This window comes from Leptopilina heterotoma, unplaced genomic scaffold, assembly GCF_015476425.1.
Source record: "Leptopilina heterotoma isolate Lh14 unplaced genomic scaffold, ASM1547642v1 Lhet_307, whole genome shotgun sequence".
Taxonomy (NCBI): Eukaryota; Metazoa; Arthropoda; class Insecta; order Hymenoptera; family Figitidae; genus Leptopilina; species Leptopilina heterotoma.
The window spans coordinates 2,223-74,311 of NW_025111010.1; the positions used below are offsets into that span (position 1 = coordinate 2,223).

The 72,089-nt window shown below is 31.4% G+C and overlaps 1 protein-coding gene and 2 long non-coding RNA genes across 3 annotated transcripts; 1 reads left to right on the forward strand and 2 right to left on the reverse strand.

Moving 5' to 3' along the window:
- Window positions 1-12,125: 12,125 nt before the first annotated feature.
- LOC122504613 lies at window positions 12,126-13,340 on the forward strand. The gene has a single exon (XM_043615795.1). It carries the CDS (start codon window positions 12,126-12,128, stop codon window positions 13,338-13,340), a length of 1,215 nt encoding a protein of 404 aa, XP_043471730.1.
- Window positions 13,341-37,245: 23,905 nt separating this feature from the next.
- On the reverse strand, window positions 37,246-37,752 carry LOC122504605. Its single transcript, XR_006301850.1, has 3 exons — window positions 37,590-37,752; window positions 37,438-37,520; window positions 37,246-37,359 (listed from the first exon to the last, which is right to left on the reverse strand). It is a non-coding gene; the product is annotated as an uncharacterized LOC122504605 (long non-coding RNA).
- A 47-nt stretch (window positions 37,753-37,799) lies between these two features.
- LOC122504607 lies at window positions 37,800-40,780 on the reverse strand. Its single transcript, XR_006301851.1, has 4 exons — window positions 40,362-40,780; window positions 38,057-38,104; window positions 37,906-37,987; window positions 37,800-37,837 (listed from the first exon to the last, which is right to left on the reverse strand). It is a non-coding gene; the product is annotated as an uncharacterized LOC122504607 (long non-coding RNA).
- Between the last annotated feature and the right edge of the window lie 31,309 nt (window positions 40,781-72,089).

The window sequence follows — 72,089 nt, forward strand, 5'->3', positions numbered from 1 at the left end:
TTTTCAATTTTTTGTCGTTTTCCTTATTGACACCTCAAAAAATTATAAACGATTAGATTTTTTAAATTTAAACTTAGCAAAAAATGCAACTTCTAAGATAATAAAATTAATTTTTAATTTTAAGATCATAAAATAACAAGGAAAATATAATCGCGTATGCATTATTTACGTTTTATAATTATTATGAATAATAAAATTTATAATTTACAATAAGTATTTGTTAAATTGCAAAACGAAAGAATTAAATTTTTCAATCTAAAAGAATAAAATCAAATTTACAAATTTTTTTAGTTAATTACAATTTTTCGTAAATGATACTTAGGAAAATTAGAAATATAAATGCAGGCATCACACTTGGTTCCCTTTTTCCCTTTTGTCCCCTTATTTCAATTTATCCCCTTTTTCACCTTTTTTGACGATTTGTCACCTTTTTCCCCTTTTTTGATGATTTGTCCCCTTTTTCACCTTTTTCCAATCAAAAATAAAGAAGTTTTTCTTTTTTTGAAATTTTTTCAAAGTGTAATTATAAAATTTAGACTCAAAGTTATAGAATTCAGTGCGCTTTATATCTGATTTAGATTATTAATACCACAACATAATATAAATATGTTTTTATGTTAATAATTTAAATAATATAGATATCGTATACAGAATTTTATAAATTATAAGGTGGTTCATTCAACAGAATGCATACCTTTAGAAAAATAATTAATAAACATTCAAATAATTCAAATATTATTATTAATAGTTTTTTTCTAGAAAAAACAAAAATTTTAATGTAAAACCTTCGATTTTTTCCATTTCTGACAATAACTTCTCTTTAAATAACTTAATTCTTGAAGAACTATCATAAAATTATAACTAAGAAATTATTTAATGAATATTTTTATTTATACATTTTTAAATTAATTAAACTTTACAATTTATTTTTTTATTTATTTTTTATTTATTTATCTTTTTTTTACAATTTTTTTTTTCTTACAATTTTTTTTTTCGTTTACAATTTTTATAAATAGATGAACTTAAAAAGATTTTAACTTCAAATTTTATAAATTTCAATTTTGAATGAATTTCATTAGAAATTCTAAAGAACTTACATTTTTGGAAAAATTTTTCAAAATTTAAATAATTCAAAAATTAGTTAAATTTTTTAATATATGTATATATATTTAATTAATTATTAAAATAATAAATTTATCGAGGAATTTTTGTTAAAAACACTTAAAAAAATTTAATTTTGGAGAAGTTTCAAATAATTGCATAAATTCAATTATTTAAAAAATAATAAAATTCTTCGCAGAAATTCAATTATTTTCAAAAATTTTAATAAAATTCTTGACAAAATTTAAATTATTTGCAAAAATTTTCTAAATTCAATTATAAACAATATCTGCTATTTTAATAAAATTTTCCACAAGAATTCAATTATTTAAGGGAAATTTTAATAAAATTCTACGCAAACGTTTAATTATTTTCATAAATAATAAAATAATTTCACAAGAATTCTGTTATTTACAAATTTTTTATAAATTTCTGTGAAATAATTTCATTATTTTCATAAATAATCAAACTCATCACAGAATTTTATTATTTAGGGAGATTCTCCAGTTGTGAGACACCTCCATTTGTGAGACAGTCAATTTTTTTTAACATGCAATATTAAAAAGCCGATTGGTTTATATAAAAACATTTCTTTTTATATGAGCCAACTTTTTCGTGTACGCCGAAGCGGATATATAAACTGTTTTGATAAATACCAACACTGTGTGTGATAATCGACTAAAAAGCGTTTTTTCAATAAATGCAAAGTAATTTTTTTTCCAATTAATTAATTGGAACAAGGTAAATGAAATGCATTTTCTTTTAGTGCTTTTCCTTATATTATTGTGATGCAATATTGCATTGTTCCAACTACGTGGGAAATAATTTTAATTTTCCTTTTTTAAAATAGCGCCATTTTCTGGGTGTGGAGAGACAGCATATCACCAGTTGTGAAGACGGTGTCAACACCCATCTGGGCACATAAAAAATACGACTTTGCAGGCATACTATTTAAATGTTGTTTTGATTTCTTTTTCTAGTATTTTTGGCATGGTCAAGTGGAAAAAAGTCAATTGATTCAGAGAAATCATTTTAATACTCTTGTTGAAGCTATTAAATTGTGTTTATTTGGTAGTCATATTTTGGCGAATAAATATTATTATTCAGTATATAATAATATATATTATTAATATATTTAATTATTCTACTAACATAACGTTTTATTGTCAAACTTATTAAATTTTAGCAATTTTAATGATGTGTCACACTGGAGACATTGTTTTTTTTTGAAAAAGCGATGTGCTCGGAAATGTATCGTAAAATTGTTTGAGTTCATCGAAACCTATACTTCTCTTTAATAAAAGTTTGCTATTTCTGTTACCTTTCGAACGGTGTATTTTTTACAATTTCGTTTACCCGTTACAATTTACGGTCAAAATAAAACCCGTACTCACACTGGAGACTCTCCTCTAGTAGTATAATTTTGATCAATGCCACGGAAAAATGGTAATTATTTTAAAAAATTTATTAAAATTCGTCGAAAGGAATTTAATTATTTAAAAAATTTTGTTGAATAAAAATTTTTATGATAATTTTTAGAATATGAATTTTGAAAAAGTTTCAAAATTGAAATCTTTGAAAATCTGAATTCTTCATATTTTTAAACTAACAATTCTGTAGAATTAATTTTTCACAAAAGTTTAATTGAAATTATTTCAAGTTTTTATTTTTAAATATATATTTAATTGAAGAATTTCTGAATAATCGATGAAATTTTGTAAAATTAAATTGTAAACAATACATTTGAAAATGCTCAGAATTTTTAAAAAAATTATTGTAAATAATTGATTAAGAAAAAATTTAGTAAAAAATTTAGAAAATATTAATTGATTTGAAATGATGAAAATAATTTGGACAGAAGTTACAGTAAAAATTTTTGTTATAGAAAAAAATAATGATCTTATCTGTAGGTCGTCTTAATTATTACAAATTGTTGAATTTTAAAAAGGTTTGAATTGGAAATTTTTTAAAAATCTTAATTCTTATGGAAAAATAATGATTAAATATTTATTTGGAAAAAGAAGTTATTGTTGTTTTTGAATAATTTTATAGTTAAATAAATTCGTAAATAAATGTAATAGAACATTTTTTTGAGTATCTAATCATTTTAGACTGAATCGCAGAATATTCTTTAGGGAGAAAGTCAAAATTTTGTCTTGAAATTAAGGAAAAGTCAAGGAAATTATATATGCAAGTTGTATAAACAAATAAATTTTTATCCCCTTTTGGTCCCCTTTTAAGGAAAAATATTCCCCTTGTCACTTTTTTGAGGAAAAAAGGTACTGTGATGCCTGTAAATGTTTCAAAATGCTAGAAAAAAAATATTTTCTACCATAGTTATAAAATTGTCTAATACTATACTTCCCCCATTTGAATTTTATTAAAGTCTTTTTTTGTTTTTGAAATATAATTAAACGGCACAATTTCTCATCTTATCACATTAAAGAGTTTATAATTGTGTAATCTTTTTACAAAACATTATAATGCCAATATAATTACAAAAAAGAATTTTCTATTAGTATTTTAATTATTTAATATCATCTAACTAAAAAATCTCACTATTGTTAAAAATTTTAAACCTGAAAAAATAGAGAATAGATAGAAAAAGGTTATTACAGATAATTTTAATTTATAAATATTTCTAAAAAATCATCTGTCATAAGTTTTATTACAAAGAATGTTTATTTGTTGCTCTACAGAATATTTTGAGGGTTGGGGTGCATGTTTACCAAGATAATTTTAGACTTGGACACATTATTAAAAAGTATTCAAAACCGTTATTTTATTAAAAAGCATAAAGGATTTAATTTCAGTGGAAATTACCACCACAGCAGAAGATTTTAAGTTAGTAAACAAACATTCTTCACCTATAAAGTTATACTTAACCACCATGTTCATCTCAAATATGAAAAGAGATAATGACTATAAAGTAGAATTCATAGTTGCCGAATTGCCACTTAAAGTGCAGTTCCTTTAAATCTGCGGTGAAGGCTGCTTACAAAAGTGTAACCGTACCTTTATACTTTAAGGGTGCTCGCACACCTTAAACACCTATTACCTGTCTGCTTGCCCATGTTGGCGCAATGAGAGTGAAGGAGAAAAACAATTAATTTGAATTTTCAGACTCTCTTACTCTTATGTATTTTACCATGACAACCGGCAGGCAGTAGAGCTGTGCAAGCGCCTTTAGTCTTAATACAGCGCCATATATAGTGTACCTATTTATAAACGATAATCTCATCTATGATTTTTATCTTTAATGCTACAAATCCCTTTTGGATACTTATTGTATTTATATCATTTTATACATTTTATATTATGCATTGATAGAAAGAAAAAGTGGACTTACATTGTTTACGAAAAAAACTTACTATTGTTGATAATAAAAGTACAAATTAAACAAACAGAACAAAGTTACCAAAGTTTACAAAGTTGTGTAAGCATTTATTATACATATAAATTGTGCTTTGTGAGCAATATTTAAAGACAGTGCAATAGCAAAACTGCTGGTTAGTATGTACTGTTATTTTGAGGGGAAGCCCTCAAAGAAGTGCAGTTTCTATAGATTTTAAAGAATAATTCCAGTTTTTCAAAATAATTTTTCGTTTTTACTGAAAGAAAATATCAATATTAATATTAGAAATTTATTTGAAATTGACAGTACAGAAACAACATAAATGATCAATATTTGTCTTTGACGATTTGGAAAAATATCTTATTTTATTATAATTCAAATTTTTCTAAACGTATCAATTTTTAATGCTAACTTTACATTATCGATTTTACTTTAAAAAATAATAGTATAATATTCTAAGAAAGGTTAAGATATTTTATTCTTTTTCTATTATTTAAAACAAAACTTTAAATTGTCCCATGTTAAATTATGCATTCGCAAAATAACTTTACCCTAATGAAAAACTAAGAAAATAGAAAGAAAACTTTTAAACTTTCTTACGCCAGTTACTTAATTTTTATTATACAATAATTATTTCAAATTATTTAATATTTGTAAAACGTAAACATATATCTATTCGTTCCATAAAAGAAATAATTTTCATAAGAATATTAATAAAAATGCCTATAAACAGAAATGTTAATTCAAAAAGATAAGAAAAAATTATTTTTTACAAAATTCAAAGTTGGTAAAAAATTTTGTTTAGATATTTTTGTACATCCTTGTGTCTGATTTCAGTTGTTGGTGTTCGTTCATATCTCTACACAATCTTAGGACAATCCGTCAAAATATTCAGGAGAAACATTCTTTTACAAGAAATGGTGATTTACTCCTATATCCATGGCGATAATTGTTCCCTTGTCGAAATATATATATACACCTTAATTGAAAAGTTATTACAATAATTGATTTTGAGAAATTCCGAAATTTACAAACTATAAACGGTTTTATAAAAATTCAAAAGTCAAGAAATAATTATTAATACGATTTATAATTTAATGTACACAATAATTAAAAAAATATTGTATATTCTTGATATTATTTTGTGTTCAATTCATGAAAAATTCGCTTCGTCATAGAGACAAATAATAGTAGAAATATATGAATAACATTGCATAAATAAGTTAAAAAATGATCAAACTTTGGTAATAGTTTCAAAGTTAAAAAAAAGTTTTTGGACATATTGTGCATTGATTTAAAAAATGCAAAAATAATTCTAATTATTACCACCCTTAAAAAATTTATTCCTAATGCTCTGAATAGTTTAGACATATTTATGAAAATGTGACTTGAATTTCCAATCACAAAAAACAGAAAGATATGCCAAAAAACGAATTTAAAAAATGTTTGTTATACACTACTTCCTGAAGAAGCAACTGATATTCTTGTTTTTAAGGGGTTACCCCCACTTGTAGCGCAAAAAAATAAGCCTTTTTATGAATTTTTTTAAAGAAAACTACAAAACTTTTTTAATCTATAACTATATCATCTCAAAGAACACATATTGAGGAACTTTTAGTAATTTTTTTATTAAAAAATATTACATCGTTAAGTGTCAAACTGCCGTCAATGAAATAATGTTTTTATTTATACGGTTTGCGGTGACCAAGATTGCGGCAAAGTGAATCATCTAAAACAAAAATGTGGATAAATTTAGTCAAATATGAGTATAAACTAGTCTTTAATCGAAGGATTTAAAAAAATATTCATTTTTCACAAAATGGCTGACAGTCTAATTAAAAGTTCGATTTTAAACAAAAAAACGGCCGTTTTTTGGCTATAAAACGGCCATTTTTTTCGAAAAAGAAAATCGAACGATTAAAGACTACATTTTTATGTAATAAATAAGCCTGCAAAATTTCAAGAAGATCGGTTCATTAGTGTTTGAGTAATTTTGGTCACCGACTTCAGAAATACCATTTCAAGAAAAACGCGTTTAAAGTTTCAATTTCAGTTTCCACGAAGAAAATAATTTTTTTGAAAACTTACATAGAGTCATCTATTCCGGGTCCATATAGAAGTTCTTCCGCCGACGATACTGCTTGCAAAATGGAAATTTGGTGTTGCCTTCGTAACATTCTTCCTTCACGAGTGCTCTCGGCCGCACGTCTCTCTGCCAGTGAAATTCGTGCTTTGTCGATTTTTTCAGCGTATTCGTGTGCGTTGTGTCCACAGCTCACCCCGATTGAGTTCAAATAAAATAATAATGATTTTGAACCTTCGTTGAATAGTCCAGCGGCAATATAAGCTGCTAAATTTACAACGATTGCTCCACTCGAGACGATTTTTGGGCTGATTTTCCAAATAACTTGATTGAAGCTTTCGTTATTATTTTGATTGAAGCCACCGACGCATCTTTCAAGTAAAGTTTCTTTACTCAGATCCTTATATATAGGTCTGATGGCATTCAGTACATTTGACGGAAGTGGTCTGTAATCGTGTTGGAAAGCCTCGTTTCTCGCCTGAGCTCGTTGATATGAACACCATGATTCTTCACCGGTTGGACATCTCTCGTGGTGTGGATTTGCATCAGTTGAACTGTAATGGTCGAAGGTCGCCCATATTGCCTCATGCATATCGTGAACAGAATCAGAATGGCGTCGAATAGCCAGTCCATAGTACACAGTGAGCTTGTCAATAAATTTTCCCGTCAGCTCTCCTTTACCACCAAGCATTTTGTTTTTTTTTTACTAAATTACGAAGGCGGGATCCCATACGCTTTTGGACGTGTCCGATGCATTCTTTTTTTATAACTTCTACGTCGTCATAAGGATGAGAATTTATCAGCCCAGTGTACGTCTTCGAATCTCCGTCTCCAATATAGTAAAGGTATAGGACATTATATTTTGCTATTGAACGCTTGAAGATTTCGATAATAGAGTCCACCTCCATTTTTCCCGAGGAGCCTTCGTGATTTGAATTGCAGTTATCTTTGTGTGTTTCGTACCATTCTTCATATTCCGCATCACTTAGTTTATGTTTCCACGATTCACACATTTTACAATACGCACTTTTTACTACAAGATCAAGTACTTTTCCACTGTAGTAGCCTACGATTGATGTAACTCCGAACAACGACGTATATCCTCGCTTCCTCCAGGATCCATCTCCGGAAACTGTTAATTTAGAAGTTGCATCGCCTGCTGCATTAGGTGTGTTTTCAATTTCTTCGCGTACGGCTTTTTTAAATATTACTTCTGCACAAGTTTTGACAGACTCATAAATACTTTTTAAAAGTATTGAATACGTAGTCTCGGTAAGAAACCCTCGGCATGTCCATAAGTCCGCAAAATTTTTGTGCTCCAGCCAATCCTATGCCGAGAACTCGCATAGTGAATATAAATCGACGATTTATTTCATACGAATGTGCCACAAAAGGAGAAGATGGTATCAAATTATCTGCACAAGAGTCACATTTCACAACGACTTTGAAGCCTAGTCCTCTTGTACTTGCAGTTTCAAATTTAATATTTCCATTACACGTTTTGCACTTCACTAAACTTGAAATAGCACCAAACACAGCACTAAAGTTTAAAATGCGATATTCAATATTAGGATCCTGATTCACAGTCATATCAATATTATTTTTCAGTTTCTTTGCAGACGTGCTGAAACTTTCAGTTTCCGATTCGGACAGTTTCGGATTAAAAACATTCTTCCTTTTATTTGGTCGAGATTTCCGAAAATTATCACTGCTTCTTGTTTCTCGCGAACCTTTTTTTCGATTCATTTTTAAATGTAAAATAAAAAAAATCTGCGGAGAGAGGGTCGAACGCGCCAAGCTGCAGACTTGCCGGTCCAAAAACACTAGAAACAGGTGATCCAACTCCGGTAGTGGGGGTACGTAATAGTTTGGTTTCCAGAAATCGGCTGAAAAGTCATGAATCGTAGTAGCCTTCTGCGCATATTACCTACAGGTGGTAATTCAAAAAATAGATATTCATTTTATCCATGCATATATGTATATACAAATCAATATGTATCAGTCTCTTTTAACGCTCATATCTCAATCAATTTTGTTGGAATCGACTTGAAATTTTCAGGACATACTCTCAGATACTTATGCTTCAAAAAAATGCAATAAAAGAAAAATCGATTTTTCAAAGTTGCAAGTGGGGGTAACCCCTTAAGTCGATTTTCTATTTAAAAATTATATTAATTATTTTTGGAGTCCTCTGCGGCGAACAATAAAGACTTACAAAAAATCGCATTTTTTACAAAAAAATTGACATAAATTGTTTATAAAAAAATCTTCTTCATTAATATTAAAAATCATGTGTACTTCACTAGATAGGTTAACTAAGAATGTACAGTTAAATTTTCAAGTCAATCGGACGAAAACTCTATGAATTCTACTGCTCGCTGTTTTACAGAACATGGTTTAGAGAAAAACGCGTTTGAAATTAAAATTGTCTAGTTTTACATTTCGGAATTGCTCCAGAAAAATTAATTTTAAGAACATTTCCAGTTGTTTTCATGCTAAAACATTATTGATTATTACTTTTAGGGTGTTGTTAGAGAAAACTGCTCTTTGTATATTAATTTTCTTAGAGTTTAGATGTAAAACTATCTGCATGGATTTCCGTATGGATATCAACTGACCTTTTTAAATTTTAAGTAAACGGAAAAATATATACATATAAAAATATTATTTTATGCATTTTTATATTTTACTTTAAAGTAATTTTCATTTTCTATTGAAATAAAATTAAAAAATGTATTCATCTATAAATGTCCAAATAAACAGAGAAGCAAAAATTAAAAAATAGAGTATTATGATTCAGGCCTCAGGCCAAGTAATACTTTTTTGTTTAAAGTTTTTTGCAAAACAAGTTATTTAACAATTTGTTATTAAAAAATAGTTACTTTTTAAAAAACTAATAACGCTAATCGACTTTACTCGAAAAATTACTACATAAACATATATGATTATTTTTTTTAACTAATATTGTTAAAAAATTGTTATAAACAATTGGAATGTACTCGTTATAACCTGTTACTTGAAACGTGGTCAATTGATTTTTTCTAGAAGAAAATTAATAAAATTGTATCACCAGTTAAATACGTACTTGTAAAGAATGTCAGTGAGTAAACTGAAAGCTTGATACTAATAAAGCTGTATTAACATCGTTTCTTTTACAAATATACGAACAGGCCGGTACTAAACTTGTCGATTGAAATATCCAACACGGTACCAAAGTATTTTTGTATAAAATTACGTATATTGCTAATAAAATTCAGCATAAAGTAATTAACTTCATTATACAAGCTCATAGAATAGATATTTTCATGTTTTTATAAAAAATTGATTTAATTTACAGTTTTCTAACACAAATAGATTAAAAAGTTAAACAGTGTTTTACATCTACTCAACACACACAAAATTATTTTCTTTTCTATTTCATAATCATAAAAATTAAATCAAGTATGTTTATTTTTAATCGCATACATTATTAGGATATAGATCAATAAGTTGAACTAATAACAATTGTAAAACATTTTTACCGTATATCAAAAATCTTGATTTTTCAACTTGTGTTGTTTCTGCACCAAGTAATGTGCTTAATTTTCTTTTACTAATTACGTTAAATCTTTAACTTTATTTCATAAGCATTTTTTTAGATGAATATATTATGTGGCAAGCACGTAAAGCAGTACTTTTTAGGTGAGGATGTCTTTAGTGACGTAGGTGAGACAAAGGCGAAATGGAAGCGAGTCGGAGTCAAGCCGAAGTCGAGCCAAAGTTGCACAGACAGCGTGTATTAAAAGCATCCGAACATAGAAATTGCTACGTGCGAGCTGCATACGCTATTTTTTTGCCATTGATATAAAAAAGTGAACCTCTCAGTCTTAATCTTTCAATTATTCAATCTTTTAAGGGGAGGGGGTAGGGTCTAACGGCTGAAAAAAAGCATCTTTTTTGTGAATTTTTATTGAAGAAATGGTAAAAGTTTATATGTTAAATTTTTTTGCATATTATTAGTTAGTATTTGAAGAAGATTTTGTAAAATTTTTGTTTAAAAATATTAAGAATTATGCCGCTGACGGAGCATTTTCCAAAACGCTTTATGAAAAACATAATTTGCGGTGAACATCATAATTAATTAAAACATTAACGAAATTCAAAAACTAAAGTGAATTTGCTTAGAAGAATAATTTTGCCCGACCCAAACGTTTTCCTTTTTGAAAATTTTTGAATTTTGAATTTTTTGCGACTAAATAAAGCAAAAAACGCTATTTTCACTCAAAAAATCCGCCATTTTGTTGCTATATCTTGGAAAAAATAAATAAATAAACAAAAGAAAAACGTTGGGATCGGGTATTTTATGTGTTAAAAAAGTATGCCAAGTTTTATGAAGATTGGTGCAGTAGTTTTTGAGTTATGATGTTCACCGACTTTGAAAATGGTCGTTTTGAGAAAAACGCGATTAAAGTTTAGTATTCGCTGGACAAAATACAACTAATAAGTTGTGATTTATTTTATTCTATGCCGTTATATTTATTTACATTAATATTTTCAGTTTTAAACATGGAACCAATTAGAGGCAATCAACCTCCATATATTGATTCGGATGATGAAACAAGTCAAGATTCAGAAGATGAAAACCAAATGAATGATGTTGAAGATTTGCCTGACGATCCTGAGAAAGAAATAATAGGAAAATATCTTTTATATTTAAGGAGCTCTACTCGTGCAACCAATGATGATGTTATTAATATTTTAATCCAACTACAAGATATAGTTCAATGGTATGTTGATCGCAGCCTAAATGAAATTGAAACAAAACTTGAAGATCATAACATCCACTTAAGAGACTATATTAATATTGATGAAATAAGTGAAAGCATTAATTGCAGCCAAGGACTTGACTCTATTTACAAACAAGACAAGTATTTCCAGAAAAAATTCAATGTTGTACAGCCGAAAAGAATTGAATTGGGTGAAAGGTTTGCTTCTTACGGAACAGCTTCAGTGGACGGAAATCAACCAGTAAGGATAAAAAGGGATGAATTTATTCATATTCCAATCACTGAAACTCTTCCTAGATGGCTACAAAACGATTCTTATGCTAACGTTACAAATTTACCGAGAAGACGTGAGGATGGAATACTGGAAACGTACATGGATGGAAAGCATATTCAAGAACATCCTTACAGAAACCAGAGACCAAATTGCAAACTTTTGAAATTATACTACGATGAAGTTGATATGTGGGATGCAGTCGGTAGCAAATCATCATCTATTAATAAGCTGGGAATGTTTTACTGGGTAGATGAAGATATAAAATCTGAACATAAATCACAATTGAAATTTATAAATTTGGCTGGTATTGTATCGAATCCTCATTTAAAAACATATGGGATGAATTCAGTTTTGAATCACATTGTGAACGATATTAAGAAATTGGAAGAAGGTATTCAATTACCAAATGGTGACATGGTTTATGGAACTGTTTCAGTAATATTTGGTGACAACCTAGCTGTATATCAATTGTGTGGTTTTAGGGAATCATTTATTGCGCGCCACCCTTGCAGAACATGTTAAGCAACATTGACTGAAGTGAGAGATATGTGTAGAGAAAATCAGACACTGCTTCGTACGCAAGAAGAACATGATCGTCAAGTAGACCAAATTGAAAATGCTGTTGGGCGGAGAAAAGATGAATTAAGAACGGGGTACGGTATTAATAGAAAAACCGCCTTGACTTTAATAGAAGGATTTCATCCTTTACTGTCCACTCCACCAGACTTAGTTCACGATGATTGGTTGGGAATTTGTGTTCGAACCACCAAACTGTTTCTAAGAGAAATTTGTTTTACTTTACAATTAATTTCTCTTGACGATCTAAATGGTAGAATAACAGATTTTGATTACGGATACACAGAAAAATCTGAAAAACCATCACCAATCAGTCAAAAGCATGTAATAGATATGAATGAAGGATTTAAGCAGACAGCGGCACAGATGGCACAATTAGTTACAATGTTGCCATTAATCATTTCTGATAAAGTTCCTGAAGGATTGCTTGCGTTAGAGAATTATTTGAAAATGATTGAATATATTCTTATTTCACATGCCGATACAATTAATTCCTCGATATTAGACTATTTGAGTAGATGCATTTCAGGATATCTGGAAACATTTGAAGCAGCCTACAATGAACATCTCACTCCCAAACAGCATTTCTTATTACATAGAGTAGCTGCAATTTTAAGATATGGGCCTTTACAGAATTATAAAACGATGAGAGCAGAAGCTTTTCATCAAGTTTCTAAACGGATGGCTCAATGTCTACTCACGTATAAAAATCTACCACTGACATTAGCAAAAAAACACCAGTTGCGTGAAGCATTTATATTACAAGGAGATTTGGGAAGAGAAATGACTAAAGGTCCTTCAAAGTGGGTTCCTATCGATGCAATTATTTATCAAGATTTATTTCCTGATGTAAGACGTTTGCAAATTGCAAATTGGGTAATGATAAATGGAATTAAATATGTTCCGTTGAAATGCTTTTTAGCTACAGGGTACAGTGAAGAAAATCTACCTGAATTCGTAGTCTTGCATGCCATTGTTTGGAGAAACGAGAATCCTATTTTCGTTTGTCGAACAGTTACAACTGTTGAGCACAATATGATTTTAATGTCCTATGAAGTTAAAATTAATGAACAATATGTTTCTTTAACATATAATGATTTATTGACGCCAGATGTATTTCATGGACACCGTTGGATTAACAAACAATATATCATTATAAAAAAAGCGCTTGGAAATTTGCATTAAATTGCTGTAAGTAAAAGAAAAATACTTAGTTTACATTTATCTTTGTTGTAAATTTATAACATAATTTATTTTTCAGATTCTGCTCTTAATGAACGGCCGTAACTTTCTTCATTTATTGGCGTGGAAGAATTTGAACCAAAAAATTATTCAGAACCAACCCAGTAAAAAAAAACTAATTCAAACGGATTAAAATGAATTAAGATTTTTGCTAGAAAGCGGGATTCATTCAAGCTCTTTGTATATTCGATTGAATTCGATTCAATTTGCCTGAAATTGTGCAAACGAATTCGCATTCGTAAGAAATGACCAAGGCATGCATTGAATTCGTGCTGACGAATTGAAAAAAATTAAAGGCACTAAAACTTGTCCATTGAACTAGTATGAATAGAAGGTTTAGAAGTTCAATACAGTTTGACGAATTCAGGAAAATTGCAACATAGCTCCAATTCGTATTTGTCACAAAGCGTGATTCACTGAAACTCTTTGTGAATTCTTTTTAATTTATTTCAATTAGTTTTTGTTTACTGGGGATTAAAACTGAAAAGATCCTTATGAAATGTTTGAACAAGTAATACTAATTTTCGAATAAAGTTAAACACAATATTTCAATATCAATAACTGTAGTTTAACATTAGTATGAATGGGTTGGACTGTATTAGAACACAGCCCCACAAAAAAAAGTGTCGTGCGCGGCAGACCAGACTAGTCATTTCCTATGTATTTTGACGCGCTAAAGACGAATCCGAAGTCCGTTTTGCTCCATCACGTCAGGATTTTTTTCTAACCTCAAAAAATCTGTCGGATTTTGAGAGGTAGGCTATTTTTTCTTAAATTAATGGATTTACTTCAAACTTGGTAACTAGGGGTTTTTTGGGTCGCTGATAACAAATTTGAAGTTAGATTTTCAAAATTCAAAATGGCGGCTCCAATATGGCGGACGAATTTTTTAAAAGTTAATGGATTTACTTCAAACTTGGTAACTAGGGGTTTTTTGGGTCGCTGATGACGAATTTGAAGTTAGATTTTCAAAATTGAAAATGGCGGATCCAATATGGCGGACAAATTTTTTAAAAATTAATAGATTTGCTTCAAACTTGGTATCTAGGGGTTTTTTTTGGGTCGCTGATTACGAATTTGAAGTTAGATTTTCAAAATTTGAAATGTTGGCTCCAATATGGGGGACGAATTTTTTAACTATTGATGGATTTACTTCGAAGTTGGTATCTAGGGGTTTTTTGGGTCACTGATTACGAATCTATAGTCAGACTTTCACATTTTGAACCCCCTGCACGGAAAAAATGTCCGTGCACCGCTTGTCTCACTTCCCACAGGTCTCCTCAGAGGTGGGCAGGTTATTCTAAAATGTAACGCTACAAACTTGGTGGGGAGTTGTTCCAATTGACTTCCAGATTCCAAATTTTCAAATCGATAAATCGTACCTGCTCCTCTTTTCGAATTATCTCTTATACAGATAGTCGGAAACTTGAAAAATTTATTATCTTAATGTGGAAGCTTTGATTCAGAAGACTGCTGATTTTTCGTTGTTAAAAATTTTTTAGACAAAGATTTTATAGATAATTATGTTCATGATTTTAAGAAAAGTGGGGGTAGGGGACAGTGGGTCAAGACGGGGTACTTACGGTTTAAAGCGCAAAAAAACGAAAATTATCGAATATATATTTTATTATTTTATTTAATAACCATCTTTGGGAATCAGTCTTTAGTAATAAAGGCGTACAAAGGCCATCTGTTTCTTAAAAAATCATAAAATTAATAATGTAGAAAAAATTGCAAATCTTCCTATCTTGCCCCACCGGCGCGGTACTAAAAAAGCAACCTATTTCTGTCAACAAATTTTACAAGTATAGGTTGCATCTTTATCTTCGTCATCGACACCAGCACAACTGCACAAAGCCCATTGGCCACAGACAGAACAAGCAGCCCAGCCTTCATTTGAGTCTAAATAATAACCATTACAATTTATAGAGACAAGGTGTATTTTCCACTTTACCATCGCTAATTATTGATTTAACATAACAAGCTTTTTTCTTTTTGGTCACTCTTATTTTATTCAGTCTTGATTTAAGTAGTTTTCTTAACTTCCCTTATTTCTCTTTTCTTTTGCTTCATTTGTGTACCCCGTCTTGCCCCAATCTTCCCTACCCTATCTTGCCCGCACCTACGAAATTGAATAAAATGATTAATTACTACAATTTACGATTCAACAAAGGAAAAAACATGCTTCCCTTCTTCTGTAACCCTTGCCAGTTATAAAAAATTTTATATAGTTCATTAACTGTTATTATTAAATAATAGACACCTCCTAAAAAAGTGAAAAATTCCCAAGAAAATCGTTGAAAACAGTTTTTTTAGTAAAACAGATAAAAGATTTGTTCTCATGGCTTTTAGGTTTTGTAAACAAGAAACTATCGTCTCGGTGCAGTATTATGTAAAATATAATCGCGATTGGTTAATTCGTTTGTTAAATAAGGCCGGTACCCCGTATTACCCCACTCTCCCTTATAAGTCCCAAAAATCACTTTTAGTTTTTGTAAATACACCTGTTTTAAGAAATGATTGAATTGGTTTAAAATTTGTTACTCAGGGGTTTCGGGGTCGCTGATTACGAATATAATGTCAAAATAAAAAAATCTGTCGACAGATTCCTAATCCGCGACCCCGAAACCCCTCGAGTAACGAGTTTTAGGCAAATCAAATCGATTTTTAAAAGTCGATCGCCATATTATATCCAACATTTTGAGTTTTGAAAATCTGACGTCATATTCGTAATCAGCGATTCCGAAAACGCCCGAGTAACAAATTCTTAGAGAATCCAATCACTTTTTTAAAAACTACTAAAAAATGATTTTTGGGTATTTTACCCCCAATTTTTTTCAAAATCCTGACGTGATGGAAGGTTTTAGTTAAATGTTAATTTGGATTTAGCGCACCAAAAGCTACGGTAAATGACTTCTCGATCTCAGACAACGGAAATTTTTATTTTTTTGCAGGCTTCTGAAATTATATATATATTCATATATATATATATATAGCATTTTACCATGTGACAGACGTGTCCAAATTCAAAAAATCAAAAAGTTTATTGAAGAAGAGACAATTCGGAACCATAATTATCTATAAAATCTTTGTCTAAAAAATTTTTAGTAACGAAAAATCAGCAGTCTCCTGAATCAAAGCTTCCACATTAAGATAATAAATTTTTCAAGTTTCCGACTATCTGTACAAGAGATAATTCGAAAAGAGGATCAGGTACGATTTATCGGTTTGAAAATTTGGAATCTGGAAGTCATTTGGAACAACTCCCCATCAAGTTTGTAGCGTTACATTTTAGAATAACCTGCCCACCTCTGAGGAGACCTGTGTTCCAGTGCAGTTGATGCAGAGGTTGTCCGATGGAAGTGCGTTTGCTGTCTCTAAAAAGGGCCGTATATGATCCCTTTTCAAAGTGTAAGATTTGTACTGTAATTAAGGACCATTGGTGCACATATAGAGATAAACAGTGCACAGAAATTTTTTCCGTTTGGCTGCTCCGAAAGATTTTTTGGTAGAGTGTTGTGTAGCGGGAACTGTAATTTTTTTTTTGTAATGAACTACTCTCAAGAACTGACAGTTGGGTCTCATTGCATCATAGAGATCAATTCGGCAAATGCACAAAACTTTTTTCATTGAGGTAATAATGTGACAATAAGATGTAAAAGTTAAATAATAAATTTTTAAGCAACGAGATAAAAAGGAACTTTAATATCCTCTATCCTTCACTATCTTATTCCTTAAAAATACATTGTTTACCTTGTACGCTTTGCACTTTTATTGTGTTTCAGCACAATACTAATCCTGCTGCTTCGATAAATGTAGTAGGCGATGACAACTGCCCCGAAAGGGGATGTGTAGAATGATTCGCTTCCTGTTTATCGAAGTAACAAAGCCAGCGTAGGCGCGCTGCCCTGCAGGGGGACGTTAGGGTGTGAGGATGATGCCGTAGTATGTCCGACGACGAGTTGACTTTGTCCTCGTCAAAGTCGGAAAGCTCTCATACTTAGGCCTGGGGAGGTATGAGGGTTATCACCCCTAGGACGGCGGACTCACCTGCGATCGGGACAGGATCCCTAACGTGCAGGTTTTCACATAAATCATGGCTTCTCAAAATCAAAACAATAATAAAACTCCAAAGGCTTCAAAACTTAATTTTGCAGTAACAACGTCGGAACACTTATGCGACAGCAATGCAGATGCATTTTGTTACATATGTGGACAATTCGATGTCCCCAAAAATCGTAAATCAATAAATGAAAATATCAAACAGATCTACAAAGATTATTTTGATCTTGAGATAACCAATCAGGATAAAAATTTTGTTCCACACAAAATTTGTAGTTCCTGTTACACAATGTTAACTCGTTGGAATCATAAAAAAGAGGATAAACTAAAGTTTATAAAGCCAACTTTGTGGGAAAAACCATTAAATCAAAAAGATTGTTATTTTTGCAACACCAATGTGCAAGGATATAATAACAAAAATAAAAAGAACATATTGTATGCTAATGTCCCCACTGTAAAAAAAACCAGAAATTTCATGCAATCCACCTTCTTCTCCCAAAACCTTGGAAATTGACAGTTCAACTAAAGATGTTCTAGATTTTGAAAATAAAGACATGAGAACCGATGATGAGGACGACTATTACCTTCCGTATGATGAACAGGAGATAAAGATTCGACAAACGTTTAACCAAGAAGAACTTAGCAATCTCATTAGAGATTTAAAATTGCCGAAGGATTGTGCAGAACACCTAGAATCAGTGTTGAAGAAGAAAAACTTGTTATCAAAAGGCACAACAGCTAGCTTTTATCGAGACAGAGAAAAAGAATTCCGACAATATTTTACAAAAGATGAAAATCCGTCGTTGGTATATTGCTCAGATGTTGTCGGACTCATGAATAAATTAAAAACAAATATATACAAAGATGAAAATTGGAGACTATTTATTGACTCTTCGAAAAGAAGTTTAAAAGTAGTACTACTACATAATACTAATATTTATGCTCCAATTCCAATAGCGCATTCAACGGAAATGAAAGAAAACTATGAATATATGAAACTAGTTTTGGATAAAATTAGATACCGAGAACACAACTGGCAAATTTGTGGAGATTTTAAGATTTTAAGCATACTACTTGGACAACAATCAGGTTTTACAAAAACAACATGTTTCCTGTGTTTGTGAGACAGTAGAGATCGAGCAAATCACTACATTAAAAAACAATGGCCAAAAAGAAATTCTTTCGAACCAGGTTCAAAAAATATAATAGAAAATCCCCTAATCGACCCTTCAAAGATGATAATTCCATCCTTACACACGAAACTAGGAGGAATGAAACAATTTGTCAAAGCCTTAGATAAAGAAGGAAACTGTTTTAAATACCTGGAACAAAAGTTTCTAGAAAAATCTGATGCGAAACTAAAAGAAGGGGTTTTTGACGGACCACAAATTCGCAAATTGTTAAAATGTGAGCAATTTATCACTAAGATGAATAAAAAGGAGAAAGCCGCATGGCTTAGTTTCAAAGCAGTTGTCGAAAATTTTCTGGGTAATCACAAGAGTGAAAATTGGGAGCAAATAGTTAGTGATATGATTAAAAATTTTGGTAAGTTAGGATGCTTAATGAGCATAAAGATGCATTACTTAGACTCGCATCGGGATTGATTCCCTGAAAATTTGGGAGATTACAATGAAGAACAAGGAGAACGATTCCTTCAAGATCTTAAAGAATTTGAGCGTCGTTATCAAGGAAGATGGGATGTAAATATGATGTTCGACTACTGTTGGATGCTGAAAAGGGATATTGTACCTGGAGGCACCAATTTGAAACGAAAACCATTACACAGATCCTTTGAGGACAAAAGAGTGCGCTACCATAAAAGGACGTGAATACCTTACTTATGTATATAAGAATTTCCATTTCGAGTTTTGAAAATCTAACTTCAGATTCGTAATCAGCGACCCAAAAAACCCCTAGTTACCAAGTTTGAAGTAAATCCATTAACTTTTAAAAAATTCGTCCGCCATATTGGATCCGCCATTTTGAATTTTGAAAATCTAACTTCAAATTCGTCATCAGCGACCAAAAAAACCCCTAGTTACCAAGTTTGAAGTAAATCCATTAATTTAAGAAAAAATAGCCCACCTCTCAAAATCCGACAGATTTTTTGAGGTTAGAAAAAAATCCTGACGTGATGGAGCAAAACGGACTTTGGATTCGTGTTCAGCGCGTCAAAATACATAGGAAATGACTAGTCTGGTCTGCCGCGCACGACACTTTTTTTTGTGAGGCTGTGTTACGAATCTGACATTAGTTTTTTAGGGTATTTAACGAAATTTGATTTCACCAAAAATTATCATACTGATGTCAGATTAACAAGTTTCAAACAAATACAATAAATTTTTAAAAATTTCCACCATATTGAACCAGATATTTTGAATTATAAAAAACTAATTTCAGATTCGTAACACAGGTCAACAAAAAAAGACTTACTTTTTTTTTATGAGATAGCGGAATGGTTTCCTATGTATTTTTGGACGCTGAACACGATCCCGACTTCCAAATTTGCCCATCACGTCAGGATTTTGAGAAAAGTGGGGGTAAAGACCCCAAAAACGCTTTTTTGAGGATTTCCAACATTTCTTTTCTCTTTAACCTGACGTGCTAGAGACTTCCACAAGGTCTTAAATTAAAGCTTGTAATGTGCACTACAATACCAATATCCATAAAATAAAAAAAATTAAATTTTTTTTCAAAAAATGGGGTTGAAGACACCAAAAATTTGTGTTTTTGGATTGCTTTAATAGACTTCTTGCAATCGCTTGGATTCGCTTGAAAATGGGTACTTGGGGTTTTTGGGGTCGCTGATTACGAATCCAATATTTGTTTGCAAAAATTTAAAACGGCGAAACCAAGATGGCAGATGTAAGAATTAAGAATTGCTTGGATTCGCTTGAAAATTGTTATTTCAGGGTTTTTGGGGTCGCTGATTACGAATCCGCCATTTTTAATTTTTGCAAACTAATATCGGATTCGTAATCAGCGACCCCAAAAACCCCAAGTAACCATTTTCATGCGAATCCAAGCAATTGCAAAAAGTCTATTAAAGCAATCCAAAAACACAAATTTTTGGTGTCTTCAATCCCATTTTTTGAAAAAAATTTTAATTTTTTTTTATTTTATGGATATTGGTCTTTTAGTGCACATTACAAGCTTTAATTTAAGACCTTGTGGAAGTCTCTAGCACGTCAGGTTAAAGAGAAAATAAATGTTGAAATTCCTCAAAAAAGCGTTTTTGGGGTCTTTACCCCCACTTTTCTCAAAATCCTGACGTGATGGGCAATTTTGGAAGTCGGGATCGTGTTCAGCGTCCAAAAATACATAGGAAACCATTCCGCTATCTCATAAAAAAAAAGTAAGTCTTTTTTTGTTGACCTGTGTAATTTTTCATTACATGTTTCTTAAAGGGGAGTAATTCAGCAACAAATTATTACACAAAAAAAATCTTATAAGGGGACGCATGATTATTCCCCAAATGGCATTTTTCCGAAATGTCATTTTACCGAACTGCACTTTTGCGAATAGTCATTTTTGCGAAAAGCCAATTTTGCGAAATGTCACTTTTGCGAATTGTCATTTTTTCGAAAAGCTATTTTCGAAAAAATGACAATTCGCAAAAATGACAATTCGTAAAAATGGCGATTAGCAAAAGTGACAATTCGTAAAAATGACTTTCACAAAAATGGCTTTTCGCAAAAATGACAATTCATAAAAATTTCTTTTCGTAAAATTGACAATTCGTAAAAATGTCGATTCGCAAAAATAACTTTTCGAAAAAATGACAATTCACAAAAGTGACATTTCGCAAAATTGGATTTTCGCAAAAATGACTATTCGCAAAAGTGCATTTCGGTAAAATGACATTTCGAAAAAATGACATTTGGGGAATAATCATGCGTCCCCCACGATGACGTTGAACACACGTGTTGACGAAAAATCTTTTAATTTGTAATTATTAAATTAATTAATAGAAAATTATTTATAAATTACTAATTGTTTTGTAAAATTTATTCAAATTTCCTCTTTAATGTCGGTATTTTATAATATTATTCGGAATTATAACATTGTCGTATAAATTAATTTCCTTAGTCAATTAAAACTGAGGTTATGTTTGTCTCTTGGGAATTACTGTGATATTATAATCAATCAAATTTTTTATCAGAAAAATATTTACATACATTAATTATGCATTCAATTTTCGAATGTATTTTTTCTAATTTTTAGGTATATATAATTTTCCCATTTTTATATATACACATTTATACATATTTTTTATTTGTTGAAAATTACTATTTTTTGAAGAATAAATTTTATTTAATTGAAAATTGATAATTTTTTAAAAATATAAAGACCAGTGAAATTTTGTAAAATTATCTTACCTGTTACGTCAAAACTGAAACCTTCTTAAATATACCTAACATTCCTCGTTTTAAATTAGTTTCAGAAATTGAATCTAATTTGAGATGAGGATAAGTCAATGAGCCTTTTAAATGTTGTGAGAAAATATTTATTTAAAACCAACCAAGAAAGAAAAGAATTGACAATAGTACAGAAACACAATGAGTATAAAAATCTTACTTTTGGAATAACGATTATTGCAGGTGTTGAAAACTGGTGATTGTTATCTCGATTTCCGATCTGAAGTGGTTATAAGAAGTAGACACAAAGGAGGCTGTGGTTGGTGTCCTTAATGGTTGTATATTAGCCTTGTTGTTTACACTAATGGGATTTAGTGTATTGTATTCTTGGGGATTTTACTCTTCTTCCAGACTGTCGCCTCCAAAGCAAATCTCGATGTTTAGAAATTAGAAATACTGTTCAATATTTGATTTTGAAACGTGAAAACAATTTAATTTTTCTTGGGTTATCACTTATTGCTCGTAGTTAAATGAGTGAATTTATTAATTGTTGTACCGAACTTGGTCTCATAAATATACTTGGGGATGTAGTTTAGTTATCTTCTAAACTGTATACTGGGATTGCACTTAAGTTGACTTCGATGTGTTATGGTTGATGTTCAGAAAAATACTCTCTTTCAAAGATGTTATTAGGTTGATTTCCAAAAAAATACTCTCTGCTCTATCGAAGATGCTACCCCTTTTTATATCAAATTTCTAATGCGAGGTGGTTCACGAATATTATACGTGCCGAAATGCTACACGTGCAGGTAGGTGCAGCGATACGTCACCGGATGTGGTCTAGTTTGCAGAAGGTTGTCAAATTGATGCGTAATCGTTATTCCTTTTACATTATTTAAAATATAACTTCTCTTTCTTGGATTTGTTATAACTTATTAATTTGTTGGAAATACATAGAAAATATATAATAACAAATATCATATTTATAGAAAATGTACTAAATACAATGTAATAATATATGACATACACATACACACGTGAATATTATAGAAAATACATAGTTCAATCAAGAATATTAACCACTTCAGCGGCATGGCGTTCCAATTGGCGTCGCGTGAGTAGGTGACAGAAGCGGCAAAAAATGCGAAAATGGCGTTCCAATTTAAACTTGATTTCTAAACTCTGTAAACAAATTAAGTTTACCAAACCAAATGTTTTTTATTATTTGAGATTATGAATCTTAAATTGATTTTCAAAAATTCAAATAGGCGGATCCAATATTGTGAACTATTTTATGTGACTATTGGAACGCCATTCGTAAAAAGTGTTAAAAATTGGCTACATTAAAACCTTTATAAAACCATTTAACACCTCCAAAAAATAATTTTTTTTGGTCTATTCATCTTCATTTATCTTAAATAATAAGAATATTTAATTTTGGCAAGTTTAACTTGACTACAGACTTTTGAAATCGAGTTCAAGTAGGAACGCCATTTTCGCATTTTGTGCCGCTTCTGCCACTTACTCATGGAACGCCAATTGGAACGCCATGCCGCCGAAGTGGTTTAAGAAAATACGTAGTTGACTCAAGAATATTAAATAAGAAGTTACGGACGTAACATACCTTATGCAAAATGATCAGATAATGACCTTGAATTTATAATTAATACAAAAATTAATGGAATTTGTTTTATTAAATTATAATATTAAATTAGATCTTTAACAAAATATAATTTTTTAATATACATATTATAAAACAATTTTTTTTGTATCGGAATGATTTTCCGTGGATGATACTTCACATGAATGAATAGGTAAAGTATTTGGTGTGAAATAGTTAAGTTGTCAATTCACGGAAAAAGCAATTTACAGAAAGAAAAGACGATCAGCATTTTGGGGCCAAGAGTTGCGATTTCAATAGAAGGGAAATTGTACAATTAAGATATAGAATAAACCCTGTAGATGTCTCTGACAAATTATTTGAGCATTACACGGGTTGCAGAATTTAATTAGTAATAAATAATTATAATACTTATAATAATTATAATAATAATTATTATAATAAATATATTATAATAAATGTGATAAATAATTATAATAATAATTATTATAATAAATATATTACAATAATTGTGATAAATAATTATAGTAATTATAATTATAATAATTGCAATAAATAATTATAATAATAATTAATACAATAAATATATTATAACAATTCTAATAAATAATTATAATAATAATTATTATAATAAATATATTATAATAAATGTGATAAATAATTATAATAATTATAATTATAATAATTGCAATAAATAATTATAGTAATTATAATTATAATAATTGCAATAAATAATTATAATAATAATTAATATAATAAATATATTATAACAATTCTAATAAATATATTATAATAAATGTGATAAATAATTATAATAATAATTACTATAATAAATATATTACAATAATTGTGATAAATAATTATAATAATTGCAATAAATAATAATAATTATTATAATAAACACATTTTAATAATTGAGATAAATAATTATAATCAAAATTATTATAATAAATATATTACAATAATTGTAATAATAATAATTATAATAATTGTTACGGCCGAACTCCGTAACTTTTTATATCATAAATAATTATTTACAATACTTAAAAAACCGAATTATAAACAACGAATTATACACAACAACAGATTTTGTTAACAAGCTTCAAAACATTTACACGAAAAACAACCCTTTGTAATTTCACAAAAGGGACACTCTTCACTTTGGTAATTTTAATCCAAGGTATCCCAAATTTGACAAAAATTCCAATTCTACATAAAGATTGAATTTAATGTTTTTTTGAGTTTGACAATTTTTAAAGTAAAAAAAAACTTAAGAATATAATACAATACTTCTCAATAAATTCCTTTCTTTCACAAACAGCTTATTTACTATTTTGAGAAATGGATAGAAATTATCAAAGGCAAGCAAATAGTTCAATATAAGGAGTGGTGCATCCAAGTCACCGAACTCGGATCACGCCACTGCCTAAATCTGCAAGGTTGCAGAAATCGGCTTAGCAACAGCCACGTTAACTATGAATTCTCCCACTAAATTGTCTTTCAATAAAAGTGATCGACATAGGGAAATCTGGGCAGTTTAGTCCAGGCCGTTGTAGCCTGTAGTTGTAGCCGGCATTTTTGGGCCAGGCAAACCTAAGTCCGGCAATTGGCCGTGTTGTATAAAAGGATCTCAGAAGTTCAAAGAAATTAATAAGAAGTTTGTTAAGAAAAGTGAATTTAATTGAGAAAAATATAAATAAATAGAAGTAAAAAAGGTTGAATTGGAAAATATATAATTGAAATATAAAGAATAAAATAAAGTCATATAATTAAAAAGGATAAAAGAAATAAAAGAAAATATTGAAAATAAAATAAATGAAATTGAATATAAAAAAATATAAAGAATAAACATAAAGGAATTTGTGAAAGGAATATAAAAGAATTAAAGTGATCAAAGTAAAGTAAAAGACTCTTATATCAAAAAGGAAAATAAAGTAAAGCTATAAAAATAAATAATATTAATTTCAAATATATATTAGAAGACATCCTTTATTTACGAGGTTCAGATCTTAAACTTTGTGCAACTTAAAAAGAATATTAAAGTTCACAGCGAAATATCAATCTAGTGAACCTAGATTTGGTATTTCCTGAATTTTTCGGAAGAACATCGTGAAGCGGATATAAAGACAAGACACATTCATTGGATTCGTATTACCAAGGAAGAATCACCCAGTAGTGAGTAAAGATCTTACGTGTCACAACATACACTTATACTTCATTCACATAGACACACTTACTCGTCTTACACATAAAATTAGATTTATCTGTAATAGGCACTTTGGGCAAAATATATACATTTAATTGTTATTATCTTAATTTTGTGTTTCAATTCAAACATCCTAATAATTTTTCTATCTTCTCATTTTATTCAAGAGTAGGGTTCTCAACCTCTTAGTTGAATCAATAACTAAGTTGAGGGGGAATCCACTACCTTTACAATTTCTTTTGTCCGAAGGACACGTAAGTTAAAGTTTTAAAAATTAAAATTAAATTTCTAAATCCTACTTTAACAAACTGGTGGCAGCGGTGGGATTCTTTCTCTTTATTCTTGGGAAATAGAAGATATTAAAAATCCAAAAAATATTAATAACTAAAAAAAAAAAAAAATTAAAAAAAAAAAAAATATATATATATTTTGATTATACACACAGGGTTACACTATACACATTAACACAAAAGGTTAATATATTTTATGAGATATAAATATTTATATATGTTCATATGCATTGAAAATTCTATTTTATAAAATTGTCTATCTGTTTCTTCACAGGAGAAAAATATATCAAATTTGAAAAGTGCGGTAAAAGAGATTTTTTTGTTCACTAAAGTTGAACACAGGGAACAGTAACTACCCTTGCGACGGCAAGCTCTGGTTTCTTTAACAAACCGCGCCCAATTCCTTGACTTAACCTTGCCGGAAGTGTGTAGCCACTTGGGCAAGTGAGAGGATTAATTTTAAAATCTTTGTTTAAATCACCAAAATTAATATTCCATATTAGATTACGGGTACTAAAATATAAATTTTAATAAACTTATTTTTTAAAACTAATCATTTAGGTTAGAACGCAGGTATAATTGAATGGGAAACTAAAATTGATAAGCTTAATAATTCAGGAGCTAAGAAAAACCCCACTAGAATGAGGTTAATACAAAAAATTTTTCGATAAAAATTAAGCAGGTTTAGTAAAAAGAGTTTTATTCTCCGAGAATAATTTAGTCACAAAAAAAAAATAATCATGAAAATTTAAAAAAAAGGATATAGGAAGTTACAAAACTATAACTGAATCATTAGAAATGCGTCTCTTGCAAAAAATAAAATTCGCGAGAATAAGGTAGTGTAGCGAAGTTAATGAATTCGAATATAAGATTAAAATAGAAATGAGATCAGATTACGTTAAAGAGCAAGGTCGATAAAAATTATTAAAGAACAAATTTAAAGGATACTTTAAAGAGAAAAAGGAAATAATTCAGGTATTACAAAAGAGTTTAAGCTTATTTTGTTTTTTTGTCTTTGTGTACCTAGTTTCGGTTGTTTAAAAAAATTTTTATTAATAATAAATAAACTTATTAAGCTATTTTAACATAGAGAGAAAATTGTAACATTATCCTTCTTTTTATATAATCAGCAGTTCAAAAAATTAATGGTAATTTAGATGAAAATTAAAGAAATTACATATTTTTTTTTTAAATGTCTGCAGAATTTAACGAATTTGTACAAGCAACTATTCCTATTAGAATTTTAAAAAATATAATTAGTGAAGACTTTGTTGAGGGACAAACACAAGTAATAGTAACTACAGAGACAAAAAGTAATTTCATTTCAGCAGAAATATTAAACGTAGAATATTGGCCTTGCGACGTAGAAGTAGGAACGGTACTTGGGGAACAAGTTAGAATTTTTGGTGGTGTATTAATAGAAATAGAAGAACAAGAAGTATATTTTCAAGTTATAGAGCCAGTGTTGCCAAGTTTACAAAATATTAATTTAGCAGTGATAGGTTGGAAAACAGCAGGAGGAAGTGGCTGGATTTCTCACCCTTTATTAGACTATTATTTCGGGGGTTTTTCATATAACCAGTAGTCAGTAAAAATCAACAATTAAAAAAGAGCTCTATCCAAAAAAAAGGGAAACCAAAATGGACGGACAAAACACACCTCCTCCAGGAGACCAAGAAAGAAGAGTGGAAAATGCAGGACCAGGAGAAGAAGCAGGGGGCGGAGAAAATTTAAACGCGACAACATTAGCCGAAATGTTTAGAAATAGAACTGATTTAGGTTTTACGGCAAATCCGGTAAATCTAAGAGAAATGGCAGTAGAGAATCAGGGGCAAGGACAAATCCTCGTGCAACAAGCCCTAGCACACTCGTTAACAGTGCAACAGGCAGTAAATAATGTTCCTTATTTTGATGGAGAAAATATGAGTGTACAAGATTTCATACAAAATGTAGTATATGCTAGTTCCTCGTTAACACCGATCTGTCAACCTACTTTCATAGCGGGAGTATTAGGAAAATTACACGGAAGCGCAAGGAAATGTACCCTAAATAAACAGTTTCCGAGAATAACTGACTTAATGGACCTATTAATAGAAAGATTCGCCCCCGGATTACCTTTCCAACATTATTTTGTAGAAATTACCAAATTACGTATGCATAGGGAAGAAGATATTCATAAATTACATGATAGACTACAAGGATATTTGAGTGGCGCAAGAGGAGCAGCACAAAATAAATATCCTGCAGTAGCCAATGCAACAATGGTTATAGTAGAAGATGTAGCTCGACAACAATTCGTTAGGGCACTGCCAGAAGAAATTTCAAATATTATAGAAGCTCGACGCCCTGCTAGCTTAGAACAAGCTTTTCTTTTTGCAAAACAGACTCAAGAAGAAAGAGGGGTAAATAATCGACAAGGATACACCTCGTATACGGCTAGACATAATCATAGCAATGGATTCGAGCAACCAAGAAGTAATACATGGGGACAAAGAAACACAAGAAGTAGGGAGTTATTTGACGGTAGGAATTATGGTCAAAACGGATATAGGAGTAATACATACCAAGGAGGTCAATCAAACACAAGGAATTATACTCAAGGAAATTGGAGAGGACAGAACTTTGGAAATTACAGAAACTATGGAAACAATCAGTATAACCAAGGTGGGAATAGTTCATTACAAACAAACAACAGAACCGAAAATTTAAACTGGCAACAAGTTCGTCAGACGGACGCGCCGATGAACTCTCAAAACCAATTGCGTCCCGGAGTATTACCTTACCAGAACCATGCAAATTATACAAAGTAGAAAAGCTAATGATAGAATCACCAGTAACGGAAATAGAAGGAGAACATCTGTTCAATGGCAAAGCAAATTTTTTTATAGATACAGGGGCCGACATAAATGTAATAAAAGAAACAGCTTTAAAGGGCAGTGCACCAGTTTCTACCGCTGATATATCTCACATCACTGGTATTACGACAGATAGAGTCTACACTTTAGGGACATTAGAAATTGAAATATATAATAAAAAACACCTTTTCCATGTAGTAGAAGAAGCCTTTCCAATCGAATCCCAAGGCATTTTAGGAAGACCCTTTTTAAGAGCAGAACGATCAAGGATAGATTTTTTTTATAATAGTGTGGTAACAGAGTCAAGACCTACTGAACCTATTCCATTTATCGACCAAGAATCTACACAAGCAAATTTGGATCTGGCAGAGGAAGTGAAACCTGTACCAAGGATTACTTATCCTGAACCTAGTCAACAAATCCCCAAAATAAAAAGGGAAATAAAAATACAACCTAAGGTTCTGCGTATTAAAGCTAGAAGTAGACAAGTGGTAGAAATTCCAGTACTAAAAACGGATTTGAAAGAAGGATATTTACCAAAAATAGAAACTCGAAAAGGGATATTTCTAGGAGAAGCGCTTGTAACTCAAAAACAAGGAAAATGTAAAATAATGGCAATAAATACTACAGAGAGAGACATTACAGTTTCAATTTCCCCACAAGAACTGCTACCCTTCGAAATAGCAGAAGATGAAAAAATAAAAAATATACAGAGTGAGAAATTAGCAGAAAATCGAACAAAAACAATTTTAGAAACATTAAAATTAGATTATTTAAATCCAGAAGAAAATAATTATGTTAAAAAATGGGTAAAAATGGGGCAAGACAGATTTTACTTGCCAGGTGACAAATTGCCAGTCACACCACTAGTAAAACATTACATTCCTACATCCGACGAAAATCCGGTAAAATGCAAGCAGTACAGACAACCGCCCGAATACGAAGAAGCAGGAAAGAAATTGATTGATAAAATGGACGAAAACGATTTAATAAAACATTCTAAATCTAATTACAATTCACCAGTGTTAATTGTACCTAAAAAGGGTGATGCAGATGGAAATAAAAAATGGCGGCTGGTAATAGATTTTCGAGCCCTTAATGAAAAAATGGTGGGGGAAAGCTACCCCATACCTTTAATAAATCATATTTTGGAAAGATTAGGAGGGGCGCAATATTTTTCCGTTTTTATCTAGCGATGGGTTATCACCAAATAGGGACAGCCGAAGAGGATCAACATAAAACAGCCTTTTCTTGCGGTCGAGGACACTATTAATATAAAAGGATGCCAATGGGAATTAAAAATGCAGCGTCTACATTCCAAAGGCTCATGGATAATGTCCTGTCAGGATTACAAGGAGCAGAGTTATTTGTTTACTTAGACGATATCATTGTGTTTTCGAATACATTAGAAGAACACGACAAAACAATATCTCGATTGTTTGAGCGATTAAGAAAAGCAAAGTTAGCATTACAACCTGAAAAATGCGAATTTTTACGAAAAGAAGTGGCTTACCTAGGACACATTGTGGGTGCAGAAGGAATCAGAGCAGATCCAAAGAAAATAGAAGCAATTAAAGATTTCCCCACTCCACAAAAACCCAAGGCAGTAAAAGGTTTCCTAGGCATAACAGGTTATTACAGAAGATTTATAAAGGACTACGCGAAAATAGCAAAACCTTTATATAGTTTATTGAAAAAGGATAAAATATTTAAGTGGGACACAGAAGAAAAACAAAGTTTCAAAAAACTTAAGAAAGCTTTGTGTAAAAATCCGATTTTATTACACCCAGATTTTAAAAAGATATTTAGAGTGACTACTGATGCATCTGAGCACGCTGTCAGTGCAGTACTCACACAAGAAAAGGACGGAATCGACTTGCCCGTAGCCTATTTTTCAAAAACTCTGATTGGAGCAGAAGAAAATTACGATACGACAGAAAAAGAATGTCTAGCAGTAATACAAGCTTTACAACATTTTAGACCCTTTTTATATGGTACTAAATTTATATTGTCTTGTGATCACGAGCCCTTAAAAATAATTAACAATGCGACTAAACCAACTACAAGAATGGCAAAATGGTTGTTAAGATTACAAGATTATCAATACGATTTTGTGTGCAAGCCTGGTAAAATAAATCGTTGGTTGCCAGCCTTATCGGAAAATCCAGTAGGAAAAGCAGAAAGCAGTGTAGAAGAAGAAGAAACTACCGACACGGATTCTAGCGAATTACAATCCTCAGAAAGTACGGAAGAGGAGGAAGAAATGCCAAGAAAAACAGAAATTAAAGCATTCCCCATAAGTAGTGCCGCAGGAAAATATAATAAAAAGGCAGACGAAAAACTAGATAAATTATTTGTTGATAACAAAAAGAAAAAGGGAAATGTAGGGACTTTTAAAAATCAATCAAATCTTCCTTTTAGAAGCAGGTCAAAATCAGATTCTACTATAAAGGAACAAAAGAAAGTAGGCCCTTATGAGAAACCAAAAAGAGGGAGACCACCGGGAAAAACAAAACAAAAAATAATAGAAATAGATACAGATGACCGTCCCATTGCAAAAAGACTCAGGAGTCAAACTTCAAAACCCGTAGGAACGAATAATCAAACGGAACATGAAGATAAAATAAAACTTGATGACGTAGACGAAAATTCAACTACAGAGGATGAAATAATCGAGGACCCAGAACCAGCACCCATATTAAGAAAGCAGTACAGTGTGTTACCTTCATTAATAGATAAACCTTCAACATCAAAAGATTACTCTTCGGAAAGTGAAGAAGAAGAAGAAAATAGAGACGAAAATGTAAAGGAAGTTAAAGAAAATGAAATAGTCATACAAGTAGATCCCCCCGTAGACAGTTCTGATAGTGAAGAGGAAAATTTTCAGGAAGCTGCGGAAACAATGACAAATAGAAATTCAGGCGAAAATCAAGAAAATAGTGAATCTGAAGAAATAGAAGAAGATACTCTACAACCGGAAGGAGTAGATCAAGAAACATTAAAAGGCGTTTTAGATTCAATAAGAAGGTTCGACAAATCGTTAGTGGACCACGAATCATATTTTTGGGACAATGAGATGTTTGATAATGAAGCAGAAGAAGAAACACAAGAAGCGTCAAAAACAGATGATGAACTCCCGGAAGAATCAAGGGGCATGGAAGATATCATAGAAGAATTACGGGACATAGCTACAAAACTCCCAAAACAGGACAGCTATGTAGAGAAAACTCAGGAAAAACCATTTACAGACAAAACAAAAAGAAAATCTGTGACTTTTGAAACCCCTTTACGTTTAGAGTTACCTAAAGCTCGATCAACCCCCTATTTAAAGAAAACTATTTTAGAGGAAACGGAATTAAGAGAAGAAGTTGAAAATAGAAAGAAACATGTTTTTCCAAGAAAATTAGTAGACACAAATACGGACAAGACAGAAAAAGAAATACAACCTCAGCTAGAACTCGGTCTAGGAATTAGTATACCGTACATCGAAAATAATTACCCGAAAATAGAGAATTCTACAGAATCTCCAACGGAAAATTCACTAAACAAATTAGAGGTATTACAGTACGACCGAGAACCAATTACTGCTGTTAGGGACAACTATGTACATTTCATGGCATCAGATTTGGAACCGAACGACTATACAGCCAAATTAATGATCGCTATAGGAGCAATAGACTTGTTAGAAATGAAATCAAAAAAACCAAAAAAGGGACAAATATTAGTCACTGAATTTGGAAAAAACAAAGTTTACACAGTAATAATTTCCAAAAATTATGACGACACTGTGAGCAAAAGCGAACTAGTGAACGCGTTGAACAATTTAAAAAACACCCTTCAAAAAGACAATATTGAACAAATACGCGTACCTAGACACGTTGAAATGTTAGAAGAATCAAATTTCGATTGGACAGAACAACTAGCAAGAGTTTTTCTAAAAGAAAATATTAGGATAGCCTTATGTTACGGGAAAACGATAATTCCCCCAGAAAATATTAGAGAGAAAATTATTGCAGAATATCACGATAGTTTAATAGCAGGACACAAAGGAGTCAACAAAACGTATCATAGAATACGAGAAAAATATACATGGCCAGGATTAAGGCAGGAAATCACAGAATACATAAGGAAATGTAGAAGTTGCGCACAGAAGAAAATCGTTAGAACTAAAAATAAAGAAGCCATGGTAATAACCGACACACCATTAGACGCATGGGACAAAGTGTCCCTAGATACGGTAGGAAAACTTCCGACTACAGCTAATGGAAATTGTCACATCTTAACGATGCAAGATCAGCTTAGTAAATATTGCATTTTCGTAGCAATACCGGATATAAATGCAACAACGATAGCAAATGTAATAGCTACTAACCTAATTTCAGTATATGGAGCACCCAAATGTCTGCTGACGGACCACGGAAGATCCTTTACAAGCAATTTATTACGACGACTAGCAAAATTATTTAAAGTAGCACAAGTTACTACCACAGCCTACCGCCCTCAAACAAATGGAGCTTTGGAACGCAGTCATGCCGTTTTAGCAGAATTTATCAGACATTACGCAAATGCCTTTGACGACTGGGACAGATTATTACCCTACGCCATGTTTGCCTACAATACCTCAGTCCACGAAGCGACGAAATTCACCCCACACGAAGTAGTTTTTGGAAAAACTGCCCGCACCCCCTCCATATTTCCAACAGAGAGAGAAATGGAAACATACGAATTTTATCTGAGAGAATTAGTAGTACGACTAATCGAAATAAGAAGAATAGTAGCCAAAAATTTGATCCAGTCAAAAGAAAAAGTTAAAGAAAAATTAAGCAGTAAAACAAAACCTTTGGACGTAAAAATAGGAGATTTGGTAGACGTGAAAGAAGAAGTTAGAGCCGGAAAATTCTCCCCTTATTACTATGGACCATATGAAGTAGTAGGGATAACAGAAAAAAATAATTTGATACTTAGTGACGCAGAAAAGAAAAGATTTCGAAAACACAAAGATCAGGTCAAAAAAGCATACTCTTGACAAAATGATAAAAAGGGTTTGAGAATAGATAAAGATGGCTATGTACATGTATATACTGATGGAGCTTGTAAAGCAAATGGTAAACCCAATGCACAAGCCGGAATAGGAATCTGGTTTAACCAAGAACACTCCCTAAACATCAGTGACAAAGCATGTAACAGACAAACTAATAATAGTGCTGAATAAGAAGCCATAATAAGAGCTTTAGATATTTTAAAAAAATTAAAATATAAGAAAATTAGGATACACACCGACTCTAAATTTGTAATATATGGGATAAAAGAGTGGTTACCGAAATGGGAAAATAACGGTTGGAAAACATGCCGAAAACGAGAAGTCATAAGCAAAAAGGACTTTGTAAAAATGAAAAATAGTATAAATAACCTAGAAGTAGAATTAATATACGAACCAGGACATAGTGGAATAATAGGAAACGAAGAAGCAGATAGATTAGCAAAATTAGCAATAGAAACTAACCATTAAATAAATATAAAAAAAAAAGCTAAACACGTAATTTAATTTTGATTACAGAAATGGAGAACTATGTTAAAATATGCATCGTAATACTAGGAATGATCGAAGTAATAGGGACAAATGATATAGACCCTTTTATTTCAATAAAGACTCTTAACAAAAATACAGGAATATTTTATGAACTGATGCCAAATCTACAACGAATTTCGGGAACATGGAGAACAGTAGTCTTACTGGACACAGACACATTTAAAACACATTTACCTAATCTGGAAATAGAATACAAGAAAATGGAAACATTGTGTGAAAAAACAATGAAAATAAGCTGCGACGACTTTTTGGAATACCAGATGTTAAATAAAGAAATAACTGTAGCTAAACTACTTCGTGAACAATTAATGGAACTCATACAAGAATTGAAACAAAAACCAAATGCAAATAAGGAACTCTCATTTCAAAATAGGAAAAAACGAAATACGCCATTAATAGGATTTATAGGAAAAATAGCAGGACCAACAATAGGAATTTTAACTTACGACGATGGAGAAAGATATGAACAACTTTTTACGGAACTAAACGAAGCACAGAAAAACATATCACACTTAGTGGGAGAACAAACCCACCTAGTACGAACAGACTTACAAAATTTATACGACTTAGCACAGCAACAACATAATAGATCAGAAGAAGAAAGAAAAAGACTTTACAAACTGGAAGAAGATATGCTCGACATAGAATCCAAATTAACTACTACAGATTTTATGTTACAACTACAAAAAACATCTAGACAATGGAATGAACAAATAGAAACCTACAAACATGGACTAGAGGAAACTTTAAACGTCATATTCAAAGCCCTAGAAGGAAAATTACACCCGAAACTATTAAATAACGAACAAATAAAAACAATAGCAACCGAAGCACATAAATTCTTAGAAAATCAGGAATACCCTATGCATATAGACAACCTGAATGTAGCAACGATAACGGAAATTTCAAAAATAGGGATACAAGTAAAAGGAGAAAATTTAATGATAACTCTCGACATTCCTCTCTTAGAAAAAGAAAAATATTTGTTATACAAAATGCATGAATTACCTGTATTACAATCAATAGGAACAGTAGGAAACAGAGCATATATCACCCCCCACTCTAAATATATAGCTACAAGTATTGAAGGACGACACTATTTTTATTTAGAAGAAGAGCAATTAAGAAATTGCCAATTAGTAGAAGAAAGATATGTATGTTATCCTACTCAAGGAATCTATGATATCATTTTAGCACCAAGTTGCGAATCAGAATTATTAAGAGAACCTAACAATAACACGTTAAGAAGCTGTGACATCCGGATCACCAAAAATCAACAACCACTATGGGAACCTTTAATCACAACAGGAAATTGGTTGTATTCTCTTACGAAAGAAGAAACCGCATACCTTATCTGCCCTAAAACAAAAGTCAAAACTTTTCAGCTAAAAGAAATAGGGGTTATTAAACTGTCACCAAAATGTACATTAAAGACTGACACAATAAAATTACCTACACTACAAATATTAAACAACCCCCAAGAATACATCTATACACCAAAAATAGAGTTAAAACTAGAAGAAATCTTACCCATTCTAAAGACAATAAACCCAAAGAAGGAAACAACCACATCAAATGAAATTCGACCAATTTGGAGAAAAATGGAAACCGACGAAAAATTACAGGAAATAGAAAAAGGACTCGAAATTCAAAGTTTACACACAATTGGAAAAAAGGAACAATACCAATACACGAATTCCATAATAGGAACACTAACAACTGTAATAATAATAATCATAATTTACTTGACTATAAAAAAATTGCGTCAAAGACCAAAAAAAAATTTTATGCTGCCTGAAACAAAAAAGAAAAGACAACGAGACAGAAACGCAACAAATGTACGCCATACCGTCCAGCCCATCGCGACAAAGACCCAACAGCCAAGGCATTAGCAGTTTAAAAAAAAATCAACAAATACAACCACCACCTTCAACCACTAAACAAGAAATACTACAACGAAAAGAATGTCAAGAGGAAAATAAACCTACAACAAGCAATATACTACGAAAAGAAAATAACGCACTAGAAAACCCAATTTCTAAATTACGATACGCAGAATTACCCGAAATTAAATACATAGATATACCCTAAAAAAAAAGAGAAGCTAAATCAATTTTACAAAATGTATATAATTTATCTTGTAAAAAAGGCTTAAATATAATAACTAACAAGCTAAACAATACTAACTTTAAACTAATCTAAGACAATATACAAATAAGAAAAAACTAAAGAATAAAACTAACCAACTATCAACTAATTCAATTTAAATATTAAAAAGATTTTATATAATAATAAACTAACACTAACATGTATAAGAATACATGCAAGCCCTAAAGCACATACATATACAAAAGTAAAAAATCAACTAATAATCTAATATGGGATAAGATTAACTAATAAAAAATAAGTTAATAATTTAAATTAACTAATAATCTTTTATAGGGGACTAGTTCATTTTTTTTTACGGTCGATAAGCAACAAATCGCTTTCAAACCGAAAATTGTATCCAATTCTCAAGAATGTCATGGTTTAGACATAGTAAAACTGGAACTCCAAGAGTAGACAAAAAAAAGATCCGGGAACGATGTAGAATTCTCCGATGAACTCCATAGAAGCATCCCCTCAGATTATTCCTCCAAAATATGTGCGAACCAGTTTAGGAAAGGATAAAAAAGAAATAACAATAACAAAAATCTAATTTAAAGAAAATATAATTAAATAGGAGTAAACAAAAAAAAATAAAAACAGCAAAAAAAAAAACAACATAAAAATAACAAAAAAATAATATTTTAATTTACGAACATGAACAAAATTAAAAAAAAAAAGGGGTAGAATAATTAAAATAACTTTAAGTAATTCATTTTTTCTCTGGTTTAATAATACTTTTAAAATATTATTACATATTTATTTTTAAGCAATTTATATTGAAATTTATTGTATAAAAAAAAAACACACGTCATAAAAGGGGGGCACAGGGTACCTAAAAAAAAAAAAAACAATGAAACATACATAAATGAACAATACTACATACAACTAAACAATTCATTAACAAACTTACCCAAGATAAAATTTTAAAAGCCAAGAACCCCCACAAATCATAGAAAATTTGTAAGCAGGAACCTCCAATTAAAATTCAAATAGCTAAAAAAAAGAGCCATGGTTAATAAAAATTCAAAACAAAGGAAAACAAAAAATTAAAAATATACTTACAAAGTGAAATAAATGATGGGGAAAAACAAAAATCCACTGCTTGATGCCTTTTCCTCTCCAAAAAAAAAAAAAAATTTTGTTTCTAACCACCTACAAAAAGAGCCATGGTTAATAAAAATTCAAAACAAAGGAAAACAACAAATTTAAAATATACTTACAAATTAAAATAAACGATAGGGAATAATAAAAAAAAAATCCACTGCTTGATGCCTTTTCCTCTCCAAAAAAAAATTTTTGTTTCTTACCACCTACAAAAAGAGCCATGGTTAATAAAAATTCAAAACAAAGGAAAACAACAAATTTAAAATATACTTACAAATTAAAATAAACGATAGGGAAAAATAAAAAAAAAAATCCACTGCTTGATGCCTTTTTCTCTCCAAAAATCTTCTAACCACCTAAAAAAGAGCCAAGATTAACACATTTTTTTTTTCCAAAATACTTACAAAAATTAAAAAAATACTTACTAAGAAAATAAAACATCAGGACAGCAAACAAAAAAATAAAAGCAAAACCTACAAAGAGGAACAACAGAAACGAAATTAAAATCAATATAAAAGAAAAATTTCAGTTAAAAAAAAAATAATTTAAAAATAATTTATCGGATAATTGAATTTTTTTTCTCAAAATTGAATTTTCATACGATTTATCTTTTAAACAAATTCTTAAATAATTGCATACTACAAAAGCTCAACATCACTTGAAATAAAAGAAAACATTTCAAATTAAATTTTGAATTTTAAATTAATTAAATTAATTTAATTCTTATAATTGAATAACAAATACACTCTAAAATATGGAAATATTAAACACCATATTATGAGATTTAAAAAAAAAAATAATTCCCAAATAATAATTCCCCTTAGTACGAAAATTATAGCTTTAAACTAACAATACTATACATGAAAGAAAGCTTGTGGGTGCTTGAGGAAATGGTGAAACGCCGGGGAGCGGGCGGAAAGCATAGGAAGCAAGATAAATGCATGAAGATCGTACGGAACATGCACACCCTAGGCGCTTGAAATTTTTCGGTTCTCGACAAACTGGGATCGCGCCAGAGAAGATAGTTGGTAGGTACCGGAAGAAGTGGTGAAACGCCGGGGAGCTGGTAAAGGTAGAGAAGCAAAGAACAAACGTATGGAGCAAAGCATTGCTTCGTGACGATCGCGGAACATGCGGGGCGTATACGAACGTGAGGAAGCGGAGAAAGAGACGAGGAAAGCCATGCATCGAGCATAGGCATACAGTACCTCGTATATATCTATATATATAGAGAGACTGAAAATCTCGCGCTTAGAGAATGATTAAACATTTATTTTTTTTCTTTCTTCCTTTAAAATTTCACTAAAAAATTAAGTAAAACATTTTTTTTGGGAATTAATAAAATGGCATTTCTTTTCGCAAAAATTTCAGTTATAAACTCAAGCATTCAATTATTTAATTTAGTAAATAAACAAAATTTTTAATAAAAACACCAAGAAATTATAAAAAATTATAAAATTTTTTTTCTTCTCTAATAATTTCAATCCGAAAAATCTAACACGGTTAATTAAATAAATTAAAAAATAAAATTTTTTCCATTTTTTCTTCTCTCTAAAAAGCAATAATAAGTAACTAAGTTAAAAAAAAAACAATTGTAAACAAAATTAAATCAAAAAGTATATATATATAAAAGAAACTCCAGATCGAGAAAATACGCTGACAAGTAAATTAGGGTTAAATTACAAAACCAAGGCCGGCCACGAAACACAGCAAAATAGAAAAAATAACTTATACAAATCCACTTGAACGAAAATCATACAAAAATTATCTCATTAAAAAGAAGACCAAAAAATTAAAAAATTGTACATCAAATTAATAATTTCACATGTTTTACAAATGCATATAAAAGGTGATCTCATTAAAAAAATTATTATTTTGATAACTTATAGAAATTTATAGAGATTTTCTCGGTAATTTACAAAAATTTATAGAAAGTAGCACGACATTGAACAATATTAAATATTATGACAATATTAAAATATTAGATATTAAAAATAATTAAATTAAGAAAAATTTTTAAAAAAAAAATTAAAATTTTGCCAAGGAATTTATCAAATTCTTTAAAAAAAAGTTCAATTTTAGAGAAGAATTTTATTATTTATAAAGACAATTGATAATTTACAAAAAAATTGCATTAAAAATTTTGAATGCAATAATTTTATTCTTTAAAGAAATTTAATTTAAAAAATTATTAAAAATAATATTTAAATTCTAATAAATAAATTGTAGCAAAAGTTATTAAAATAATTTAATTTCTTCAATAAATTTTAATAAAATTTTTAAGAATAATTGAATTTTTCGAGGAATTCGATCAAAATTGTAATAAAAATAAATGAAATTATACAATTAGCTTTATTAATTATCAAAATAATTGAATTCCTAATAAGAATTTTATTATTCACCAAAAATTAAATAACTTTATAAATTACAAGGAAATTTATAAAAATTTGTAAATAATGAAATTCATGTAAAATTTTTAGTATTTTTTTTTTTGAAAATAATTAAAGGTTTGTGTAGAAGTTTAGTAAAAAAAAAAAAAATCCAAGAATTTCGTTAAAATTTTAGAAAATCATCGATATTTCGAAGAAGAATTTAATTATCTCTAAAGACAATTGAAATTTTGACAAGCCTTTTTTAAAAAAAAAAAAAAAAAGAAAATTTTTTCTTGAAAATAAATAAATTCCTTCAATCATTCGTAATTTCTTTAATTTTTTTTTATATATTACTCACGTCGAAAGAAGAAACAGGAACTAATCCAAAAAAAAGCAACATCAAGAAACAGGAACAAAGCACTATTAACATCTTTTGGCTTATAAACACTTAGCGAAAAATGAGAAGAAATAAAAACACACACATATCCACCTCAAACAAAAAAACTACATTATGAAAACCGAATAACTACACTAAACATACACTTATAACAACAAAATAGACTACAATATGACGACGCACGAAAGAAACTAACAAGCATAACCATATCACACAAAGACATGGGGGGAAGATAAGAAGATGCAACGACGAAGAACAGAAAGAAAGGATACAATTAACACCTCACCGTGAGATGCTGACCCCACACGACAATTACACTTATTAATTCAAAATTCCACTCTCTTTATTAATAAAAACAATTCAAAAAATATATAAATAATAAATAAATACTAATGAAATAAAAAACCAATTTAACTAAAGTAAGAAATGAAAATAAAACATATAATTCTATCATAAAATATAAAATAACCAATTTTTTCATATAATAGAAATTACCAAAGAACCAACAATAAATAAGAACTTAATTTAGTTTTTACAACTGGAACTAAAAAAAAAATCTTATCAAACAAAATAAGCCAATTTAACAAATCCAACAAGAGGAAAACAATAAGAAATTACAAAAATAATTCCCCAATAACAGAAATTTAAATAATAGAAAAGAAATAGTACTTACCTTGAGATAACTAATAATATATTTAATAAAATTGCAAATATTTCAATAATTTTAATAGTAAATGAATAAACAAAAACTATCAATTTTAATAACAAAACTTACTAATAACAAATTTACACTCATAAGATTTTTCCTTTTTCTTTCATTAAATACAAAATTTAAAAAAAAAAATAAAGAATATATACAAAAAAAACTAACACTATTTAGGAACAGGATAAAGATAAAAAAAAAACAAATACTATAAATTTTAAACCTTTTTTCTCCCCGATTTATTTAAACAAAACCCAAATCCACCACTCACTTAACAAAAATTTATAATATCAATAGAAACACACATTATCTAACAGGGAAACCAAATATTCTGCACACTAACGTTCCAGCGCTAAAAAAAAAACAAACAAGAAACAATTAAGACATCATCAATAATAACAATATAAAATCTGCTAAAATATACCTACAATGTCCCATGTATTACATATTGAAACGGGCTCCTCCCATTCCAACCTATAACTCTGAACATATCATAACATCCGGCTCAAGAGCCGGATTTTTTGGACGATAACCCATCCTTGGGGGGCTGTAGGGTAGAACCGAGAAAGGTCTATAAAAAAATTTTTTTTTATATAATAATAACAAACAAAATTCATATAAAAAAAAATCCTACATACATAATAAAAATAAACATATTTTAGAAAAAAGTACACTCACCTACAACATGTATTTACACCTAAAATTCCAATTATCTCTTCTATTGGCTCGTCTTCTGGTACAGCACAAGAGGTAGGATTGACGAAAGTTCCAGGTGCCCAGTAATAACGACACTCGTATTTTTTAAATGCCCACGACCAACGATATTCTTGGTACCATACAGCATTATCAAAAGACACTCGCCCATCAAAAAAACGAGTATGCAGGACAGGCCAAGGCCCAAAAACAGCCCTCAAATCAGCATCTTGCCATGGACTAACTAAGACACGCACACTAAAAAAAAAAAAAAAAAAAAATATATACACTTTTAATATTAACCAAACCAAATAAAAAAAAAATAGAAAAGAAGAGAAATAATAAAACACACTTACCCTCTTTCCCCACTTTCAAACGAAATACGTTGCGCATCCTCGATCTCGGCTAACTTCATCAATAAAAAATCCTCTGTTTTCACAACACCACGCTCCACAAAACTCAAAACCTGACTCATAAGAGTAAAATCGAATGATGCCATTTTTTTATCTTTACACCCAAAAACAATGAACCAAAAATAAACAACTACTCTAAACGAAAGATTTGCAAAGACTGACAAAGTACAAGACACACATAACCACGACTAACCAAAAATCCAAATCAGCAAAAATACAACTGTGAGAAACAAAACTCAAGATTACAGACAGAAGACAGGAAGAAAATCCTTAAATTACATCTACAATACAAAAAGTAAAGTCCTATTAGAAACCTTTTTTCCTTTTCACTCCAAATAACTTCATCACATTTTAATCAAAAATCCTTACAATATAACCAAATTATTAATTTAACCCTATTAAAATTCCCACCATCCAAAAAAAAAACTATGAACTGACAAGGGACGACAGTTCATAAAAAGGGGGGCAGTAACAACAATCTTGTTGTCACATTTCTAAAAAAAAATTTTTTTTATAAAATGTTTTTTTCGAATAATGTTTTTTTCAAAATTCAATAATTCAACTAAATTTTTTTTTCTCTCCTTTCGCTTTGCTCTCTTATATTAGTCAAATACGTAAAATATCATATTGCATTTAAACTTTTCACTTACCTCGGTGTCACACTAACACAGAGAGCTAAATTCGAAAACTCAGCAATTTCAGCATTTTTTTTTTATTATTATTTTAATTTTATTCTTTCAATAAGGGAATTTAATTTATTTTCATTTTTTTTACGATTAATAATTTTACTTACCTTCCAGAAAACCAATTATGTAAAAAAAAGGAGAAGACGAAAATCTTGTAAAACTCGAAAGAGTTATTCAACTTCACTATATACCAAGGACACAGCACTGGACCACAACACAAGCAACACACATTCGAAAAATTAAAAAAAAAAAAAATTTTTTTCTTTGATTATGACTATCACATACAATACAACTTAGGTAGACATCGTTACGCCAATTCATATCACACTAGGGGAAGACGTTGTCAGCGCTTTAAGTCAAATTCGACAATATTCTTTTAAAATTATATAACTGAATTAAAAATTACCTTTATCAACGTTAAAAAAAAAAATTGTAAAGAACACTTTAATCAAAGAACTTAGGCATACGGCATGTTGAATCGCATTTCATTTTGAACATGTTCTATAAAAAAATATTAAAATTTGTAAGGCTAGTTTTTAAGAAAGATTAACATAATTACTCTCCAACATAAACTTTTGTAAAGCAAGATAACCAGGATACGATTTTTGTAAAACTCAAACGAGTCATATCTACAAATTTTAAAACAGGATCTTCGATAACGCATTCATAGCAGCTGACAAGGGACGTCAGCCTAATAAAAGGGGGGCATTTGTTACGGCCGAACTCCGTAACTTTTTATATCATAAATAATTATTTACAATACTTAAAAAACCGAATTATAAACAACGAATTATACACAACAAGAGATTTTTGTTAACAAGCTTCAAAACATTTACACGAAAAACAACCCTTTGTAATTTCACAAAAGGAACATTCTTCGCTTTGGTAATTTTAATCCAAGGTATCCCAAATTTGACAAAAATTCCAATTCTACATAAAGATTGAATTTAATGTTTTTTTGAGTTTGACAATTTTTAAAGTAAAAAAACTTAAGAATATAATACAATACTTCTCAATAAATTCCTTTCTTTCACAAACAGCTTATTAACTCTTTTGAGAAATGGATAGAAATTATCAAAGGCAAGCAAATAGTTCAATATAAGGAGTGGTGCATCCAAGTCACCGAACTCGGACCACGCCACTGCCTAAATCTGCAAGGTTGCAGAAATCGGCTTAGCAACAGCCACGTTAACTATGAATTCTCCCACTAAATTGTCTTTCAATAAAAGTGATCGACATAGGGAAATCTGGGCAGTTTAGTCCAGGCCGTTGTAGCCTGTAGTTGTAGCCGGCATTTTTGGGCCAGGCAAACCTAAGTCCGGCAATTGGCCGTGTTTGTATAAAAAGGATCTCAGAAGTTTAAAGAAATTAATAAGAAGTTTGTTAAGAAAAGTGAATTTAATTGAGAAAAACATAAATAAATAAAAATAAAAAAAGGTTGAATTTAAAAAATATATAATTGAAATATAAAGAATAAAATAAAGTGATATAATTAAAAAGAAAAAAGGAAATAAAAGAAAATATTGAAAATAATATAAATGATATTGAATATAAAATTTGTGGAATAAAAATAAAGGAATTTGTGAAAGAAATATAAAAGAATTAAAGTAATCAAAGTAAAGTAAAAGTCTCTTATATCATAAAGAATAAGATAAAGTAAAGCTACTAAAGAATAAATAACATTAATTTCAAATATATATTAGAAGACAACCTTTATTTACGAGGTTCAGATCTTAAACTTTGTGCAACTTAAAAAGAATATTAAAGTTCCCAGCGAAATATCAGTCTAGTGAACCTAGATTTGGTATTTCCTGAATTTTTCGGAAAAACATCGTGAAGCAGGTGTAAAGACAAGACACATTCATTGGATTCGTATTACCAAGGAAGAATCACCGAGTAGTGAGTAAAGATCTTACGTGTCACAACACACACAAATATTCCATTCACACAGATACACTTACTCTTCTTACACATAAAATTAGATTTATCTGTAATAGGGACTTTGGGTAAAATATATACATTTAATTGTTATTATCTTCATTTTGTGGTTTAATTCAAACATCCTAACAATTTTCCTATCTTCTCATTTCACACAAGAGTAGGGTTCTCAACCTCTTAGTTGAAACAATAACTAAGTTGAGGGGGAATCCACTACCTTTACAATTTCTTTTGTCCGAAGGACACGTAAGTTAAAGTTTTAAAAATTAAAATTAAATTTCTAAATCCTACTTTAACAAATATTATATATTATACTATTTATCTAAAAAAGAAAATTATTATCCTCGACAATTGGAGCACCCTCGGCAATTGGTGCAGTTACCCTATAGTGCACATTTTTTATCCGAAAATTATGGAGAATACATGAAAAGTGCACTATGTGGTAGATAGTACGTTTAAAATTGCTTTGTCGGTCCACTTTCCTGTTTAAAGCGTCACTATCTACATTATTTTCTAACACAATCCTTTCTTTCTGTTATATTTTTATTATTATTTTATATTTTATTTATTATTATATTATATTTTTTAATTTTAAAAATACCGAATGAAAAATCACGAACAAAAGAGGGGCTGATAGTAAAAATGCTTTATAATAATAATAATGGGAGAAAAAGTAGAATAAGTGACTTGAGAGTAAAAACGGGTTAAAATGATTATGTAATTTCTTGATAAATTAATTATATTAATGCTTAAAAAATATTGTCAATAATTAAAAAAACTTTTAATTTTGTAAATCATTATATTATTTTTGTAATCATTATAATTAATTTATCAAGAAATTACATAATCATTTAAATCTGTTTTTTCTTCTGCATTAAATTTTTATTAAATTAAATTTTAACTTTACAAAAAGAATAATTAAAATTGTTTTTTAATTTTGCATTAAATATATGTGTTAATACAAAATAAAAGCTTTATTTGCAAATTATTTTATTATTTTTATTTTATTTGCATAATTAAACTTGTAGATAGTGTTCTCTCTCGCGGAAAGTTAACCAAAGTTCGAGAAAAATATGTACGAAAAACTTCACTATGTACATAGTTCTCTACTTTTGGGACTTTTGAGATCAGTTTACTGACTAACCTGTATACATAGTGCTCGTGAATCAGGATTTCAGGGGTCAAGTGGGTTGAAAATCCTGAAAATTTTGTAGATAGGTCGTCTCCTACTGCAGATAGTGACACTTTAAAAAATACTTCTCGAAAATCTCTGTAGATAGTTTAAGGGGTTACACCACTGTAAATGCCACAAAAACAACGTTTTTTCAGGAATTTTTTTTGAATGGAAGGAAAGGACATATAGTTATAATGTTTTAGGAAGTTATTGACTGTATATTCAAGTAAAAAATTACAAATTTTTATTAATAAATATTCCAAAATGGCGGCACAGGAACCATTTTAGTAATGCATATTTTTTCCCAGGAGCTCTACGGCAAGCAGTATAAGTAATGTAAATTTCAATCTAGAAACAAATAAATTTTTTTTCTTAATCTACATGAGAATAGCTACAGAAATACGTAGGGGATTTTAAAAATATTGATTTTTGTGTAATTGTTAAGTATAATTGTTTATAACAATTGTGTAAATTAACTTATCAAAAAACCCCTACGTATTTCTGTTCAAAATTTAATTTTAAAAATGTAATAAAAAAACCCGATTGAAAATATTGAAAATTGTTTGAGTTATACTGCTTGCAGATTTCAAAAACTGTGTTTTGAGAAAAACGCGTTAAAAGAGCAACACTACTACAGCGGGCTGTAAGAAGCATTTGTTCAATAATTTTTTTTTTTTAGTGTAAGGAAAGAAAATACAGTAACAATATTTTAAGTAGTTATTAACTTATATATTCAACTTAAAAATTACAAATTTTAATTAATAAATATTCCAAAATGTCCGCACTGGAGCCATTTTTGTAATGCATGTTTTATGTAAGTTAAAATTCTTCTCCGGTAAAAAAGCTTGAAATTTCAATGAAATCGATTTCAGACATGTATAAATCCTTTTTTTCCTTATTTTAGAAGGTTCAAAAAATTTTTTAAGCTAACAAAAAAATAAAAAAAAAATTTTAATCTCTACAGTGGTGTAACCCCTTAATTAACCGCTAATGATCTTCTCCCACATATCACAATAGTATGAGGTAACATTATGTTGAATACTAATCGTAAGGCTCATAAGGTTACACGATATTGCTGTGGTAGACCTAAGGTGAACTAAAAACTTCCGCCATGGAGGTAAGGTTACATGTTAGGGTGTGGTAAGTATATATGATAAGGTTGAGATAACCTTACACGTTAAGGTTGATATAACCTTACACGTTAAGGTTGATGTAAAGGCCTAAGCACAATAGGTTTGCGAAAGTCGTTCGCGAACGCAAAGCACGAGTTAGAAAAGGACAGAGATATATTTGTGTCCTTGTCTATCTCATGCGTCTCGTTCGCGAACGACTTTCGCGAACCTATTGTGCGTTGGACTTGACCTTACACGTTAAGGTTGAGGTAACCTTACACGTTAAGGTTGAGGTAACGTTACACGTTAAGGTTGAGGTAACGTTACATGATAAGGTTGAGGTAACGTTATATGTCAAGGTTGAGGTAAGGTAATTAATAAGTTGTAAGGTTAAGGTAAGGTTGTGATAAGTTTACCAGTTATGGAAAATATTGACAAAATAATTAATAATATAATAAATAAATATTAAATTAGAAAGTTAAGTTTGTTGCTCTTCTCTATTTTGGAAACCTGACATGAAGCAGAAAATTTTGAAAACAAATTTGGGGGGACTGGGATTCGAACCCGGGATCGACGCGCATAAACCTAACATCCTAACTAACTGAGCTAAGTGGAGAACTGGTAGCAAGAAAATTAATTTTGCCTTTAAGGAGTTAATCATATTCTTGGTTCACCTTAAAGGCAAAATTGATTTTCCTTCTGACAGTTCTGTACTTAGCTCAGTTAGTTAGAATGATTGGTTTATACGCGTCGATCCCGGGATCGAATCCCAGTCCCCCCAAATTTGATTTCAAAATTTTCTGCTTTATGTCAGGTTTCCAAAATAGAGAAGAGCAACAAACTTAACTTTCTAATTTAATATTTATTTATTATATTATTAATTATTTTGTCAATATCTTCCATAACTGGTAAACTTATCACAACCTTACATTAACCTTACAACTTATTAATTACCTTACCTCAACCTTGACATATAACCTTACCTCAACCTTAACATCCCTATATTAAAGAACCAGTTGAGACCAGTAGAAATTGAACATGGATCTACTGGTGTCAACTTGCTTTCCAAATTGAAAAACTTTTCCGTGTAGCAATTCTACTGGTTTTAACTTGGAAATCCTATTTATGTAACTGAAACGGATATCCAAGATAAAATTGAAATGGTTCTATCTTGGATTGTCCTCTTCAATTTTTGTTTCGACTTGTTTTAACATGGATTTCCAATCTTATCATTTCTACTTGTATTTCCAAGTTGGCACGTACTACAAGTATCAGCTTGGATTTCCAAATACAAAATTAAGTTCAAGTATCTACTTGGTTCAATTTGGATTCTCGAATACTACATGTCACTTGTCCTGTCAAATTAAAAATCAACAAGCTTGAGTTTGGAACTTCCAACTCCAAATTTATATAGCACAGTCAAGGATTGGAATTCTTTAAATTGTCATTTTCGCCAATTGTTATTTTTGCAAAGAATTATTATTGCAAATTTACATTTTACAAATATTTATTTTAGTTTACTGTTATTTTTCAAATTTGTTATTTTTGCAAACTTGCATTCTTCGCAATGGACAGTTTTACAAATTGTTAGATACTTTTGCTAATTGTTATTTTTTGCGAAACTGCTTTGTTGTGTATCATTATTTCTGCTAATTGTTGTTTTGATAATTTTATTTTTGCGAATTTGCATTTCTCGAATTGATATTTTTATGAATTTGTTACTGTTGCTATTTGTAATTTTGTAATTTTATGAAAATCTGTAGTTCACAACAAAACAATAAAGCACTTTTAACCGTTTTTTTGAAAAAATTTTTGTTATTTTTTTGCATTAACAAAATATTACAAAATTTAAAAAAATTAATAACTCCTAAAAGCCGTTAACAATAAATTAATGAAACTTACACTATTTACACAAAATTGTTTACACTCTTTTAATAGAAAATATTTGCATGATTGTAAATTTAAACATTCCGTATTTTTAATAACAATTTTATAAATAATTTTAATTATTTATGTGTTCGACCGCTCCTGTTGCAATGAAACTCATAGGAAGTATACTCAGTAGTCTCTTCTTGAAACCCCCCCAAAAAAATGTTAGTATTTTCAATTTGGAATGTACATAACGAATTTTTTTATTAAAAACGCGCGCCAACTCCACAGTGGGAAAAAGTTGATTGTTGTGGAAAATTCAGTCTTTTATTTTAAAAAAATTTATAAAAAACAAATAATAATTGTAACGTCTAGACTAAATTTTCCACGACAATCACATTTTTCCCATTGTGGAATGGACGCGCGTTTTTATTAAAAAATACGTTATGTACATTCCAAAATGAAAATTTTTTATTAGGGTCTTCAAAAAGAGACTACTATGACTATACCTCCTATGAGTTTCATTGCAATTATGGAGGGGTAGAACACATAAATAATTCAAATTATTTATAAAATTGTTATTAAAAATATGAAATTTTTAAATTTACAATCATGCTAATATTTTCTTGTAAGAGAGTGAACAATTTTGTGTAATCAGTGTAAGTTTTATTAATTTATGGTAAAAGGCTTTTGAGTTATTAATTATTTTAAAATTTTGTAATATTTTGTTAATGCAAAAAATTACAAAAATTTCAAATTTCAAAAAACGGTTAAGAGTGTTTTATTGTTTTGTTGTGAACTACAGATTTTCATAAAAGTTTTAACATTTTAGAAAATCAATGAAATTTTTTAACACAGTTGAGCTGGTCTGGCCCAGTCATTTTGGGAATTTTAATTTTTACGAATTTTCTGTTTTTTATTTCGCTTAATGTTATTTTTTGGCAAATATTTGCAAAAAATCACAAAGCGGTTAAATGACATTTGAGCAAAAATGTATTAAATATTTAATTAATATTTTTTACATAATATCATATATTTGCAAATCTCTATAAATATTTTAATTTCTGCTTGTATTTTTATAGGTACTTACAAAAATTATAATATTTTACATAAACTTATTACGTTTTCCAAAGTTGCTGTTTATATAGACAGGTCGAAAAATATTTCTCACGTCGATTCGATAGCCGCGGTCGTTAAACGTTTAGATAGATAGGTCATAGGTACGGGGTTCGATTCCCATAGGGTACAAGTTTCAATTTAATACTTCCAGTTTAATTAAAATGTTTGTATGTCTGGAGCGTGCTAAGAATATAAAGTTATTAATGGTCATAAGAATCTTTTATTATTTTTTCCACAAATATTTTTTTTCAAAACTATCTGCTCAATTGTTACCACCTTGGATTTCCAATTGTGAATCGATATCCAAATTGAAACAAGTTCATGTTGTACAATGTAACCTATTTGGACTTTCCTGTTGACTGTAATGTTCAAACTGAGACCAGTTCATTTTGAACTTGACATTCCAAATTCAAACCAGCTGAAAATACTTATCTACTTGTTTGAAATTGGAACTTACGTGACAATAACCAACTTAAAGCAAGTAGGCTCCTAATTCTACCCGGTTCTACTGGTTCTTTAAGGGGGGCGCCTACTTTATCGGGTCAAAAAAATCGATTTTTTAAAAGTTGTCTTAACTGAAAGTACAACTATAAGAGAATATGCTCTTAAAATATTACGTCAAAATACAAAGTATTTTTCGAGTTACAGCTTGTAGAACGCAATAAAGCGCGTGGCCTGGCGCACAGTGTGCCTTTTTCTAAAAATCTGTTCAAAACCTAGTATCTCTTAAAGGAATTAACGAAATTTCATGGTTCTGGGACGAAAATAAAGCTTAATAAATGCAGAATACAGGAAAATTATACAAAAACAATGTTAACAAATTTTAAGGTTAAGAAGCAGCGTCAAAAGACAAAAATTCCGTCAAAAAAATCACAAATCTTAATCTGTAAGCCATCAAAATGACTCAAATTAAGTCATAGTACATACACTGTAAAAAAATCTGGTGTAAAATAACACGAAACTTGTAATTTCACACATCAAAATTATAGGTTGTACGTAGTAAATTTATTTCGTTCCAAAAGTAGTTTTACTATTTTTAATAATTTTACATTATACGACTATGTAATTTAATAGTTTTGTGTAAATTTACTACGTCCGACGTAGGAAAATTTGATCACTATGTCCGACGTGGTATTTTTACATTGCGTGTATTTCTACACTTTGACGTAATATTACGTCGCACGATCTGTACAATTACATGGCGAATGTAATTTTCTTATTCCTTTAAGATTTTCAAAAAATTTTCAAGTTTTTATAAATAACTCTAAAAAAGTGTATATAATGTACATTTATAGAAAGTATATGCTAATTTATAAGTAAATAATAATATAACAAAAAGTTTTGGGCTATATTTCATAAATACAAAAAGTTACGACTGAAAATATTATTTCAAAAAATATTTGCAGGTTATGTAGATTACAGTCGGCGTGTAAAAATACCACGTCGGACATAGTGACCAAACTTTCCAACGTCGGACATAGTAAATTTACAGCAGATTTTTTTACAGTGTATTTTGAAGGTTTTTGGGTCGCTAATTACGAATCTGAAGTCCGATTTTAATAATTCAAAATGGCGGATCCTGTATAACAGCTAAATAAAGCAAAATTTTTTGAATAATTTCATTTGAATGACACTGGGTACATAGGAGTTTTTGGGGTCGCTGATGACGAATCTGATGTCAGATTTTCATAATTCAAAATGTCCGACCCAATATGGCCGACTAAAAATGCAAAAAGTTAATGAATTTACATGAAACTCGGTATCCAGGGGTTTTTGGGGTCGCTAATGACGAATCTGATGTCAGATTTTCAAAATTCAAAATGGCCGACCCAATATGGCCATTTTGAATTCATTAACTTTCTGCATTTTTGGTCGGCCATATTGGGTCGGCCATTTTAAATTTTGAAAATCTGACATCAAATTCGTCATCAGCGACCCCAAAAACCCCTGCATACCGAGTTTCATGTAAATTCATTAACTTTTTGCATTTTTGGTCGGCCATATTAGGTCGGACATTTTGAATTTTGAAAATCTGACATCAGATTCGTCATCAGCGACCCCAAAAACCCCTATGTACCCAGTGTCATTCAAATGAAATTATTTAATAATTTTTGCTTTATTTAGCTGTCATACAGGATGCGCCATTTTGAATTGTTAAAATCGGACTTCTGATTCGTAATTAGCGACCCAAAAACCTTTAAAATATGTAATATTACCTAATTTGAGTTATTTTTATGGCTTACAGACTAAGATTTGTGATTTTTTTGACGGAATTTCTGACTTTTGACGCTGCTTCTTAACCTTAAAATTTGTTAACATTGTTTTTGTATAATTTTCCTGTATTCTGCATTTATTAAGCTTTATTTTTGTCCCAGAACCATGAAATTTCGTTAATTCCTTCAAGAGATACTAGGTTTTGAACAGAATTTCAGAAAAAGGCACACTGTGTGGCGCTTGGCCTGGCGCGCGATTCCACTCGCGGTCTCTAATACTTTTCATAATTTGCCGCGCTTATCTACTATTACACCTACCATTAAAATTACCATTTATCAGTAAAATGTCTTCTTATCCAAGAGCTACACATAAAAAAATAGTCGTTCATCGAGGCCGCGAAACAGCATTTATATGTTTTTCAATCTTTAAACGCGTTTTTCTCAAAACACTGTTTTTGTAGTTTGCGTACACGATAGACAAAAATCTAATCAACCGATTAAGGTCTATTTGGTCTTGTTTTGAAGATAAAGAGTGTCTCTTCTGTATGAATTAATTTTGTTTTTGATAGAATTAAATTTAATGCTTTCTTTTAAAGAAAAAATGAGATTTTTTTGGCAAAAATTACATTTTTTTTAAAAGTCATGTAAAAATTTCAGTTTTTACTTTCTACTGAAATCTTTTAATTCATACAGAAGGCAATAATGTATATTTAAAGAAATTTTTTTTTTTTGTTTTAGATAAGAATTGTGGACCCTAGGTTGTACGCAATGGGAAAATTTCAGCAGCGAGGCGTTATATATATGGCGTTTATTTTATCATTAAATTCTATTTTCATTTAATGAAAAAATTATATTTCAAAGGTTTAAATATATAAGAAAATATACACTAAATCTCGCATCGATTTATTTAAATGTGTTTGAGAAAAAAATTCCTGAAATGTACGCAGTTTTTTACCTTCTAAAGTAGGCGCCCCCCTTAATATAGGGATGTAACGTTACCTCAACCTTAACGTGTAAGGTTACCTCAACCTTAACGTGTAACGATACATCAACCTTAACGTGTAAGGTTATCTCAACCTTAACGTGTAAGGTTACCATAGCCTTATCATATATACTTACCACACTCTAACATGTAACCTTACCTCCATGGCGGAAGTTTTTAGTTCACCTCAGGTCTACGGTAAGTTCTCAAATGCGCCACTGGACAAATGCGCCACGGATCAATTGCGCCACTGGACAAAAGCCCCACATTTGTCATATTTGAGGAAAGTGAAAAGTTTGTTCGAGAGATGGAGCTAGGTGTTCTTGGTGTAGAAATTTGTCAAGTGAATTCAATTTATTGCCAATTTCGCTCCGTATAGTGATATACATATTGATATAGTCGTCCATATAATGATTTTCGTGAATAGCCCGCACAGCGTCAGGATAGTCGCTTTGCTGTTCCTGGGCATTTCGGTCCCTGACATACAAAGCTGTGCTTGGAGAGCTGGCAGAGCCAAAAATCATAGACGTCATTACATTATTATCGTCTCGCCATAAGAACCGTTGAACATTCCAGTCTTGTTTCCGAACCTTTAATTGCAAAAACATCTCTCGAATGTCCCCCGTGAAAGCAATCTGTTTTTGTCTAAATTTCATAAGTACCGATAATAGAGACTGTAAATCGTTAGGCCCTAATAAAAGATTGTCGTTTAAACAAATACCGTTAAATATTGCAGAACCGTCAAAAACTAACCTAAACTTTCCGGGTTTATTTGGATTTTCGACTCCAAAATGTGGTAAATACCATATTTTCCCTCGGATACCTTCATATTCTTTCTTTATTTCTCCATTTTCGGATATTTTTATTGCATATCCTTTTTCTAAAAGATTGAAAACTTGTTTATTATAATCTGATTTAAATTTTGGATCTTTTTCCATTTTTCTTTCTAAACTTAACAGTCGAGACATAGCTAATTCTTTATTGTCTGGAAGGTACACATGATCGTCTTTCCATAACAGCGGTACCTCCCAATGACTGTCAATATGTTGAGAAAATGTGTCCAACAGCGATTTTGTCCTTTCTAAATTTGAATTCTTTCGATCATGTCTCGAAATTCCAATAGCCTCAAGGTTAAAATGGGATTTAATTAAGTCGTGAATTTCGTGATCTAAATGTTTTGTGGAAGTTAAAGATTCTTTAAGGGGAAATATGTCTTTAGTTAAATATACTGTTTTACTTATTTCGCGGGTAGTGTTGACGCAACCGTGTATAACCCATCCGAGGTTTGTTCGCGATGCAACTGGCATTTTACTGTTGATATAACGCATTTCACGTGATACAATTAACGACCAATTGTCTTGCCCTATCAATATTTTCGGGTTTCCGTTATATACATCTACCGGTAATTGTTGCAAATGAGAATGACGTGACAACAAATTTTTTGATATTTCTTGTTTCGGTAAGTCTAAGTTGTTAATAGTCCGTACGTTAATTAAGTTGTGTCCAACGTCACTGTTCGCGTTTCTTATAGAATTTGGTGTTGTGCACTTTGAATTTACATGCATGTTCTCAAGACATCCGAAACATAATTTATATTTTCGCGCTAATTTCCACCTTTGTGCAAGTTTCTGCGATAGAAACTTTCTACAATTCCGTAATGAATGATTATCCATATCGAAAATTCGACAATGATTAACAGATGAGGAGGAAGTTGCATTTAAAACGTGAGCAGCCTTTGTTGGCTTAGTGAATTTTATTTTTGAGTTCTGATTTTGAGTGACTTTAAGGGGAAGAGAAAGGGCAATTGTACCAGCTTTACAGGCCAATTGGGCTTCTCTATGTAAGAAGTTTGAAATCGTAACTAATTGTGGTTCATTGGTTGGAATATCTTTAAGGAAATGATTGTAGTGGTAAATCATAGCGGCTGGGAGCTTTGAAATAATGGAAGCCGTTAATTCTGGGCTATTAAGATAACCATTATGATTAACCGCTTTCATTGCGGCAACTGCGTTTTTTATTTTAGTAGCTACATGTAGAATATTATTCGTTGGTTCTTTTCCTAATATGGGTAAATCTTTTATTTCTTGTACTATCTTTTGCAAAATATAGTCTTGATTACCGAATCTAAGTTCCAAGGTTTCCATTATTTCGTTAACTCCGGCACCTGTCATCAAAAGAGCAGATACGGCATCTTTTGCAGCACTTTTTAAAGACATGTACAATCTATTTATATTTTCTTCATCAGAAAAATTACCTAATCTAGTGGACAAAAGGAAAGATTGTTTGAAATGGAGCCACTCCAGTCCATCACCATCAAAGTTAGGGAGGTTTGTATTTAATTTATACAATACGCGATTATTTTGTGACCATGATTCTTGTTTCATTACATCTAAGGTACCTTTCAAAGCATTAACTAAACTATTAGCATCGTTGTTATAATAATTTTGAGCGTTTTGATTATTTAAATCACTTCTTTCGCTCATTTGTGAGTACCCGGCAACTGCCTGATCCTTATTTTGATTTAACCATGAGCTAACCTTTCGCCCAGCTGGCAAGGTCTCAATCATTGATAAGGGATGCCCTAAGCTAGCTGTTCTATTAGATTTCAACTCGGCTAATTAAAAATTCAATTTTTCATTCACCAGTTCTAATTCCAATTTAGCTGCTTCTTCAGCAGCTTTCTTTTTGATCGCGATACGTTGCTCGGCTGCTTCAAGTTCCAACCTACGTCTAATGATATCGACTGATGCGGAACTATACTCGGAACTAGTCATTTTACGCGTTTTGCTACTAGGTCCTACACTACCCGCGTCAATGTGACTTCGCTTACGCGCCCTTGAATGAGTGTCAGCAGGTTCTTTCACTACCTTTGAATCGTGCTGGGTTGCACTTGCACTAGTATATGAGGAACAATCAGACATTTTGAAGAACTTGTATTGGCTACACAAGAAAATAGGGAAATAAGTATTACAACAATTTTTTTTTTATATATATATACTTCTTCCATCAGCACCTCCAGTAACGCATTATCCACTGATCCGGCTCAAAGGACCATGTTAACAACCGGAGCTCGTTTGGATTATTCAGTGGAGAATGCGGCTGAAGGTCTGATGAAGAAGAAAAACAATTATCATTTATTATTTTATTTTATTTATTTATTGAGAGAGACATAATACAACACATTACAACGTAGAGATACACGACTCCTAAGTTGGACTTAGGATTACAATTCAATGACAATTTGCAGTTGAGCATTCATTACTTAAAACTTAATTTAACGAATAAGGATCATGGCGTGAAACCAGGATCACATCCTGTCGCCATCAAGTATTAATTACTTATTGTTTAATACCGGCGTTACCAGGATCTCATCCTGTCTCCGTCAATAAGTTTAATGTTTTATATTAAAGGTAAGGCACGAATCGCCTTCGTTCTAAATAAACGGACCTTGTACTGTATTATTTAAAGTTTAGAAAGTACTTACACTCACGAAGGAAACAGGAATGAAACACCCTTCCACTACCAGGATATCCTCGTGAACACCTTTTCCTATCAGGGTATCCTCTTGGACCCGGTGCCTCTTATTGTTGATCTGATTGTTCACTCTTGGTTTGAGAAGATGCTCTGAAACACTCACTCTCCGCGTTAAACTCACTACCGCCTAATCTAATGCCTTCGTACCCTTTCCTGCGCGAGGCTCCGCCCAAGCTCCTTTTCAACGACGACTTATTGGCGCCAGCAGAACAATTAAACATAAACAAACTAAACGTGAAGAACGAACAACCTAATCAAAGTTAAACAAAATAATAACCAACGGGAAAATAAATAGAACTTTAAACTAAATAATAATTTTTAATAGAACAAAAAAGAACTCTTTTATAATAATGGTAACAGTGTGGGTGTCAAAACGTAAATGCATGTGTAGCGATATAGTATTATGAGAGAGTAAGAGAAAGATGTTATTAAAGTATGCGTAAAGGCAGAATATCGAAAAACTATATGTGAGTGTAAAGATCCGGAAAGCCTCGAAAATGCCTTCGGGAACCGACGTAGAAATAAGTAGGGAGAGACGATTGAATTTTATATTTCGTCGTCTTGATAGCTAATGTCATGTCGCCCTTCGGTCGAGTGAGCGATCTTCGCCACAGCTTATGTATCTCGCCGAGAACTCATAAGGTAAAAGTGTAAAGTTGAATCTATATTAAGTGATCGGTTGTAAAATATTATTTTGTCTTATAGAGTTGCGAATTATTTGGGAAAATCGTTCCGCTTTTGATGGTTGTGATTTAGGAGATTTTTGATGCACAATTGGGATTTCTGTTTGCAAAACCACATTGCTGGAAGAATAACCTGTACGATTTAGCGTATGCAGTTGTCATTACTCCGGATAAATCTTGGGAACATTGTCATCTAACATAACCACGGAAATAAACCGTCAATCTCCAACCTGAGATCAAACCACAAATCCAGGCGATCGATCTAATTAACCTTTCGAGGGCGGCGAACATCAATTGACATTGGTCCGTATTTTATTGTATTTTTTATGACGTTTATTCCTCTCTCTTTGATATATGTACAATTGAATATGTGTGTATAGAATGAATGTGTGTATGATGTCTTATTGTATGTGTGTGTACAAAATTATTTTATGTTTATCGTGATACTTCGTTTAATCGAACGTTGATTGTTGATAATTGATTATAAGGTCAATAAAACGATATCTCTCTTTGTTAAATAATTTTGTATTAAGTTTATGTCGATGCTGTTGAATTAATTTGGTCTTTTTGCTTCATTTGCTCGAGTCATTCTAATTGAAATCTTGTAATTATTTATGTGACCATTTGTTCGTGATCTTTTTTTTTTATGTTCGTTATTTCTGTGAAAGTAAATTGTATGGTTACACATGAGAGTGAAAGAAACAACCTCATATCAGATATCACTATCTTGTTCACTCACATACTTTAAGTCCAACGCACAATAGGTTCGCGAAAGTCGTTCGCGAACGAGACTCATGAGATAGACAAGGACACAAATATATCTCTGTTCTTTTCTAACTCATGCTTTGCGTTCGCGAACGACTTTCGCGAACCTATTGTGCTTAGGCCTTTAGTCATTAGTATCAGGGAGTAAGACTAAAGGCTAAAGTTAAACAAAATAATAACCAACGGGAAAATAAATAGAACTTTAAACTAAATAATAATTTTTAATAGAACAAAAAAGAACTCTTTTATAATAATGGTAACATTCAACCCTCCGTACAGCTACCACATTAGCCTGTACCTACATTTGACGTTTCTAATTTTATTACCTTCGTTACTGGTCTTCTCATTGTACCACGAGTTGTTCTTAATTCGATTACTCTTACTCTTCCGTCACGGCCAGGAAATAATCGTTCCACGACTTCTTTTGGCCAGGAGTTACAAGGTAAGGTACCGTCGACAACTATAACTACGTCTCCTATCTGTAAAGGAGTTGGGTCTCCCTTGACTCCAACTCTAGGGGTCAATCCAGGTAGGTATTCTCTAACCCATCTGTTCCAAAAGCTGTCAGCTAGAGCTTGCGCTATACGCCACTGTTTACGACCTATCAAATCGCCTTTACTAAATTCGCCAAGAAGTGTCATTCCTGTCGAGGACCCGATTAAAAAATGATTTGGTGTAAGGGCATTTGGGTCGCGATTATCACACGATACGTGTGTCAAAGGTCTCGAATTGATGATATGTTCTACTTCTGTTAGAAGTGTGTACAAGGTTTCTTCTTTAGGGTTTTTTTCTTTTAATATAATTCGTAACGTTGTTTTAATACTTCTCACCAACCGTTCCCAGCATCCACCCATATGAGGAGCGGCAGGTGGGATGAAATGCCAATTGATTCCCAAGTTAGAAAGATACAATTCTAATTTATTCGAATCGAGAGCTTCTAGTGCTCTTTTAAGTTCTGTTGAGGCGCCCCTAAAATTAGTTCCGTTGTCCGAATATATGTTAGTAGGATGACCTCGACGAGCGGCCATTCTTCTTAAAGCCATTATGGCTGAGTCGGTGGATAGCGATGTTGCTAATTCAATATGAACTGCTCTGGAAGTTAAACACGTGAATAGTACTCCCCATCTTTTCTCATGACGTCTTCCTATTACAATTGTCATTGGTCCGAAATAATCAATACCGCAATTGATGAATGGGCGTTGGTGATGAGCAATTCGAGCTGAAGGTAAGTTTCCCATGCGCGGTATTTCTGGATTAGCCTTACGGTTGCGACATTGAAGACAATGAAAACTAACTGCTCGGACGGCTGAACGAATCTTTAGTATCCAAAATGATTGTCGAAGTTCATTAATGACCGTTTCGTTGCTTCCATGGCCAAATCGTTCGTGGTAGCTCTTAACCTTTAGAGGGCCGGAAAATTTTTAAAAATTTTACTAGTTTTTTATTAAGTAAAATTAAATAAAAAGTCAATTTGATGAAAATAGTAGTGAAAATTAATGGTGGCCACTATAGTGGCCACCCCGGCCCTCTCGAGGTTAATAAGCAGGATTGCATAAGGATGCTTACCGTCCAAAATAGTAGGGAATTTCACTCTCATTGGCAGATCGTCTATATCGGATAATCGTCCCCCCACTACTAGAAGATTGTCTTCGTTAAGCATTGGTGTTAAATTACGCAGCCTACTGTTATCTGGTAACGAGCGTCCTTTCTGAAGACATTCTACAGTACCGTCCGAAATTGTCAGTCCACCCATTTTCAAAGGAATGACAAAAATTTTTTAACATAAAATTCATGAAAAGTAAAATTTTTTTTGGTTTATATTTTGAAAGACGATAAAATTTTGAAAAGAATAAGACCTTACAGAAGTCATTTGGCCAAAATTTGTAGAAGATATTCTTAAAAATCGTCATTTTCAATGTTTTACAAAAATTTGAATAACTTCTAAAATAATGAACGCTTTTTAATAATCTTAGGCTTATTTTAAAGGTCATTTTCTACGGAATAAGAATTACTTATAGGCATTAACCTGTAATTTTTAACTTGGAATAAGCATGACGTCAAAGTTGGACAAAAAAATTCAAAAAATTTGAAATAATATTATTAAAAGAAAAATAATTTTTGAAATTCAAACATATATTTTTATTAAAATTTCTTAAAAAATCTACACCATATCATGTTTTATATATGTTCTAGAATAGTTTTTAGTACAAAAAATTGATTTCAAATTTTTCCAATTTTTTTGTCTAATTTTGACGTCATGCTTATTCCAAGTTAAAAATGACAGGTTAATGCCTATAAGTAATTCTTATTCCGTAGAAAAAGACCTTTAAAATAAGCCTAAGATTATTAAAAAGCGTTCATTATTTTAGAAGTTATTTAAATTTTTGTAAAACATTGAAAATGACGATTTTTAGGAATATCTTCTACAAATTTTGGCCAAATGACTTCTGTAAGGTCTTATTCTTTTCAAAATTTTATCGTCTTTCAAAATATAAACCAAAAAAAATTTTAGTTTTCATGAATTTTATGTTAAAAAATTTTTGTCATTCCTTTAGAAATGGGTGGACTGACAATTGCGGACGGTACTGTATTTCACAAGGGAAAGATTGCTTTTGAGCTAAACAAATCCATATTCGCTCTGCCCTTTTTATAAGTGATGCTGTAATAATTGGTTTGTTTTTTCGAATAAGGATTTCTGGAACTAATAATATCCTCGATGTCGTTCGAATGAGCCGTAACCATTTATTAAAACGCTTGATATCAGGAAGATAAGTATCAACGATTGAAATTGTAAAGGTCTTATTGCGCTCTTCACCTGATTTGTCTTGTTTCGTTAAATTTGGTTGCATTGGCCACTGTTCTGATGAAAGAGTAAGAAAATTTGGGCCCTTTCTCCATAGCTGAAGCTGTTCCTTTGTTGAGCCTGACCATTTTGTAGCTGCATCGGCTGGATTTTGTGCTGACGGGACCCAGTTCCATTCATTGACGTTAGTTAATTCGTCTATTTCTCCCAATCTGTAAGAGACGAAAGCTTTATACTCCCAAGGGTTAGATTGAATCCACCTAAGAACAGTTATGGAGTCCGACCAGAAGAAGCGGTTTACTGGATGTAGATTGCTGCCTTCACAGATTGTTTTGCCCAATCGACTGGCGATTAATGCTGCTTGCAGTTCCATACGTGGAATAGATTGTGGTTTAAGGGGAGCCACTCTTGCTTTGGCCATTATAAAGCTCACTTCAATTCTATCTTCAGGGTATTTGAATCTCCAGTAACCTATTGCCGCGTATCCACTTTCGCTAGCATCCGCAAACAAGTGTAGTTCAACTTCAAGATGGTTTGTCAACAGGGTGTAACATCGTGGAACCTTGTAATTCTCCAATAGTTTTAGGTTTAAAATCCACTCTCTCCATAGCTTGAACTCTCGGTCGATAATTTCTACATCCCAACCAATGCCACTTTTCCACACAGACTGAAGGATCATTTTACTGCGGATTGTATGTGGATATAAGAATCCTAATGGATCGTAAACTGACATTATTATTTTTAACATTTCACGTTTAGTGGGTTTTTTCTTACCGATTAATATTTCGTTAGGTATTCTTCCTAAATTAATTGCAAACGACAAAGTATCATCCAAAGGTTTCCAAATGAGCCCTAACACCTTTTCGACAGAGTTAGCTCCTAGTTCCAAGTTTACTATTTTCGTATCTAGTTCGTTCCCTCGAATTTGCTTAATTACTTCTGAATTGTTACACAACCAACCGCGTATCTCGAATCCACCTTTCCTATGTACTTGCGATACATTATTGATTAGCTTCACGGCTTCCTCAACGGAGTCAACACTATCTAAATAGTCGTCCATATAATGATTTTCGTGAATAGCCCGCACAGCGTCAGAATAGTCGCTTTGCTGTTCCTGGGCATTTCGGTCCCTGACATACAAAGCTGTGCTTGGAGAGCTGGCAGAGCCAAAAATCATAGACGTCATTACATTATTATCGTCTCGCCATAAGAACCGTTGAACATTCCAGTCTTGTTTCCGAACCTTTAATTGCAAAAACATCTCTCGAATGTCCCCCGTGAAAGCAATCTGTTTTTGTCTAAATTTCATAAGTACCGATAATAGAGACTGTAAATCGTTAGGCCCTAATAAAAGATTGTCGTTTAAACAAATACCGTTAAATATTGCAGAACCGTCAAAAATTAACCTAAACTTTCCGGGTTTATTTGGATTTTCGACTCCAAAATGTGGTAAATACCATATTTTCCCTCGGATACCTTCATATTCTTTCTTTATTTCTCCATTTTCGGATATTTTTATTGCATATCCTTTTTCTAAAAGATTGAAAACTTGTTTATTATAATCTGATTTAAATTTTGGATCTTTTTCCATTTTTCTTTCTAAACTTAACAGTCGAGACATAGCTAATTCTTTATTGTCTGGAAGGTACACATGATCGTCTTTCCATAACAGCGGTACCTCCCAATGACTGTCAATATGTTGAGAAAATGTGTCCAACAGCGATTTTGTCCTTTCTAAATTTGAATTCTTTCGATCATGTCTCGAAATTCCAATAGCCTCAAGGTTAAAATGGGATTTAATTAAGTCGTGAATTTCGTGATCTAAATGTTTTGTGGAAGTTAAAGATTCTTTAAGGGGAAATATGTCTTTAGTTAAATATACTGTTTTACTTATTTCGCGGGTAGTGTTGACGCAACCGTGTATAACCCATCCGAGGTTTGTTCGCGATGCAACTGGCATTTTACTGTTGATATAACGCATTTCACGTGATACAATTAACGACCAATTGTCTTGCCCTATCAATATTTTCGGGTTTCCGTTATATACATCTACCGGTAATTGTTGCAAATGAGAATGACGTGACAACAAATTTTTTGATATTTCTTGTTTCGGTAAGTCTAAGTTGTTAATAGTCCGTACGTTAATTAAGTTGTGTCCAACGTCACTGTTCGCGTTTCTTATAGAATTTGGTGTTGTGCACTTTGAATTTACATGCATGTTCTCAAGACATCCGAAACATAATTTATATTTTCGCGCTAATTTCCACCTTTGTGCAAGTTTCTGCGATAGAAACTTTCTACAATTCCGTAATGAATGATTATCCATATCGAAAATTCGACAATGATTAACAGATGAGGAGGAAGTTGCATTTAAAACGTGAGCAGCCTTTGTTGGCTTAGTGAATTTTATTTTTGAGTTCTGATTTTGAGTGACTTTAAGGGGAAGAGAAAGGGCAATTGTACCAGCTTTACAGGCCAATTGGGCTTCTCTATGTAAGAAGTTTGAAATCGTAACTAATTGTGGTTCATTGGTTGGAATATCTTTAAGGAAATGATTGTAGTGGTAAATCATAGCGGCTGGGAGCTTTGAAATAATGGAAGCCGTTAATTCTGGGCTATTAAGATAACCATTATGATTAACCGCTTTCATTGCGGCAACTGCGTTTTTTATTTTAGTAGCTACATGTAGAATATTATTCGTTGGTTCTTTTCCTAATATGGGTAAATCTTTTATTTCTTGTACTATCTTTTGCAAAATATAGTCTTGATTACCGAATCTAAGTTCCAAGGTTTCCATTATTTCGTTAACTCCGGCACCTGTCATCAAAAGAGCAGATACGGCATCTTTTGCAGCACTTTTTAAAGACATGTACAATCTATTTATATTTTCTTCATCAGAAAAATTACCTAATCTAGTGGACAAAAGGAAAGATTGTTTGAAATGGAGCCACTCCAGTCCATCACCATCAAAGTTAGGGAGGTTTGTATTTAATTTATACAATACGCGATTATTTTGTGACCATGATTCTTGTTTCATTACATCTAAGGTACCTTTCAAAGCATTAACTAAACTATTAGCATCGTTGTTATAATAATTTTGAGCGTTTTGATTATTTAAATCACTTCTTTCGCTCATTTGTGAGTACCCGGCAACTGCCTGATCCTTATTTTGATTTAACCATGAGCTAACCTTTCGCCCAGCTGGCAAGGTCTCAATCATTGATAAGGGATGCCCTAAGCTAGCTGTTCTATTAGATTTCAACTCGGCTAATTAAAAATTCAATTTTTCATTCACCAGTTCTAATTCCAATTTAGCTGCTTCTTCAGCAGCTTTCTTTTTGATCGCGATACGTTGCTCGGCTGCTTCAAGTTCCAACCTACGTCTAATGATATCGACTGATGCGGAACTATACTCGGAACTAGTCATTTTACGCGTTTTGCTACTAGGTCCTACACTACCCGCGTCAATGTGACTTCGCTTACGCGCCCTTGAATGAGTGTCAGCAGGTTCTTTCACTACCTTTGAATCGTGCTGGGTTGCACTTGCACTAGTATATGAGGAACAATCAGACATTTTGAAGAACTTGTATTGGCTACACAAGAAAATAGGGAAATAAGTATTACAACAATTTTTTTTTTATATATATATACTTCTTCCATCAGCACCTCCAGTAACGCATTATCCACTGATCCGGCTCAAAGGACCATGTTAACAACCGGAGCTCGTTTGGATTATTCAGTGGAGAATGCGGCTGAAGGTCTGATGAAGAAGAAAAACAATTATCATTTATTATTTTATTTTATTTATTTATTGAGAGAGACATAATACAACACATTACAACGTAGAGATACACGACTCCTAAGTTGGACTTAGGATTACAATTCAATGACAATTTGCAGTTGAGCATTCATTACTTAAAACTTAATTTAACGAATAAGGATCATGGCGTGAAACCAGGATCACATCCTGTCGCCATCAAGTATTAATTACTTATTGTTTAATACCGGCGTTACCAGGATCTCATCCTGTCTCCGTCAATAAGTTTAATGTTTTATATTAAAGGTAAGGCACGAATCGCCTTCGTTCTAAATAAACGGACCTTGTACTGTATTATTTAAAGTTTAGAAAGTACTTACACTCACGAAGGAAACAGGAATGAAACACCCTTCCACTACCAGGATATCCTCGTGAACACCTTTTCCTATCAGGGTATCCTCTTGGACCCGGTGCCTCTTATTGTTGATCTGATTGTTCACTCTTGGTTTGAGAAGATGCTCTGACACACTCACTCTCCGCGTCAAAGTCACTACCGCCAGTTGTTGGCGCCAGCAGAACAATTAAACATAAACAAACTAAACGTGAAGAACGAACAATCTAATCAAAGTTTAACAAAATAATAAAGTCGTTCGCGAACGCAAAGCATGAGTTAGAAAAGGACAGAGATATATTTGTGTCCTTGTCTATCGCATGCGTCTCGTTCGCAAACGACTTTCGCAAACCTATTGTGCGTTGGACTTAAGGAGACTGAACTAAGGCCGCAGTCCCATGGCAGCGTTTTGCGTTGCGTTGTAATGAGAGAGAATGCAGCAAACGTATATTTGCGTCTTTTTCTCTCCCATTACGGCGCAACGCAAAACGCTGTCATGGGACTTCACCCTAATGCTATGGAAGTGAAACCATTCGTCGCATTGAAACTATACGTAAAGGCCAACGCAGAATAGATCTGTAACCGGAACCGCAATCGTAACCGTAAGCGTAAGAATGAGTTAGAGAAGGATAAACAATATACCTATCCTTCTTTAACTCATTCTTACGGTTACGCTTACGATTGCGGTTCCGGTTACAGATCTATTCTGCGTTGGCCTTTAGACTGAAAATTATGGTTTTCGCGCATGCGCACATGCAATATATTTGTCTCTGTCTTTCTCAGTAACTCAGATGCGACTGAGAAAATCATGATAAGCTACAAGTTGAGAAGGTTATGTTTAATGTTTGTGAATGTTGTGCGTTTCAGGAAATATTATTAATAATAACTATTAATAAATTGAAAAAAAAATTAATTTAATAAATATACATATATGTGCATACAAAAATATATCGCTGTGTCTATTTCGCCCGCAAACGGGCGAAATAAGAGTGATGAATTATTTCGCCCGTCACTAAAAATACGTAGGTGGGGGACAACTGGCGAAATAAGAGAGATGAATTATTTCGCCCGTCATGAAAAATTAGTAAGTAGGGGGAAACGGGCGAAATAAAAATAGTAAATTATTTCGCCCATCATGAAAAATAAGTAAAAATATGTAAAACGGGCGAAGTAGCAATGACACATTGCTTCGCCCGTTTTTGGTTTTTTAATTAATTTTAATGGGAAAAAGGTTAGCTTGTCACTTGTATATTTTTGTGAAGATTGAATTAAAAACTTAAAAAGTTGTGAATTTTTATAATAATTCACAAAGTTTCTTTATTTATCAATATTTTTGGTGCTCCTTAGTAATTTTCAACATAATATTTTATAAAATAAACTAGGTTATGTATTTTAATATTTTTTCTACCTATCTATGTAGACTAAAAACATTAATTTTTAGAAAATTCTTATTATTTTTGTTCAAATCAGTTCAAAAGTATATTGACTCAGTTTTGGAAAATAAGTTTTATGATACTATTTTTGGAAGAAAAATTTAGAAATAATTTTATTTTTTTTTATTTTGATTGACAAAAACATTTTTTTAAAGAAAGTGTGAAATTCATTTTAAAAGTTAAATAAAGAGAATGTACTTTTTTTAAAAATGAGCTACACATAATTATTTGAATTTGGTGTGAAGGTTACTAACCTGACTTGAACACACTTCTTTTCATTTCTGTCATTCACCTTAAAAATTTAAAATTTTTCAATGGTATTATAGGAATAACTATATAACGGGCGAAATAATTCATTGCTCTTATTTCGCCCGTTGTCCCTCACCTACGTATTTTTAGTGACGGGCGAAATAATTCATCACTCTTATTTCGCCCGTTTGCGGGCGAAATAGACACAGCGTTATATTTTAGGTTAATTCAGTTGTTTATTTACATTCCGAGGTTAGATTTAAGCGTCATAACCGCTAGGAAATTCTAGGGAATGTGGGTTAACTAAACGCGTTCATTTTAAACTGGGATTAGTCTGGTGAAACGCACTAGCGGTTAACTCTGACGATCAAGAGTTGAACGAGTTCAGTTGAACCAAGCTTAACCGCCAGTTGGTGAAACTGGCCCTTAGTCTTAAGGTACACTCTCACCTTACTGCCTGCCTGCCTGCGCAGGCAGGCGCCATAAAGCTGAGTCCAGAATGAGAGAGGGTGCGCACCGATGTTCATATCTATAGATATACTAAAGCATGCTGTAGTATACCTATAGCTATGAACATCGGTGCACAGACTCTCTCATTCTGGACTCAGCTTAAGAGTGAGAAAGAAAAAACATTTAATTTGAATTTTCTGACTCTCTTACTCTTATGTGTTACCATGTCAACCTGCAGGCAGGCAGGCAGGCAGGCAGTAGGAGCTGTGCTAGCGCCTTTACTCCCTGATTAGTATGAATGAAAATCTTCGCCTTAGGGGGGGGGCATCATTGTAGTGGCTTAGGGCGGCAAGTTTTCTAAGTCCGGCACCGACCGATTCTGAGTATGTCCCCGTCGTGCAAGCAGTTTTCCAAGATGGATAATTTAAAAATGATAGTAATGATCAGTAATTAGTGAAAGATATGTAATAGTAGAATCTAAATAAAATTATTTTTTTGAATGAAACTTATTTCAAATAACTTGTGATAAATTATTGTAAAATGAAAAAGTGAAAATGTTATGAGAAATAGGGTAAATGCACTAGTAGTCGGACACTTAAGGATACAATCTTAAATTATGCTTTTTTTCTTGAAATAGCAAATATCTACTGTGTTTATAAGCACATTATTAATTAAAGAAGTTCTTCAGGATTAAAAATCATATAAATTTGTTACAAATAGTTGAGTATTTAATAAAATATAAACATTTTAATAAAAAATTACGAATGCTTTAGTAGTCGGACACTTTTTCCCCTTGTTTCTATAGTCGGACATCTGTCAGATATTTTGAATTTATAAAGTGAAAAAGATAATTTTTTAATTGCTATCTACTGGAAAATGGAATTAAAGCATATTAGAAGTTATTAATATAATATTTAAACCCTATAAGTTTTAATATTTATGATTAATTATCAACAAAACTTTGTGCCACTCATCGCGCTACTCGAAAATGGCTGTATCTATAGTCGGACACCATGATTTTTAAAACATTAAATAAAATATTTCTTGTTTAATTATTTTCGAAAATAACACTATTTTAATAAAATATAAACTTCACACATTCGTTTTGTATACTTTTTAAAGTAATTATCACAATGCATTATTATTTATTTGCCAAAAAACACGAAAGTGTCCGACTACTAGTACTGTCCGACTATACCCGCACTTACCCTATGTCAAAATAAAATTACAACTGTATTTAAGTCGACGTTTGCAAAAAAGGTAACATAGTCCATGTATACAGTGAACGCAGTTTGTTGTTAAAAACAGCTATAGTGAGCTAGACGTCCAAATAGTTTTTTTATAAAAAATATATATTAAATAGTTGGTTTTAGATATTTATATATATGTTTTAAAAGAAGAATGGAAGACTCCAAAAACTTTTAACTCCAAGCATTACCTTTTCTGCAAACATCGTCTTAATACAACTGTAATTTTATTTTAACATATTTCTCATAACATTTTTTCACTTTTTATTACACGCCCACCAGCACCGAAACTTTCCTGAAAATTTATTAAAGATTTACTTGCAAACTTCGAATAATTTACTTGCAAAGTTTAGTGAAAATTATGTAAAGATTTAAATGTCCCACTTAATGCATGTTTATCGTCAAATTTTCTTTTCGTAAACATTTATTGAAGTGGGACATTTAAATTATTACAAGATTTTCACTAAACTTTTCAAGTAAATACTTCGAAGTTTGCAAGTAAATCTTTAATAAATTTTTAGGAAAGTTTCGGTACTGTGTGGACAATAATTTATCACAAATGTATTTTTTATCCCACATGCACAAAAATGGCGCTTTTAGATAGCTGACGACAGGGAGTAAAGTCACTCATTTGTTCGACCATATGAAAATGGCGTCCATTTTCTCCCAAGAGGCAAACATAACAGCTGATCCCATGCGTTATTTTTGCCCATGGGAGAAAACGGCCGCCATTTTCATATAAGTCGAACAAGTGAATGACTTTTACTCCCTGTCGTCTGCTATCTGAAATCGACACTTTTGTGCATTAGGAATAAAAAATATCGTAAGTAACACGGGAATATAAGCAGCCAATTTACCCTTGTTGCTTAATATACTATTACTTGTATTCGTCGATGCCTTATATTTGTCGGATGAACGTGTTGCACTCATAGAAATATATGAGTGCAACACGTTCGTCCGAGGAAGGCATGGATGAACACAAGTGTACAATCGCCTTTATGCTGATTAATGCACTAATTGAACTAATGGGGTTCACTATACGTAAAGCTAATCTCAGATGGCAGCACCATGGCAAGATTGTTACGTGCGGAATTACGTAGATTACGCGCAGGCGTAAAAATCCGCGATTTGATTTGGTATATGTAGATCTCGGTTAAATTCCTAAAGGAAAGCGGGAATGTTTAAATGAAACAAGTGAAATTTCCGTTAAACGGAGGGAAAATCCTCTCGAAGGAGAAGGGATCAATTAATAATTAATAATATCAATTAATTATTAATCCAATCTTTTCGAGATTAAAACCCAAGAGTTTATTAAAGATAAAGTAAAAAGTATACAGAATCGAATTCTGGAAACGACTTTCCAGCTCGAGATCGGTATTAGAACTGGACTAAAAACTAACTGTAGAGAAGAGATTGACTCCGCTCTAAGTCCATGGAAGACGTTCCTGCGCATGCTTAAAAGTCTATGCACCGCCTCCGCGAGATGCATCCAGCATCCCCACTCTACTATACACACTATGCAACTCTAGCTATACACTGTACATACTATACATAATATATCATACATTCGAAACATTCTGTATTTAACAATAACTTATAATATAATAATTGAATCTGTTTTTATTACAATTAAAAGTGACAGAATCTTATACCTAATTGATTATAAGTAATTAATTACACAGGCACACAAAAAAATAAAAAAGTCAAAACCCAGAGGTCACAACCCCCTATCCCCATGTTTTCGGGGTCGCTGAAACCGAATATGACCATGAAAATTTTTTTTCATCGGCCATTTTCCCGCTACCACCCCCTTACACCTGCTCCCGGGGGTTGGAATTTCAGTTTTAAAAAAAGTGGAGTAGGGTGTCTATTCCTATGTTTTTTGGGTCGCTAAAACCAAAAAAGACTACCAAAAACAAATTCTTCCCTCCCTTAACCCCCTACAACCCCCTTAACACCCGCAGGGTGGGGGATCGAAATTCGATATTTCACGAAAAGTCGATTACGGTGTCTAATCCTACGTTTTTTGGGTCGCTGAAACCAAAAAAGACTACCAAAATCAAATCCTTTCCACCCTCGACCCCCTACAACTCCTGCAATAATTTTTTTCAAATAAAACGAACCGATTTTTGGGAAATTGAAAATTAAATATTAGTTATTAAAAATTATTGCAGGGGTTGTAGGGGGTCGAGGGTGGAAAAGATTTGATTTTGGTAGTCTTTTTTGGTTTCAGCGACCCAAAAAACGTAGGTTTAGACACCGTAATTGACTTTTCGTGAAATATCGAATTTCGATCCCCCACCCTGCGGGTGTTAAGGGGGTTGTAGGGGGTTAAGGGAGGGAAGAATTTGTTTTTGGTAGTCTTTTTTGGTTTTAGCGACCCAAAAAACATAGGAATAGACACCCTACTCCACTTTTTTTAAAACTGAAATTCCAACCCCCGGGAGCAGGTGTAAGGGGGTGGTAGCGGGAAAATGGCCGATGAAAAAAAATTTTCATGGTCATATTCGGTTTCAGCAACCCCAAAAACATGGGGATAGGGGGGTGTGACCTCTGGGTTTTGACTTTTTTATTTTTTTGTGTCCCTTTGTTACCTATCTTATCTAATTTATTTAAAGATACAAGGCAATGATTATAATTATATACTATATAATATGACTATTATTATTTTACTTTAAATAATACAATACGTCAATTATCATAAGAGTCATCAACAATTACAAGAATCAAATATACTTTTATCAAATAAAAGTATTTTCCGTTGCAACGTCATTTATTTGTACGTGACTTTTCTCGATTCCTTGAGTCCAGTTTAAAGTGTGGTCAACATGTGTTTTCGTTCGTTGAAAGGTTCTATTCACTCGAGTTTATTTTCTTGCCCTTTTTTTTTAAAGGTTTTTTATATATAAGTTTAATGAACATAGGGTGGTTTGTATTTCAATATATTTCAACTAGATTTACGACTTTTAATTTTTTGCCTTTTATCTTTTGGGACATCGGAATGTTTCGATAGTTCTTAAACATGTGAATGTTTGTATTTATTCAGGGAATATATTTTACTTTGAGCGTGACAAATTTTAACTATAGTTGTCAAAGTTATTACATTCTCATCAAAAATGAGAAAGTCTTGGATTTGTGCGATTTTGAGAAATTTCTAATTTTGATAAATCTTCACGTTTCATGACCCCCTGATTCCAAAAAAATGGTTTTTAGAGAAGTGTCTGTCTGTCTGTCTGTCTGTAGAAAATTTTGTCTCGACGATAACTCGAATAAATTTTACCGAATCGACTTGCAATTTGGGGTGCTTTTTTAGTCCATTAAGATGAAGCCTGAGTTCGTTGGACAGCTCATTTCGTCAAAAAACCACAAAAATACAAAACTTTTAAATTTTCAAAATTTTGTATTTTTCCCAATTTTCAAAAAAATATTTTTTTCCAATTTTTTCCTTAAAATTTGTACAAAAACAAACAACTTT

Coding starts and splice junctions, on each gene's coding strand:
- LOC122504613 (XM_043615795.1), top strand. CDS start 12,126: ATGTGTAGAGAAAATCAGACACTGCTTCGTACGCAAGAAGAACATGAT.